The following is a 68,946-nucleotide window of genomic DNA, read 5'->3' as shown; positions in this document are numbered from 1 at the left end:
AAAAACTATTCAAAATTTTAGGAAATCCAGATTTTTCATTTTTGTTTTGCACCAATTCAGCACTGTCATTTTATTATGCAAAAAAAAAAAAAAAGGATCTTGAGCAACTTTATTTAAATCACCAGCTGGCAAGTCATATCTAGCACCTTATCAGGATTTAATGGGCTGAGCCTGCTCATGTTCTGAACCTTCTGTGGACTGAAGATCTGCATGTGTGCAGCATCCAGGAGCATCAGACCTCAGCGAGGCTCATTTTTTTTCTAATCCATTATGCTAACATCATTAAGGATGCATAATGTATACAGAAAATCCTCCCAAATGATTTTCAGCAGCGCTTGTGAAAGGACTTGAAATTAATTGGATGACAAGGCATGATGCTTCTTATTAGAAATGCACATAAGTATGAAATCATGGCCACACTGAATGTGGGGGGTGAGTGTTGTACAAGAATCCTGGCTGACAGAAACTGGACACAAACCCAGTCACTTCCAGCATTCCAACTCATTACATACATTTCTGAATGTTCTTAGTTAAGGCAGCTTGATCATCTTGCCTGAAACATCCCATAATTGCAAAGGTTTCATTTCTTATGTTAAAATTTATATCTACATTTTCTATATCTTTTTATCATAAAAACACCATTTACTTCTCACGCTGCACAAGGGTAAGGTTTGCTAGGAACCCTCACTCTCACTTGTATTATGTCAAGGCTTATTGTTGGAACTGAAAATGTCTAACTGAAACCAAATGAGATAAATTTCAGCACTACATAAAGGATAGTCATGAACTCTCACATGGAAGTTTTCCAGAGCAGTGGTCACAAGCCTCTCCCAGAGCTCTTGGCCAATGCTTTGTTTAGCATTTAATTTTGAAAAAAAAGCATTTTTTTTTCTTTTCTTTTTTGTAAAAATATTGACCAGAAACAGTTTTCTGTTTATTCTGCTATAGCAGTATTATTAGCAGTATTATAGCCGATTAAAGCACATAGAAGTACAGTGTCACAATGGAGGTAATGGAACTTTAGATACAATTTCATTATAATTGTACCCCACAAAGGCTCTTAGCTCCAGGACTTGTTTCTGCAATATATGGCAGTTAATGGGTGTGAGGCTTTTGCACGAGAGCTGGTTTTCCTCTGCGTGTGTCACTGGTTTTGAGACAGAAGGAAATGAGGGGGGAGGAAAAACTCCCAACATCTCTCAGGAACGTGACTAAGAGCTGCTAGCTGCCTGACACCGAACTCTTCTTTCCTGACTCAGGCCTTCGCAATATGAAACTCCTGTTCTTTAATCTCAAACCAGAGGCACCAGGTGTACCTTTGACTCAAACCTGGCACTGGTATTGAATTTCCTAAATTAGTTCAAACTTCAAATTCATTTTCACTGTGAAGGACCATTCCTTTGAGGCTACCGTGGTCTTATGACAAGCTCACTCATGAGGAGCTTGATGTTGCCTAAATTTAGTCACTGGAAAGTTAGACATAGTCTAAGTTGATTATTTATGTCCCTTCTGCACTGAATGGAGGAGAAAAGGAGACTTGGCAATGTCAGGTAATGACTATGGCCATCTATATTAAATTCTCTTTTATTTGATTGTAGAAGAAGTCTAAATGCTCGGCTTGTACTTGACACAACTTTGGAATAGCTAAAGGTAGGTGAGATTAATCTCACCCTCAATAATCAGTAAATCCTCTTTACTCACTTGTTCCCAAACTTACTGATGCAGAGGGAACCTGACATTGAGGAACTTGGTTGTGTGTTAACACGTGATTCCCACTGTTGCAAAGCAAAGCTACAAAATGCCCTTGGGCAAAACTCTATTAGCATAGAAATGAAAAACTTCTCACAGATTTTTTTTTTTTTTTTTGATATCCAGGTTAGCAGAGAATACCAAAATGCAATGCTGTAAAAGCACCAGAAAGCCTTTTGAGTACAAATGTCCATATTTCAACTTTGGATAGCCTAAGGCCTAAGGAATTCTGTTGCTAATAACTCACAGGCCGATCAGTGACTGCTCATGGTTTGGTTTATTTCTGGGTGAACATCAAGTTCAGTTTTCCATGGTACTCCTGTCTGCAAGTAACTGCTTCATGAGCACCTGAAATATGTTTGGGGCAAATGGGGAATATCCAGGAGAACAGAGAGGAGAGACGTGCTTCATCCGTCTAAAGGTAACTCACTCCTTACCGCTGTGTCACAGTCCTGGGATTCAGATGATACATTTAGGAGGAGAAGGAGCTCAAGGAGGAGAGAAATTACTCCTTGCCACCCTTAGATATTCACACTCACACAATTACAGGGTCTGTCAGTCAACTAGTCAGCTATTGGAAAGGTAAAATGCAGAACAGTGAAAGTTGCTGTGCCATGAACTGTCATTTTATACATGACTTTTTTTTTCCTGTCTAGTCTGATGGTGTCTAAGACTGCAATCAAAAAGATCTGAGACTGCAATCAGCGATTCAGCTAGGCTAATTTTAATGTTATTGCTTTAATACAAGGACCAGATTGGAGATAATTAGTCAAAGATTTATTGCAGTGGCAGATAAGAGTGCATAAATGATCAAAGCTAGATTACATGTGTTCTCCTGGTAACCCTCTTCAGTCTGTCTGTGCCCTCTCCAGTTCCTCTGCAGCCTACGCACTCACTCTCCTTTATGTCTCATCCTACATGCCCCCTCATATCATTCCCCAGAAGTGTCACAAGTTCTTCCTGCCTCAGCACATCTTCCCTTTTGGTGTAGAAATTTTTACTAATATCTAACCTGAACCTCCCCTGGCACAACTTGAGGACATTTTCCCTTGTCCTTGTTCCAGCACAGGATAGGACAGTGCCTTGCTAGATGAGAGTTCAAGTCTGATGCAGAGCTGCAAGAAACTGAATGCACTGCCCATTAACTAAGCAACTTGGAGAGAAACAGCCGAGAGATTCTGCCCTACAAGACGGAGCTCCCTCTGCCCTCCTGGTGCCGGCCCCTTGGAGTGCTGCAGCCACTGGGAAAGTCCTGGGGAGGAAACCAAGCTGGGGTGAAAGGGATCTGGAGAGATGGAGAGCCCAGGGAGGGAAGAGGTACCCAACCCTGGAAACTCTGCGGGTGGAGAAGGAAGAAGCAGCACGGGCTGAGGTGATGCACTCACTCCAACTACTCTTGCTGTGCCAGGGTTCCTAGTACCTCTTCCTTGAGTGATAAGGGCCCTGCCGCCTCCAAAGCTCATGAAAACAGTATCTCTCCATGCATGCAGAACCATGCCAAGCACCATTGCCACACTGACTTCCCGCCTTGTGCCCTGTTGTGCAATCTGAAGGGCATGGCAGTAATAGCGTATCTTGCCCTGTATAGTGTGTTGCCACTGGTAGCAGGGGATGCCAGCCTTTCCAGGGCACCTGCTAGCTGCTGTAAGCGGTATTTGATAAGGCCATGCTCAGGCAGGCATCACAGGGACACCATACTGACCTGTGTGGTTGCACCATTGCAGACGTAGCCATAATATTCATGCCTCACACTGGCTGTGCATGGGTGTGCTCCCAGTGAGACCAGACACACGAGTCCATTCAGATGCTACCAAGGCAAAACAGCTTCTCAGGGAGCTCCAACAGGCTTCCAGTTTGTTAGGAGTCCAAGGGTGGGAGCACTAGGAGTAGGGAGGCAAAGGAATGAAGCTATTCTTCTACATGTTCCTGCTAAGAAAATACAAACCTATTAAGGAATCTAGCACAGCTACTTACTCACAAAAGGGCTGATCACAAAGATTAAACCATGTTAACAACTCCACACTTTAAAGAAACAATTGCAAAATCTCTTAAGGAAGTGTTTCAGAAATGCGTAAGGAAAGAAACATTCTTAAGATCAAGATAGGCAGCTATGTAAGTACATCCTATTACATGCTAAATTAAACAACCATTGCAACATGATACCGTGTGCTAAAACCTACCAACTTCAAAGGCAAGCATGACTCTTAGGTCAGGTCAAGAAAACACAAATTAAGGAAAGACAAATTTGTAGGGGCAAGCATAGCTGAATCTCCATTATAGTAAATATAGGGGAACCAAATGTTACCGAAGCATGTGAAAGCCTTTCTAAACAATTATTACATACAGTTCTCACATGGTTTTAATATTTTGACCCTATGTGATGTAATGACTAAAACCCACTCAGATCACGTTGCACAGATACAAAGTGAAAAGAAAATAAATTGCTTATTGACTACCCTACGTGTAGTCAATGATCAAGCCAGAATAGGTGCTGATAAAAAAAAAAAACTATGTGATTGACAGAGAGACATCCATACGGCTCTACAGACTCAACACCCTAGCTGCATGCTACAAGTGAACATCAAGTGGAAGATCAGGATGAGCTAAGAAAATTGTTTGTCTCTAATGGCTTAACTATCTGCTCCCATTGAAGTTGAGGAAATTTCAGCAGTGTGATATAATTTCACATTTTGGCTGAAAGCCCAACCTGTTTCAGAGGTGATAAGAAAACAGCAGCTGGATGTGAGAAAAGCAATGCGCATCACAGGAGAAAATGGGAAAACCAAAACCTCCAAAATAAACCATAACTTAAAGAGCATTGAAAGCTCTTTTAGCTCATGACTTGCCAGGGTGATAATAAGCAGCATATATAAAGGAAATGCATATTAAAAATCATTGATAGATTCATTGCTTCATTGAGATAAAATAATTATGAATGATGCAACTAAAACAGGCATGCTAGTAAAGTGTTAGTTCTATATTTGGAAAGAAGGAACATTGTATGTTTTAGCAGAAAATATGATGAATTGCTTTGTGACACGTAGCTACTAAACAATATATATTAAGACTAAACTGAGAAAATTCTTACTACATAGTCCCAAAGTGTAGTCTAGGGAGATTCCTGACTGCCTGTGGTTCCTTTATTTAAAGTCTTGGAATACTGGAGAGCTGCAGAATATTTTAAGAAAGTGAATGCTGAACCAGTTTTTGAAAATAGCAAGATGAATGGGAGAGGGTGATAGTAGACAGGTTCCTATGATGCCAGTGGAATAGTCGGTATAGTATCCGATCGATTAAAAATGGACTATCAGAATATTATCATCATTGGTTCTCTTGCCGTTCCTCAAAATTTGGTTTGGTAGACATACACAACAAATACATTCTCATCCCTAAAATAATTAATAGCCATGCCTATTTTGAGTAGAGAGTTTTTCCTTATTTAAACATTCTTATTTTCTTCTTAAGTTTTGTATGTTTTGTATAATATATGCTGATGCACACATGCTTACATGAAATAAAAATTTCAGTATAGAAAGCAATTATACACTGAAAACTGTACTTCACCCTGTCAGGGAGTGTTTTTCCTTCCCCCCTGCCCCCCAGGAGAAAAAAAAAAAAAAAAAAGATTGATGACTTATAATTAGCTAGCTGTAGGACAGTCATTAACTGCTTCTGTCTAGAATCTGGATAGGAGATGTCTCCACCCGTTCAAATTCCATATAAATATATGAATACCTGGAGATATTTGGATAAAAAAGGTATCTCTCCAAATATAAAATATCATCCTTTTCATGAAAGCAAAAATAAGGGTCATGGCTTGCAAAAAACAGAATCCTTAGCCATACGGTCAGGTAAGCAGCTTAAGAGCTTCATTGCTGAGATATACACAGAAAGTATTGGGAGTTTATTTTAGTAAGGGTAGATATAATTGCACATTTCTTTTTATTTTTTTTAAGAGGAAACTCTGAAGCTTTATGAAAGTCTTACTCATATTTAGGCTATGCACATAAATTCTTCTTTAGTTTATTTGCCTTAAGCGTGTACTGCGGGTGATGTCAATGGATTACCAAGACTGAAGTGTTCTGTTCCTGAGGTGCGTTGGTGTTATAGACCTGGGTACAGAGCGCTCCTTGAGTGAGCGGAGTATAATTAAACTGTAAAGGATCTCCAAAAAGATGAGTGTGTGCTCCTGAGATACCTTTCCTGGAAGATATATAAGCTGGTTGATATAGTTTTATGGCAAATAGTATTTTTTATCATGAAAGAGTGATTTTATTCTATGGTCCAGATGAAAGCTTTTGTCTCTTTGTACAGTAGCCAAAGATAATAAATTTTTGTTAGGCATTGAAATCTTATCTTAAATCTTAAGAAATCTTAAGAGTCAAAAAAGTATATACCTGATTTCAAAATTAGTTCTCAGTAAGAAATATCACTGAAAAAAAGTAAAATTATGAGAAAGTTCCAAGCATTTACTGGTCTATTAAACATTTTCATAGATGTTTTGTATATAAGTGCAATACAATGACAGTTAAAATTCGCAAAAGAGAAAGACTAAGAGTGCTGAGTAACACTAAGGACAGATAAATCACAGTTAATTTTATTGAACTGAAATGTAAAGATGCGATTAAAGGAATGACAAATGTATGTTACAATTTACTTCCCGCTATGAGAGGGAGAATTATAATGTGGAAAACAGCAAGTCACCAGCTTGCACCAGACAAGGAACTCTGCAGAGGTCTCTAAAAGCAAATGAAGACAGCTGTATATATAAAGAGGGAAGTCATTTATACAGAAGAATAAAACAATAACAAAGCAATTTTTACCTTATTATAAATATAGCATTAGTAAGAAGGATATTGGAGTTTGATAGAAGGATATTGGAGTTTGATAGAAAGGCAATGAAGAGTTGGAGGAAGTATAAGAACAGACTTTCATGTAGATCAAGCAATTAAAGAAAATGTTTTATAATATGAACTTGAAGAACTGTATCTACAGGACTGCCAAAAAAAGACTGTGATGTAACTTTGTTATATTTTATGAAATCTACCATAAGGGAAAATTAGTGTTTATGCAATTGCTTCTAAACCACCAGAAAGAGATTTGCTGCTAATGTCTGGACCCCAAAACCAAACTAAATGCCACAGAAAACTTTTGTTGGGAGTGTTACCCTTTTGCTAGAAGAAAAATCCCATTAGAAGATATTTCCATGAAATACTGTTCTCAATATCTTTGCAAGAGGAGAGGTCACCTTTCTTCAAGGCAGCCTTTGGTCAACCACATGTAATCAGGATAAGTAACTGCATGACTGGTAACAAATCAAATAAGGTGATATAGCGGTACTTCCAGCTTTATGAGCTTATAGGGAGAAATAAGGTAAACAATCTCATACAGATACAAAAGTGTATTCACTGTTTTACCATGTTCTTCAAGCCACAGGCAAACCAGTAGGAGCTGAACAATTTGAGTGTTTGGTATAGTGTTATAAAACAGACTGATTAAATAAGTGAAAGATGATAGAGCCATTCAGCAATCAGTGGCAAAACCATGCCCAGAAAAAGTGTTTTGATGAATGGCCACTGTAAATGTAGCATTTTACAACATCTCAACCTAAAAAGATTCATTTTATAAAGGAATATAGTCATTTATAAGAGACTATAGATCTTCAGAACAACCCTTTTATCCCAGAAGAAAGGCCAAAATTCAAATACATGGGAGATATCCCAGCTGATCCCCCACACCCCACTATGTGAAAAGCTGAAGTTCACGTGATAGCATTTTTCCAAACTTACTGAACGACGTTGCTTAGTCTATATATGCATTAGGTGCATGGGGATTTTGGCAAAAATGCTTAATAGCCACAAGTCTGAGCACAAGTCAAATTTACAACGAGAAACTGCTTCTCATTGTAAGGAATACAGGCAGAATCTCTACTTACCAGAAGGAGTTTCAGCCTGGAAACAATTTGTGATTTTGAGAGGCATATAAGTCTATAGTCACAGATGAGAGGATTAAATTAACCCCAAACTGGGGGGTTATAAGGATCCTGGTGCTCCCAGAAACAGTGTCAGACACAAACAAAATAACTCAGAAAATAAGGATTTTTTTTTTCCCCATCTCTGAGAGGCAGTTGCACCTTCTGTGTTAGGGAGATAAGGGAAGAGATCTCCCTATGTGATCATTTACCAAACCATTTTCCTGTGTGAGGCCACAGACCTTGTTTTTCCACTGACACACTCGGTCACCTTTTGCATCCTGAAAGGGGTTTTCCCAAGCCCCCCAAGGCATTACCATCCCTTTTTTGACTAAAATGTTTGGGAAAAAGGCAGATGATTTCAAAGATAGTCTCTTCCATCTAACGCGAACTAAATGATCTGCTGCATCACTGTCTATATCTCTACCACATATTTTAAAATGGGGAGTTACTTGTCCTTGACCACAGAAATACCGTGTTCTGCTCCCTAATGATGCTGTTTAAAGCTCTGCAGAGATATGACTCAGCCTAACATGCAGCAGGTACTGTTATCTACTCCTCCTGAAAGTAAAGATAAAATCCTGAACAGCCACCTTGAGATATGGCCAAGATCCCTTCTGCAATCCAAGGAATTTTAATGCTGAAATATAATCATGGCAGTTTTTGGTAGACTGCAAATTGTAGCTGCAGCATTGCTACATGCCTTTGCATTGCAAATACACTACGAATTAAGCAGAGAGGTCACAGAAGAGAAAAAAGAGAAAACCCATTATGAATGGTTAGCTCATGAATAGAAAGCAGTAAAACACACAACTAGCACGCTTCCGTATTCAGAATTAACCTGGTTGAAAAGTCGCTAGTAATTCTTAATAGGCTTGTGTTGGTGCTAGCTTTGGTGCAGTGCCAGCCTCAGAGGAATTACACCTCCATATGTGCAAATCTTCCTTCAGCACCAGGTGCTGGAGCATGATGCTCTCTTTATATGCTGCAACACAGAAAATGCTCCTTCTCTCAGCAAGACCATGCAAAGCCAACAGGAAGGGGAGGCAGGGACAAGGAATCCATATGCCCTGTACATCCTTGCTCTCTTTTTGACGAGATCAGCACCAGCAGAGTGTCATACTGTTCAGCTTGATTTTGCACTCACAGTGCTACCACCTCTGATGCTGGGAATGGGCAGAGGGACAGGGAGCCAAGAAGCAGGGAGACGGGAACAGAGGAGCATGACAGTCAGTGGAGCCCTTCATCAGCACTGTACCTCTTCCTCCTCTAACCAAAGCCACCTCTCAAGGTGACCTGTGTGCACAGGGTCCCTCAGGACATGTGTCTCTCAACAGTCACCTACAATATGTCACAGTGCAGGTCACAGATCTAGTCCACAGATCACTGCTTGCCTTGACACCATCTCACACACACACATAACACAAGTCATGCTAATAAAGTAGCTTTTAATGTGGCCTGTCCTGAGCACAGACTTAATTTCAAACACTTATACATTTTAACACTTTCTGAATGTTACTAGCACCTTCATCCTCAAGACTGTCCCAAATCTGTGACTTTCAGCAACAGCCATGGTCTTGGCTAAATTACAATGAATAGTTGCAGTGAAATTCTTCGGGGGAAAAAAGGGTGGTTCTTCAATCTCTTCTTTGTTCACCAGAGTTGCCACTTTGTGGTGCTGAGCAGGAATCTTTTGAAGCCCATTGGCTCATCTTAATCGAGCATCAGTCTCTCAGTGGCTTAACAGATGCTACAATATCCTCCCCTTGTCTGACAAGTAGGATGCTGGTTTATTTTTTTTTCTGCCTTTTCCGTTCCACTGCTGTGCGTAAGGCCTGTATAATGAGGTCTTCATTATTCAGGATGTTGTATTCTCCCAGCTGAACCAGACGATCATACACCTGCTCGGTATATCTGACTGAGTACGTTGAATAAGGGGAACAGCAGCCATAGAGATCGACTTTGCCATCCTCCATCTCTGACTCAGAGCGCTTCTGACCTAGGAGAAACGTGTAACAAATCACAACGGTGGCAGGGCAATTACTCTGGTTATGGGCAATTACGCTGGTTATGTTCTCTAAAAGAGCAGGGAAAGGAGATGTCCTTCTCCAGAGAGCGTTCAAAATCCACATCAGTCTTATTTATTTTTTTAAACAGGTATTTCTTTTTCAAATCAACAGCTTAGTCTGTGTCTTAGGTGAGTCTCAACCACTTCATGTAACTAGCGGACAAGAATGGTGATTATTTCTCTTATGTGTCTACAAGTAGTTTTCAGAGATGCCTACACCTTAACCTGCAAACTAATCTGGGGATTGAAACAGTATGACCACAGCAGGAAATCTAACTCACAAACTTGGTTTGTTTTTTATTCAAGCAGTGGAGCCCAGGCCAGGTGCCATCTTGTGAGGCTGGAGCTTGCTGAAGTCAAAGCTGGTCACATCAGCTTTGATGAGCTGCAATTACGCCCTAACTCTGTAGAGCAAATACATGCTGAGTGTCTGCTCGGGATCCTCTGGGAGGAGGGAAGTAAATCCTGGCAGTGAAGAGATTATTTTATAATGAAAAGAAGCTGCCATGACTCAATGGCACAGTGGAATGGTCCAGTCTGTTAAAAATTTATACTAAAGGTGAGCTTTAAAACAAGAGGGACTACTAAAGAAAGAGAGATGCTTACCACAGTATGCAGTTCAGTTAAAAACTCTACAGCTTTTACCTATTTTGTTGCCAATAATTTATTTTAGCTATAAAGTAATTGGGTGGGAAAGTTTAAATGAAAACATAGAGGAATAAGGGTAATCTCTTTTACCAGAAAAATGTAAAAAAGAAAAGGTAACCTTAGGCAAAGAGAGTTTGGATGTATAGGAAAAAGCCAAGAGTAAAATTCAGGAGATGGGGAATTAAGAAAGAAATGAATAAATTTAAATATATTCCTTTTCTATTCCTTCCTGGCCATGCTGGCAGCCTTTTTTTTTAAATGTAATTCATTACTTACCTGGTGCTTTGTAGTTTTGGAAGGTATCATTAATTAGTGGGAAAAATAGCAATATTGGAGCTCCTGGAGTCTCAGCCCCTTCAAAGAGGTAACATTCCTTTTGTTTTTTCCTGTCTTCTTCACTCAGCTCCACCCTGGGAAAGAGGATTCCTTGATCTGAGCAGTACTTACAGGTCTGGTCCAAAGCCTGGATCAACAAACAGCAATACTAAGATTTAAAGAAGAAACTGGCCCCAGGACTTCTTGGAGATCAGTGACAAATGAGAAATTTTCTCATGCCAGCTTGTGAGAGAGTTCTGAAGCCTTTACTGGAAAGCATTGCATTGGTAGAGAGAAGGTATTTGCTTTGTCTGAGTCCTTAGCACAAAACCTCTCTCTTCATACAAGAAAAACAAATGAGTATATGTACAGATGATAAATGAAGTATTACAATGCAGCCTTAAACTGAAAAGGCTGCTGGTTAAGGCTTCTAGTAGGAGCAATAGCTAAGCAAGCACCTAAGGATTCAAAGCTTCCAAGCACATGGCTTTTAAGGCAGGCTGCTTCAATTCCTCTCACCTGTATCTGTGATCCTGCGCTGTAATTCAAATGCAAGATGACGTCCACCTTTCTCTCTGGTCTCAAAAGCGGCATGATGCTTGTATTGATGAAAAATCCCGTGTCTACTAGAGATAGATATTCTTCTGATTCTGTCAGTTCGTTGGGAAATGTGTCTAATACAGTATCTAAAAGAAAAGATATTTCTTGCTGAAAGTGAAACCATGCAAAACCAGGTACCCATCCAAGACAACAGGGCCATTCTGCTCCCAGCTGCTAGCTGTGCCTCCACAGCTCCCACCTCTGTCAGTGCAGGATGAGCAGTGACAACATTCACAAAAGGGGGTTCTTGTGCCTATTCACAGAGCATCCCTTCTGCACAGAGAAGGGCAGGATCATCAAGCAGGACTCCACAACCCTGCTAAAAGAGGATTCTGGCATCACATGAGCATAGAGCTCTGTTCTGCTGCATCCCAGGATACCAGATCTAAATGTCTAGACACAGTCCTGAACCTTACAGAAGAGGTTTGAGACTGAACAGACGTTTGGGGGTTTTTATTTGTTATCTCACCCCTCTCTTACCTTTCCACCTGCAGAAGTTCTTGTTCTCCAGGTAGTCCTTATGCATCTGGAAGCCCTTGAGGAAGTTGTGCTCCTGGGCCCACGGAGAGGCGGTCCGTGAGGCGTCGCGAATAGCGCTGCTGAGGGGGCCGGGAGGGGTGAACAGGCGAGTCCTCAGCTCGTGGGGCTTCAGCGGTATGAGAGGCTCTTCCTCTGCGCAGGGAAAGACTGTTAAGGCTCTTGCCTTCTTAGAATAAGGCAATCCCCATTAATATAAAAAATAATTATTAAAAAATTCAGTGTTTTATATTTTTAAAAGGTCTGGAATGGAAAGACTCCGTAAGGACTTTGAAAAATATCAAAGTGAAAAAGATTTTTTTTTTAGGGAGCCCAGATCTGGACAAAAAAAAACATTACCCAACCTCAGTCAGTTGGTAAAAAATCTGCACCAGACATCCACATGGTCTCAGAACAGACTGAATGCAGGCTTTGGAAAAGGTAACTGCTGTAGTTATGCAGAGAAATTATACCTGGTACATTAACTCCAGCATAGTTGATTAACAAAGCCCCAAAAATTTCAGCCTTATTAATCCTGACCGTTTTACTCTTCTGCCATAATCAGTGCGTAGTCCCCAGTGAACATGTTGGTAACATGACTGGAGTTCTATAGACTCTCCAATTACATTTACAATATGAAAGCAAACATGGAAGTCCTTCTGGTAAGGCACCGTGGTATTTGAGGAAATACTTAAGATAAAATGCCAAATATATTGTGCAAATCTCACATAGCGGATAGATGTGATGCTTTATCTAGCACGAATTCTATCTAACAATAAATGTGCTTTAAGGAAAAAGTATGTTAACTCACCTATATTGTCAATTTTGTCCTGGGTCCACCTGTGCCAGAAATCCTCCGATGAATGGGACAAATTCCAGATATATAACACATTCAATGAAAATAAACTACTCCACATGCCTGTAAAATGAAATAATTTTCTAGCTCAACCATTCCCATCTCTCTGATGATCTGAAAAGGTTAGGCTCCGGGGTTAAGTTGTAGATGTGTATATTGAAATCCACAGTTTTTAAGTCAATAGCAAATACGTTTTGAATATAGACTGCACAGGTTTCCCTCCAGCCTGTCCCAGGCTACATGGACCCTGCAGCGAGGGTGGCTAAAGCAGACCGTGCAGAGCGTGTAGGAGCAGGCAAGTTCAAACACACCCTGGTGCCTTAGAGAGTTAACATGCGGGTTTGTGCAGGTTGCCTGAGGGAAGCACACGCAAGATCGTGAAGTTGGCAAGAGAAGGCACAAAAGCTTGAAAATGCTCTGGACATCGCTCAGTCCCATGACTTGAAACATAGATTCCCAGGGGCCTGGATTTTGTTTTGGGATGGAATTAGTACTATACCGTTATAATTTACCTTCCAAGAAACAGATCCGGGATTCAGGGAGCTTCTTCATCAAGCGACCCATGAAGAATTCACTGCCAAAATCCTCAGAGCGAACAAAGGCTCCATATTTTAGCAATCCCACCTCATAAGGGGTGAATTCCACCCATTCTGTGAAAAAGGACATAAGGAAGAGAGCAAAATTTCATTACAATCCCTTAGCTGTAGAAAAATAAATGATGCTGTTGTCGTGGGAATAAAAGGAGGTAATAAGGAAGAGGACTTCTACAATTCGGTCTTAATATTTCTGACTAATAGCAATGAATTATGAATGCAATAGAAATGAAAACTAGTGAACAAGAAAAGTCTCTGAAGTATTTTTGAATGCCTTCTGTAAAGGGTCAGACTTTCACCTGAACTCAAGGACATTACATCAACAATCAGTACTACATAATGTATATAATATAGGCAATATACATCAGCTGAGGTCCTGGTCTTTAACTGAAATGGCTTTCATTTATTTATTATTTTCTCCAGAGTAAAGAGACTGTTTCCAGATCAGCCCTTTTAAATATAAAGACAAACGACTCTCAGAAATTTCCTAATTACCTTTGAAATCCAGGGTACTGTAGCTGTTCTTGACATTGACTGCAGTGTAGATAGGCAGTGGGTTCTGACCACGATCAATGGCCCTTTGCTGATCTGAGAGTTTATGGCTGTCTTTCTGTAATTCCAGAAATACAGTTACATTATGACAAAAGTTAACACAAGACTAATTTCTCTGCATTTCTAAGCTTGAATGACAGCAAAATTCCTGTATTTTAAAGTGTTCTGCTGTTAAATTTAAAGTGTTTAATATTTTCCAAAATTCCCGTGAGTCTGAAAATTCCTGTGCTACTGAAACATCTGCAATCTCCTGACAACTATTTATCGCAGACTATCTGGTGACCCCTTAAGATAAAAAAGGGAAGGAAATGGTTACAGACAGAATGCAATACTTAAGCTATACACTATTTAATGTGTTACACCACAAACTTTTGCAAAAGTGTTCATGTGTATTCCAGAAGTTTGCAGATCACATTAATTTCTCTCATAGCATTGAGATCTGTATTATAATTTTGCTACTTCTAAAATACTTGCAGACTATGACAATAGTTCTTAATGTAAAACTATCATGCTTTATTATTTTTTTCCCTCCACTCCGTAATGTTAATTTGGAGTTTTCTCAGAAAAAAAAATAACAAAACTTCAAAAGCAAGAACAATGTTTCTCACTTTGGATGGATATTTAAAATACTCTCTCCAAATGTTTTGAAAACGACTGTGCACATGCAGAGTCTCATAACAAAGTATTATCTCCAGAAATTAATTTTCAGAAAATTGCAAGCCACTGTAACCTCTGCTTTGTGGCATACTGTACCCCATCATGTAACAACGATTCCAAGACAAGCCCCCAGAGGTCTATAAAAGATGTCTTGCGACCCTCTCTTTTCCGTTGACACAGCTGCTTTTTATAATACTTCAGATGCTCCATTGAAAGGGAATTTATTTTGCATTTTGTCATATGTTTCCGAGCCTCGCTGATTTGCTCATCAAGATCCTTTTGTGACCAGTCAGCATCTCTGTACAAGTTTGACATGGTCCTGGAAGGAAGAAATATATATTGAAGAGAAGAAAAGAGGTCTGAATTAGGCAACAGCTATCTTTGATGTTTCTGTTTTATTTTTGATTTAAAGCTCAGTGTTCCAAGGAAACTATCATGTTCCCTTTTGAAGTCACAATCAGTATTCCTTGTCAAAATAACTTGAGCAAGTTTCCATAAGTTATTTTTAAAAGATGCTTCTTTTCATGCTGTTGCAAATTGTGTGCATTTCCCCCATGAAAAGCTTCAACAGGTAGGACTGTCAAGAAGGTATTAGAAGTTGGCCAAATTTTAACCTCTTTCAGTGCATCAGTGTCATGACGAAGTCTCGCAGGAAGAGCTGCTCCGTCCTACTCACCACGTTGTACCAGACAAGCCAGTCAAGTAGACAGCACAGTCTAGGAAATGGAGTTTCTTGAGGCCCAACAGACTGCCATAGAGTGCGGTCAAAGATCTCATCCCTCCTCCTGTAGTCATGATTGCCACCACAGGGGTCTACATAACACACAAACAGAAAGAACCTGGCGTGAAATGACTGTGGGTGGACCCAGACTGGGATGCTGGGCTCCTGACAGAGATTTAAAGACAGGAAGGGGATTTAAAAAAAAAAAGTCTCACAGATCCAAGGGAAAAAGACAAAGGTTTATCTGAAATATTGAACTGAGAAGAAAAGGAAACCATAGCCCACGAGGGATTTTTGCATAGTAAATTGCTAATAGAAAGGGAAAAAAATGTAAAGAGCTTCACTGAGGCAAACTGTAGAGACATATGAAAACATTGAAGATGGACAGCAAGTAAAGGAGTATGAGACAGAAGCACAAACGAGAAAAAGGAGGAGACAGATCATAAGAACTGTTCCAATTCTCTCTTATTGTTGTCAAACACACAGAAACATAGAAAGGCGCAGGACAAAGGGATAGCAGTACAGGAAAAGTCATAGGGCTGGACTGGGATGTGACAGGGCAGGGGAAGGGAAGAACCAGAGAATACTGAAACAAAATGGATTATTTGGGATCCTTCATTCCCACAACAGCGAAGAGCAAACAGAAGAAGTGTGCAGATTTCAGGACTTGGGCAGGGTAGGGCTTGTAAGGACTAAAAAGAGATGTCTTGGAGAAAGCAGAGGCAAAAATAGAGACAATAGCAGCAGTTGGTGGAAAGAACAGAAGAGCAAGAGAGTGAACCCTGGACTTGATCTTTGGTGCCTCTTGGTTACCCAAACTGTGGGTATAGTGAGTATTCAGTATCACACAAGGTGTCTCACTGCTATTATGCCTGCACTGCTACACACTCATTAGGTGTTTAAAATGTTTGCACTCAGACCTCATGATCCAGCAGATCCTGTTCCAGGTGGAGGACCTTCTTCAGAGCAGCAGCAACATGCTTCTGCCTTTTCCGCAGAAAATCTTGCTCCTCCACACAGAGATCAAACCCTAAGCGAATATCAAGGTGGTCTGGGCTGGAGCAGAGATCAGGGAAAAAAAAGAAATATCCTATTGTATTATTGACAGACAATCTCAGAATTTACAACGAAAGTAAACCAATTTAACCAGTTATAGGAAGAATCTTTACTATACTCCCAAACAGATACATTGTGGGGCAGGGAAGAACAACAGGAAGGAACTGTCAAATATTTAAGAACTAATCAAAAGCAAACTTAGGTGGAGTCATTTCTGAAGATAATTTCTGAGATCTAGTGGCTGGATTCTGTCATATTTTAGACATTGCTGACAGCTGTATGAAGTTTCTTACTTTTGTGCAGAAGTAGACCTACTACAAAGTATTCTTCCTCCACAATCAATAACACTAGTTGATCAGCTGACTATTCCATAGTGTCACAGAAAAGATTAAAAACTGTGCGGAGGATAAAGCCAAAACAGTCATGCAAAGATAACTGGCTAATAATATTCTTTATTCTATTTTATGCATCATTCCTGTATCAATAGGGAATATCAACATGTATTGTTACTTTTACATGTATAAGTTGAGTTTTCAGCACAAGTGAAACCCAGATCACGTTTTCCACACAACCTACTGCCCTGCTGTAAGTGCATCCTTCTCATCAACAAGCAAAGGGAGAAAGTTTGGCCAAGGAAGATATTAGCCTCCAAGAATGGACAAATGTCTTACCAGTCTTCTGCCTTCACACGTAAATCAAATCCTTTATCCTGGAAAGCAAGAATGGGAGAGGTGTAAGTATGATGGTCAGCCTAAGCATTCCACTTCCACGGCCTGAGAGGGAATTTAATCATATGCTGTCATAGCAAACCCAGCAAATCTGGGGCTCTGAATAGTTCAGAAGCCTGTGTGAGTTGACCTCAATTGGCTACTCTCAGAAAAGTTCTTCAGTATTTCCTAATGCTTTCTAGTAAATGTAACAATTTAATACAGCTACTATTTACAGAGAAAGGTATTAATATCTTATCTCTCTCTATAAAAATCACCTCTCAGTCTATCACAAAGCAGACAGCAAGGATAAAAAGACACTACTACTGAACACAGCAGCACTTGTTTTTCCCACTTTCTGTGGTTTATACCCCACAACAAGAGCAATCCTTCAATACTGTAAGTTAACCAAGCTTAACCAAGGATCTAAAGGTGCTTTCCAAAGGAGGTCAGTGCCAGCAGAGACTGCCATTACTCATTTCCACCCTTGGTTCAGATGCCCCACTGGCATGAGAGGAGGGAAACAGCAGGGCCTCCAGACAAAGTTAGATGACGACAGAGTGACAAGATTCACCATATTACCCCATTACCTATTCAAACAGAGCAAGATAGGACCTGGCTTTATTACCTAATTATGCACTTTTTTTTTTTTGGGGGGGGGGGGGGGGGGGAGGGTGGTATTTTTGTTGGTATGCTTTCAATATCAGAAAGTACCTTGTAATCATCAGAGCATTTCAAAGTGATTGTATGAGTCAGGAAAATTCTAGTCTCCTAAGGCAGAAACTGAAGTCTCTGCTCTTCAGACTCGCTATTCCCATAAAGCTACATCAACACAACGAGCTGGGCCCTCCTAATGTCATGACAGAGCATGAGACCGATCTTCTCCAAGGCGGGGAGAAAGGCTGCCAAAGACAGGGAAGAGCTGCACGTGGGGCTCCAAGGGACTATTTATTGAAGATTCAGACTTCAACACTTAAGATTTCTTAACCTCTCCCACAAAACAGCAGGGCTCACCTCTGCTAAGATCATTTCTTTCCCACTTGGAAAGGAATGAAGTTCCACATTTGAGGATACTTTTCTCTCATACGAATGCGAGTGCTGAAAAACATATCCAAGTTTATATCGTCAAAAGTATTACACATTTTCTGCGGAGAGAGCGTAATATTACTACTTATAGTGCATATTATTTTACATGCCACTACGTCTAGTTAAAACATACAGCGGAGGAATGAGTCTTTTTCCCTGGTAGTGTAACATCCAGCGTTGGCTGCTTGTATTTGGCATAGTGGAAACTCACAGGAGCTGCAGAGCTAAAGACAGGGTCAGGTCCCAGCTTAATGTCTTGCATGCCCTCATAAGATCCTTTAACTTTGAAGAGGAATTCTTTTTCTAAAGAAGCAATAAAAAGGCAGACACGAATGAATTTTGTTATCTGTCTAGAAACAAGATTAATCAGAAAAACCTACTAGGAGGCTGTTCTCAAGTTTTGGATGTTTAGTGGTTGGGGGAGGGTGGGTTTGTTCTTGCTTTTAATTTTTTTCAACAAGACTAGCCAAGACTAGGGTAACTGCCTTCATAATATTAGCATCTCATGATTTAAAAACAGCTGAAAGAGAAATAACCTCACTTGATGCAGATTTCTTCTGTCTTTTCTTCTTCTTCTCAACCACCTGAACTTCCAAGCAGCATACTTTGCGAGACTGTAGGAGACATGGACAAATAAGACTTCCTGATGGAGAAATTTTGAGTTTGAGATTGTGCTTCCTACTCTAACTTCCTATTGCTGATATCAGTGCTACATAGGCCATGCACTTAATTTCCTGAAAAAAATCTTATCTGTCAATGGCAGTGCTGCTTTCAGATTCTGACCAATATGAAAGGAGTCTGAGGGATCAGATGGCAAGGCAGATAGCTGTGGCATGGAGATACAGGGCTCACACAATGTAGCAGGCAAGGGCAGACTGAAAAACAGCATTCTCGGGATCCCGTCAGAGGTGCAAAGGAGAAATTTAAACAAAAGTAATGAGGAAACAAAGATAATAAAGGAGGAAGTGCCATGGCTAAAAAGTCCTTCTGTGCAATGTGCAGGTACACATGCAAGAAGTGTCATGCACTCGGGACAGGATAAACCCCATCTCTTTGGCAATATGGGAAGTTCTGGAGCAACAATATCCAAGGGACACCTCACAACTACACCCACATCTGTGTCTTCCGCTGCAAGGTACTAGTAGAACAGGGTTCATAACATAAATCATTTCCTGGTGTTGTCTTGCAATACAAGAAACACTAACACAGAAAATATTACAGCTCTCCTAGTCACAACTCTGTGGGTGACATGCATGAGGATGTATCAGGAGGCATTTGATGAGGGGGGAATTCGCATTGATTTAGTGTTAGCCTTGCTTACTCAAAGAGAACATTGGCCTGATGACTGAGTCAAATGAAAAAAGTGTGGCAACAGGACCAGAAAGATGAAAAAATGTAACACTCACCACTAATACTCCATTAGTAATGATGGTTTCAGGAGGGCCTGAACTATGAAACCGAAAGAAAAATACATTTTTAATAACTCAGTGTAATTACAGTATAATTCATGAGTCACACCCTTCTCTTGATTTTGATCTTTCATATTTTTAGTTGGGCACTGGATCTAAAGGAAAAAATCTGGAGGAGCTGTGGCACAATCTCCTCACAGTTCTCTGTCAAAGCAGAATTGTTATCATACCAGCTATTCCAGCCCTGGAGCTCAGCAAAATAAAAGTATTATAAAGCTACATCATGTAGAGATAATTCACAAAGTCCCAAGTTGAGCCTGTAGACAACTTCAGTGAATCCAACTTTTCTAGAATTGGAGTTTGCCCAATGACTATGCAGAAGGGGCTCTAGATTAAAATTTATTGCATTATTTAAGCATATTATTATGCCATGAAGGGATGCAAATCCCCCACTTAATCTCAAAGGCAAAATAGGAAGCTAAAATGAACACCAGTTCCAGTAATTTGGCTCAATTAACAAGCAGGAGACAAACCAAGAAACAAACAAAACAAGGATTTTGGGAAATTCTCCCCGCCTCTCCTGGAAATTCATCCTGGCACACACAAATTAGTCAAACAGCACATACCACAGATTCCACAGGAAACCATGTTTGTCATCAATGACAGCAAGGAACAAGGTATTCTAGACAATTAGATTATTTCATGCCTATGAACTGCTGAGGATATTTTTGCTGCATATTACGTTATTTTGACATTTACTCACATATTATCCAGTGCGAATCCGACCTCCAGCTCCTCTTCTCTCTGGAAAAGTTAAAAAAAAAAAAAAAAAAAAGTGTGGGGGGGAATATATTTGTCACTAATCTGCTGGAAGTTCTCATAATGCAAGTTTGCATTCTCATAAAGTAAGTGTGCAGGCATTATTCACAACTGGGAGGGCATCTAAAATGCAGATACACAAGGACGAAACAGCAGGTATCACAGTTATTTTTTGAGCCTCACAGTTATTTTTTGATGTGAAGATTCTGGATGTTGGTTATTTGAGGACTTCGCACAGGCAAGAAGTCATCATACCTTAAGGCTGAGAGCTGGGTCTCTTCAGCCTGAAGAGAAGGCTGAGAGGGGACCTGATCAGTGCATATAAATACCTCAAAGGAGGCAGTGAGGAGGATGGGGCCAGCCTCTTTTCAGCGGTGGCCAGCAATAGGACAAAGAGGAAACAGCCACAAACTGAAGCACCAAAAGTTCCACAGAAACTTAAGGAAAAACTTTGTGACAGTGAGGGTGACAGAGCACTGCAATAAGTTGCCAAGAGAGGTTGTGGAGTCTCCTTTTCTGGAGATCTTCAAAACCCGCTTGGACGCAGTCCTGTGCCACGTGCTCTAGGTGACCCTGCGTGTGCAGGGGGGTGGAACTAGATCTCTAGAGGTCCCTTCCAACCTTAAGCATTCTATGATTACCTGCTTCTGCTGTGGGCCCTTGGTGCCTAATAGATGGACCAGAGCGAGGTACTGTCTCAGGTGGAATCTGCCAGTGAGAAGAGAAAGAAAGTCCCTCCCGCCAGGAACCATTGGATCCTTGTGGTGTAAGGAGAACTGGCGACATGCAAAGCAGCCATATAAGAGGATAAACAGTTTGTTTTGCCACATGCTGAGGGCATAGGAGCAAAACTATGTCTAGCATTAAGGCCTTATCCTTCTGATAATGGGGAGGAGAGCTCCTTTATGTAAAACAAAGAAGGGGAGAGTAAATCAAAGGTGGGGCAAAAAGGATAACAAACAGAGAGGTAAAAATTGTACTCCATATTCATTATGTACTTAGAGAGAAAAAAAGTATTTATTGCATTAAGGACATCTTAATGTCCTTAATGAAAGTACCCAAAGTATGGTAAAATGGGTGATGAAGGTCTCAAAAATATGAATTCTAACTACTGTAGCTGTGCAAATGCAGTAATGAAAGGCTTGGACATGCCACCCATAATCACCTGGATAATAATCAGTTAGATTGTAATAAGCAGAATGTTGTTCTTTCATCAAAGGGCTAATGGAAGAAAGTCTACACACTGCTTCGTTGGTATTTTGCAGTGAAAGGTACCTTCACTGCAACAAACAAACCAGGCATTTAAAGGTAATGAGCTGAAGAGAGGAGTTTGAATGCGTGCAGATAAGGTAGTTAATCAAGTGAATGGCTCATGAAGGACACACAAGAAAATAGAAGGGAAAAAGGAAAGGCACTGACTGAAGGTACAGAAAGGTGGAATACATGTTTTTGTTTTTTTAAATCTTCCCGACTCCAGCTGCTCAATCCTAGTATTTGGTTACCTAAACGTGGTTATCTAGGCATATAGTGATGTCCCTGAATAAGGAACCCAGCCTGATAAGACCAAGGTTGCTGGACAAGGCTGAGGGGAACTTGCCCTCTGGCCCAAATTTGCTCAGAAACAGGCTTCATAAAGGCAAATTGCAGGTAACAGCTGAACAGCTCCACTGTACCATACCTGCAAAGTCAGCAAAGGGACAAAGTGGTCAGTGACACAAACAGAAGCAGCTAGAAGTCACAGCCAAGATGACATTCCCATCATTTTGTTGGTGACCACCACTGCTGCCACAGGCATATTGTGGGGGACCAGTAGCTTCAAGATGCTCCTTCTCTTTGGCCTGAGACTGAATATACTTGAAATACAGGCTCCAGGGCAGCCCTACCAAGGTGCTGTACAAGGCCTCTAAACACGCAAGAAATTTCTGCAAAGTTTTCACCTCAAAAACTTGATCTGCAGGTAGCAGAGATCCCCAAGACACGTTATTTGGCCTTCGTTGGGCAGTGCAGCACTGCTTCCCTGCGTCACGTGGGAATGGCTAGGTGCTACACACCACAATCCCAAGGCAGCGCACATAAGTACAATAAGGCTGATGTGATGGACCTGCACGCAGCTCAAACCAGAGCCTGCAGCCTCTACAGCCAGAAGATACCCTCACATTCCTTGGGCAGTTCACACAAGGCAGGGGGGTTCCCTAACAGCACAGGATATTCCTCCTTTCGCAAGCTGTCCAGGCCACATAACAGAGGCAGGGTTTACCTCAGTCCTACTATGATGGCCGTTGTTGTTTTGGCCTCGTTGATAGGTGTTCACAGCACATGAAGATTCCCCATGGAAATGAGCAATGCAAATTTACAACTCTGCACCTTGGCATTGCTGGTAGCACAGTTCTGCTTGAATGAGCTTCCTCTGCTACTACATATTGTGTCATCTTTCATCCCTTCAGAAATGACTGCACAATAGGCCCCAAATTTTAAAGTGTGTCTTTCAAAGCTTCTCTGCACATTCTGACCAGGAATATTTCATACCACCAAGGCGAGTGACGGGATTTAGATGTGTTATTTGAACACCCATGTCACAGACTGTAATTAACAACTATTTTTATTCTAGTCTGGTTCAATGCTTGATTCCAACTGCAGAGTCATCCCTTGCTAATTACTAGATTAAGCAACTAGTTACGACAAAAAGCATCATGTGACTTTTGTTGGTATGGACGAACTCCTGTAAGATCCTCCATGGGGAAAGCTCTGTAAAAGAGGAATTTCACAGAGACATTTAAAATTTACTAGCCTTGGGAACAAACATATCAACACAAAACTCCTCACTGTGCCTGCAGATCCAGGAGGGAAAAGACTTTTCCATGTCAGTGAAAGTAACTTGCTTTTATGTGGCTGTGCAATCCATACATAAGAAGGGGAAAATCAATGCTGCAAATAACATTTAAACAGAAAGGCAGATGAAACTGCTCTTGTTAACCAACTCCATTTTTTGTCAGACCTCACCTGTGCATCACACTTGAAACACATGAAGACTTGTTCTCCCAGGGAGAGTTTGGCTATATCAAAATACACCGTGAAGAGGTGATCATCCTCAGTAACAACATCCTTATCATAGAGCCGCAGCTCCAGCATGTTCTGGGAAAGGAAGGGAGAGACTTCAGAAATGTGACACATTTCATTCAAAACAGAAGATCCTCAGTACAATTTTTTCACTCAGCTTTTGCAAGAAGTAGGAGGAGAGAGGGCAGGAAGGAAAGGAAGTGAAGGGAAATTAATTACGTGTCTATAATCTCTCCTCATTCTTCCTCAAAGGCAGATAGAAACATCTCAAAGATCATATTCTATATGTAGTTGAATAATATATTTGTCTCTCCTGGCATGGAATAACATCAGGAGGACACATGTCAAACTCATATTTCTGTATCTTTTTCTGCCTCTCAAGAGCATTACCTATGTCCCTTTGCAAAAGGATGAAACTTGGCGGTTGCTCCCTAGATTATAGTAAACAGGGAAGTCTCTGCTCTGTACCTTGACCTGACCCTGGATTCTGAAGTAGAAGGTTTCATTCCAGACTGGATCTTTGCAATTCTTGATGACTTTCGTCTGAAATTTGTCAGGTGAAGCAGTTGGCAACCACAGGCTCACGTAGCAATCAGTCTGGCTTACTGTTTATTAGAAAAAGACAAACACATCTAAAATGATAGAAGACTGAATGAACATCTAGACATCTAGAAGACTGAATGAACTGATCACTATGAAGCTTTGTTTTCTAGAAGAGTGCCCTATGATACCTGATGTCATATTTGTCCAACATAAATGTTACAAAATTCAAGTAGTAACAATGGAAGAAAAACAAAAAGGAGAGGGACATGGATCTTCTCTGAATCAATACAATTAGTGATACTAAGTGCATTAAAACAAAAGGTTTTAGCCCAGGATTAAAAAAAAAAAAAAAAATCAAAAAAACCCACCCACAGTTGCATTCTCTTCCATCAGTTGAGCTGCCAGTTTGAGGTCTATTTTTCAGATTTGTGGGCTAGTTTCAGCCCTTGCAAAAGGGACAGTTGCAGTAGAACCAGCAAAGAAGTGTGGAAGTGGGAATGCACAGGGCAAAAGAACACACACACATGGATTAGTGCTGAGGAGTTTTAGAACTGCAGAAATATAGCAGAAAACTTGAACATGCAATCTTGAAAAAAAATTAATTGCATTGTGTGCTGCTTAATACATAGGAAGTAGTAGTTAGTGAGGTCATAGTGACTTTGTCCATGAGTTTGAAAGGAAATTAGATGGGATATTTGTATTAGGATATTTGGGTCAGGTGCTGGATTTGTTGTAGTTTGTAACAAAGTGCAAGGTCAAAGCTGCAATAATACATCAGTTTGACTGAAGAGATTTGTGAGAACTGTACCCTAATACATCAGCCAAGAAGGCCAAGATACACATGTAAACATGATGAAGAAGGGGAATAAAATTACATATGAAGAGCACACAGCAGCAGGTAGTTATCCAAGCCTTTCCTTCAAGTAGTGGTTTAAGCCAACTATACCTCCCTGTTTCTGCAGGGGCTAAGAGGGCAGGAGGGGAAAAACAAAACAAAACACAATTGCTTTGATTTTAGCCAGATAAAACATTAAAATACAGAAAAGCATTTCTAAATTTCTGCATAAGTAAAGCTATATCCTTCTTGTATAATTCAAATGTGAGATGTCAGAACTGAACCACAGAAAGTAGCAGTTCCTAATGGGACTCTATCTGGAAAAATCGGTCCTCAGGGAATCAGGGTGGACTCTTCAGGACTAGTTATCTATGGGAAAGGCAAGTCTGTTAAAGAATCAATGAAGTAACCCTTTTTTTCTTTCATTTTTTTTTCTCTCTCTCCCCTTATTCCAACCACTTTGTGTCTTTTGTCACATAAATATATTCCAGAGAAAACCATAGGAGACCTTCCCATATTTTTTTGCTCTCTGAAGACAATAAGTGCCCTCCCTTTTCCCTTTGAGGATGCAGATGAATTTGACCTTGCTCCATCACCCCTGTGCCAGCATGCAGAATACAGCTAAAACAAAGAGACCAACAGCTGTGCTTTAGTATGCCTGCGAAAGGACTTTCTCTATCCATAGCAGAAATCTAGAAAACTCTTTTCCTTGGAGCAGAACCAGCTAGCCCAACAGTGAAGGTCAAAGAAAGGGACTCCACAGAGCGATACTACTGATACTCACAGACATCTGCCCGGTGGATATTTCTTGCTCTTATGACTCTTACAGTCAGCAAGTAGCACGGAGACAATTCTATCTTCAGGGAAGAAAAAAAAAAAAAAAGGCAAGAGACAGGAATGAATACTAAAACTACACAACATATTTAGAAGACAGAAATGGTTGGGAGTAAGATATCAAAATCATAAGTAACTTATGCAGTGGAAGCTTTCTGCATGACTACAAAATGGCCAATATATTTGTCGTGCTAATATTAAAGTACTTTTCTACCTGTCCTGTCATGTCTTCCACATTAAGGCCTTGTGCTTCACTTGATCTCCCAAGTTGCTCTTCTGTTCTCACACTGGAGCCCAAAAGGCGCTTTCACCCTTCCGTACCCCCAACCTTTTCCCATAAAAGAAAAAACAAACAAACAAAATCTACTTTCTCTTAGGTCATCTAACTGAAACCGTCTGACCCAAAAGGTCATCTAACCTTTAATTTTAGAATTGCACAAAAGGGAAAAAGACACAATTTGTTAGGGTATAAATCAATCGGGAAAATATTACTCCAGAGGCTCTGAAGTAACCAACGGTGTTTAGTACTACTGAAGGTGCACAGACAGGTCACAACACTGCCTACTGACACCACTTGTACTGCAAAACGGTTGTGCAAAGGCCAGTGCCAATCCTGAAGTGACTCTAGGACAATACCGACCTCATCGGCGCTACTGAGAAGCACATGTGGCACAGGCACCACAGGAAAAGAGAGCATCTACTCTGCTCGAACCTGTCCAAGTGAAGCATTTTGTGTGGGCTCTGTGTTAATAACATGCCAGGTTTACCTACTGTAAAGGGTGAAAATGCAACACCATTCACAGACCGGATGGAATACAGCTCTACATGGCATCTCATGTAATACTTCACATGAGTTTATTAATACCATGCAATATTTAATCTGAGTGTATTAATACTTGCAGATGGGACTAAGGAATGTATGCCATCCAGATAAGGCACAGTAAGCAGGTTAATGAAGAACAAGACAGAAGTAGTGTTCCAATAAGCAAAGGAAGAGTCAGCAGCAACTTTGGTGTTCAGTTACATACTAGATGACTGGGTATGTGAATTAAGGATGCCAAATAACTGTTAAGTATAGAAAAACTAGCTCAGAATAACACCAAAGGCACTTGCATTTGTGCCCAAATCCTAGTTCTAAAGGAACGTGAGGCAGAAAGCGTTCAATAATATGGACATATTCTGATAAAGTCAGGAAAACTTACTTAACTGCATGTAACTATAAATAATGAGCAGACACAATTCTGTCACAAGAGTGGGTTTTGCCTAAAAAAAACTTGAGAGATTTGGTTCATTGTTCTGAATCTTTAATGCTCCTTGAATTACAGACTTGCACTTCAGAACATATTTTTTTATCTTACAGAAATATTGAATATTCTTAAACTAAAAGCACAATACTTGTTACTCAGCTCTTAACTCAAAGAGAAAGAACAGTACTTAATTATTAAAAAGTGTCAATAAACTAAAGGCCAAAAGGACCCCAGAAAACTCCTTGTTTGGTGCCAGTTTTTGCACCCATGCCAGAAATTACATTAGCCCAACTCAATCCAGCTCCCTCTGCTCAGGCTTTTTGTAGAGATGCAGAACGGGGTTCAGACAGGCCCCTCTAAATTGGCAGCATGCTACCTTGACCACTTTGCTAGCTCCTCCCCAGCAAACCCCATGACTCATGTCTAAAGAGCAAAGATGAAGCCCATCATACTCTGGGGAATCCCCCCAAAATTAGCAGGTTCTGTTTATTCTTTATATATATGTATGTATGTGTGTGTGTGTGTGTATATATATATATATATATATATATATATATATGTAAATATATACATTTTAAATATATACATGTGTGTGTGTGTATATATATATATATATATATATGTAAATATATACATTTTTTCCCCTCCCTTGAGTCAGAACCAAGTATAGTGATAGATGTAAAGGAACAGAGCAAAGTGCCATCACCCTAATACTCCATGTACTCTCTGAGATCAAAAATGAAGGGGTTAATTGATCAGTGGAAAAATGCCTTTTTAAGCAAATCTGATCCTCTGGTTTCTCACAAGGAAGACTTCATGTAACGTGCCTGAAGTTCCCTGGGAACTAGTGGCTGTGCTTGCTCACTTGTTTTGCGGATGCCAGCAGTAAGGCTAACCAGGTGTTGAAAACCCACAGCAGGATTGAGCCATGCCCTTGGCAGCTGTGAGCGGCACGGTTTCACAGCTGCTGTTACCTCCACAGCTCAAAGTTTGCCCTTGCGCTTTAGCAACACGCGTATAGCAGGAAACCCATTCAAACCGATCCTTTTAGAAAATACTGATCTTGTTAAAAGAAGTTTCATTTCCCCCTATACTAAGGATATAAAATGACACCAGGGCTCTGACATGAAGCAAGACCACGTGAGTGAGTCGGTCAAACGATAAGCAGGAGGGTGTTTCACTCAGGTAGCTGCACATGTTGTGGCAGCTAATTAGACTGTTAAGCAGACAGGGAAAACCCTCTGCTGTCACCCTGGAGCCACCAAGCAGACAAATTCCTCTCAGAGCTTTCATTTGAAATAGTCCTGTGCAGAATAGTACCTTGGCAGCAGAAGTCCCCTGTCCCTCATCAGGATGCAGCAGCATAACGTGGTCTCCCACTGGACCGGTTGATGTGATCAGCTCCTGCAAATAGTTCTAGAGTTACCTCCAGAGAAATCATCCCATCTCTTCAAAGCAGCTGTAGTAAAGAATTTGTGTCTGTGAAACCAAGACTTCCCACCGGCAGCCCTAGGGTTGCCCCAACGAGCCTGAGCAGAGGCTGCCAGCCAGGTGAGGTGCATCCTCAGGTAGGGCAGGGGAGGACCCTGTACCTGGCTCTGCCTTTTAAAGGAGCAGCAAAGCTGCCTCCCATAGACATACCCTGTCATTAATTTTTCTCCCTGAGGCTCATTCCTCTGCTGCCATTTGGTACTTCTTTCTGAGGCTGCAGATATCATGTTTCTGAAAGGCAGAAAACTCAAAATACGCCAAAGGGCCAGCTTTTAAGTAAAATCACACTCCCCAAGCAGTTTTCTCTTTCTTCCTCTGGCTTCCTATCTGTTTTTGTTTGCCTGTTTAGGTAATGAGCTCCTGGCATACTGACTTTCCTCTTCCTCTGCTAAGCGAGTGACAAGTCAGTCAGTGACAGGTCACACATGGGGCCACCTCTGCGCTGGGTATGGCTCAGTCAGTGACAACCCCAACACCTCTGCTTTGCCCTGCGCCCGTCTTACCTGGGTTGAAACACCATCCTGCTCCATCGCGGTCCCTGCTAGGTGCACGTCCAGTGTTATCAGTGGCAGGGCAATTTCACATCTCCCAGCTTGTCCAGAGACACTGGTGGTTTAAATGTCTCATATGCAGGTGAGCAACTTTTTAATAAAGTGACTCAGAGCCCCACCTCTGCCTGATTTCTTATACGCAGCTGCTCCCCTCCCATTCTCTCACCCGAGGAAACTGAGTTCTATGGCAGAAGAAGTAGGAAGAACTGCCTTGGTCAATGCAGGTGTACAACTCAAGTTAAAGAAAGGATGCCATTTAACCTCACACTGTATCCTCACTCAGCAAGTCCCCAAGACCTGCAGGACATTGCAATAAGATGCAGCAACGGTATGTTAATTGTATTTTGGGTATCTGTGAGAGTAAGGAGGATGCCACAGCTAATGGAACCACTGCTCTCAGACTAAATTGGCTCTGGCAAAAGCCAGCTCAGTGGTTTCTGCGCTGCACACCCCTGCTCTCCCTGGTCTAGAAGCACAGAGCAGAGATGCTCATGCAATGTTTTATATCTCCACAGCCTAAGTCCAGCAGGGCTGGATCTTTGCTCAGGTGGTCTTTCTTTTCCCCTTCCTTCCTATGACTTGTTATTACTTTTGTTGTTGTTGTTGTTTTTATTTAGACAAGTCCTGAAGCAATAACTTTCTTTAGTCTAGCTCTACCCCTACAAAAGTTTATGTGTCCCTTCTAAGCTTGCACTGACTCTGGCCATAGTCTAGCTGTGCTTAAACACTTGTGCCTGACTCAATGAACCCTGCAATGTGGAGGCAAAATGCGGTGCCAGCTCTATGCTACCCTCTGCACTGGTGAAACGGCTCTTCTGCAAACCTGACAAACCAGCCACCCCTGCATGGCTGCAGCATGCAGCCTGGTCTGCACCCTTCTGCAATCTTCCATCTTCTAGTGGCACCCAATGAAGCCATGCTGGGGAAACCAGCACGGCTCGCAGCTCACCAGGAAAGGATTAGAGAGAGCGGTCGAAAACGGCCATAACTTTGACAGGTCAATGCAATTTCTGCAGGGAGGAAGTCCTTTGGCTTCCCTGTTGTCCTGGCATATTCTCGATGAGCAAAAAGATAGACGTTTCCTGAGCATTCTTGAGCTTAATTGTGACATATTATTACTAACCAGCTAAATTCCCCTTTGTGCATATCCAGTAATATCAGTGGTCATCTCGGTCAACTTGGTACAATAAATTTTTGCTATAGGCTATGATATTTCACAAGACTGTGAAGAATCATGTCTACATACATGGCATGTTTCCTCTATGTGCCAGCTGCCATTATATAGCTTGATGAAATGCACTTTTCATTAAGTCACAGAAGACCTTTGGCAACATCTGCATCCTTCAGTCACAGTTAGAGGCAATGCTTTATTACTGCACCTCCTTGGAGGACCAAATCATGAACTAGAGTGATGTCGAGCAGATTTCTCAGAGAAAGTTGCTCTTAAGGTGCTGCAGGCTGTTGAGTGTCCAGAGGAGCCGATCATGGGGCTGCATCATCCTGTTTCCAAAGGAATGAGAGCGAGTTTATGCCGAGCAGGTATGTCCAGTAGCTCAAAAAAAGTCTCCCAGATCAAAGGCAGGCGGTTTGCGTGTCCACCATGCAGCCCCAGAGCAATTAGGGCGATGAGTGTCCGGCAGCGAGACGTCAGCCGGGCTGTGACGCAGGCAGCTTCCCCGCAGCACGGAGCGCAGCGGAGCCGCAACCGCTCCGCCGTCTTCAGGAATCGTGTTTGTAATCCACATCAGAGACAGCCCTGGCAGGATTAGTGGTCTCACGGCAGGCTGTTTTGCAGAAATAGGTTTACTAAATGTAATTAAGCACACATATAAGAGCACATGCTCGATTCCGGTCTCACTGGATGTGTAGCTTCCTCACATGGCCCAGGGACATATATATTCATGGGAAGATCTCATGGAGGAGGGAGGGACTACAGTACCCTTTGCTCTCTGTGAAATCTGTGTCTCAGACTTTGTTTTTCACTCGTCGTGCTCACCCCACGTATCTGGTACTCTCTTATGCTCTTTGCCTAAATAGCAACAGTTTTGTTTTTACTGGAACAAGGAACACACTGTGAAGCTAAAGCATGTTACTGAAATGCCTGAATAGGTGGAGCAAGACAGAATTCTAATTTTGCAAACAAGCCTTTATTGTGCAATACTGTATACATGAAATATTTGCATGTCACTAACATTTCTTCAGAGCTGAAGGTGGCATGAGCTTATGGCCCCAGATTTTTTTGTTTGATTGTTTTTTGTTTGTTTGTTTGCTTGTTTGTTTTTCACAGCAAGGATTTCAGGCCCAATGGAGGCAATTCCCAGGGTAATATGCAGAGCACATAGCACCAGATTTCAGATTATCACTAGTGATAATCTGAAAAAAAAAGGAAATAGGAAAAAAATAGGAAAAATAGGAAAAAAAAAACGCATAATTGTTCAGAACTGAGACTTCTAAGCATTAGGATTTATGTCCTGATCTTGCTTGCAACATTAAACACAATTAGTTGCACAAAATCTAAGAATTGTTTTGATGTCCCATGTGACAAAAGTGTTGGAAAAAGTCACTGTGAAAATTTTCTGAAGATAATTTGTCATTGTTTCTTGTGAAAATGAAAATCCTCAGTGTCATTTTGTACCAAGCCTAACATGTTATTTGGCTGAAAATGATCTGATTTTCAAGTCGAGTTCCCTGGGGAAGAGGTAGGTGATCTAATGAAAAAAACTTATGTTTCAAAAAAAAAAAAAAAAAAAAAAAAAAAAAAAGCTTTTTGGGAGATAATAATATGAAATGTTTCAACTTACTCGAGCACTTTCCCTGGTTTGTTAGCTCCAAAACAGGACAGTTAGTTTACCTGGTAACCCCTTTTTCATTGAATAAACTGTTTGTTCAAAAATTGTGCTCAACTGTCATTAGGACACAAAATTTATTCACACACAAAAAAGTTTGTTTTCAATTTAATTTGCTTCAGGAAATGAATGGTTGCAGATGGATTTATTCTTTTTACAGCTCATCCTCAGCACTTTTACCTGTCTAGAAAAGACATACTCCAGAAAAAGGGAATATAAAGCATCCCACAGGTTTTACTGGTATTTTTGTTGCTAGATACCATCATTTTAAGGTGGTCCGAACAGAGAAAGTTGCTCTTAAGGTGCTGCAGACAGACTAATTTACCCCTGCTTTGCATACAGTTTGAACAACTAGAACAAAACAAAGCATTTTGTTGGTAGGTTTATGTCCTAAAATGCTTTTAGAATTCATTGGGTTAAACAACAGGATTTTTTGATGTGCAGTGGAAGCAAAATATTTTCTTTTCAAGCTCTCTCTCTCTCTATTTTTTTTTAATTTAATATTTTTTTAATTTAAAAAAGGAAGTTTTTTATGATAAGTAATTCAGCCAGGGAAAAGATAGGGTGTTTTATTTTGAAAACTTCATATAATTTCTTTCTTCTTTTTTACATTCTTTCTTCTTTCTTTTTCATATACTTTCAATACAAAAAAAGCATAACTGACATAAATTCAGAGATTATTTTGATTAATTTTTTTTGATTTGTTCAAATTATACCTTTCACTGGAACAAAAATTTCATGTGAAAACTCCCGTGTCACTTCCTCCTACTTTCCTTGCATATATTATTCATTCACAGTCCAAAAGGGCTCAGGAGACAACAAGCCTCACAGATCTGGCTGCGTGCGCAGACTTTTGTCCCTATAACACTGCTGACTTCTTTGGTTTCTCTTCAGGGTACTTGCTAAATAAGTCATCTCAGGGATCCAACGCCAACTTTCAACTCTAATACTCTGCTTCTTGCTGTCTGGGTTGTGCCCTTGAACACATAGCTCTTTGGGATGCTCTGTGATATTACACCCTTAGGTTTACAGCATGAGGAACAAAGCAGACAGGCCAGCAATGGTGTCTTTCCATGTGCCCTTCCCACCCTGGTGCACACAGGTAGGAAGAAGCTCTGCTGTGGCTCATGCATCTGGCTTTTGCTGCAGGTGGTATCAAGAGATGCCCAAGCAGCAGGGGAATTACAAGCAGGAAGGAGAAGAAGAGAGTCATTAGGGAGATGGTCAGCAATGCAAAGCAGGTTAAAAAGGGAAATAGAAGTATGTCAGGTTTTCTTCGTTTTCCAGGTTTAGCTGTACGATGTGTTCAATTGAATAAAATTTTAGGAAGAAGAATTTCATATCCTCTTCTTATGGCATATAGATGTGTTAGCTGCATTGAGTTACTGTAGCACCTTGGTGTTATAAAATATGTTTTCCTATATGTCATGCATGATATTAAATTAGACTTAAAATAACACTGTTTTTAAAATCTAATATGGATTTTAGGTAAAGTGTATTCTACAGACAACCTTAATTTAGAGGATAAATCCTATATGAAGATTTCATAGGCAATGTCTTTTATTGCCTAGAAAGGCCACTTTATGGGAATGAAAAAACCCCACTGAGCCACCTGGGGTAATTTCTTTCTGTAGTGCAGAGCAGCCAGTGTTCAAAAAGCTTTGCTCCTTCCATGTGCTAGAGCGTAAGAAACTCCTCCACAACAATCCAGGCAGTTGGATGGGTGCTTAGCACATGTTTTGTCTTTTCCGTTGCATTGCCATCTGCAGCGCCTGCATGAGCACCTGAGAGTTATTCAGGATATTGTATTCGCTGAGGTTTAGCAGCCGACGATAATTCTCATCAGAGTATCTGACCGAGAACATGCGATAGGGGGAAGTGCGGCTGGTCAAATCAAGCTGTCCTCCCTCCATCTCTGAGCAGGAACGCTTTACACCTGGAGGAAAAGACAAGTTATTGCTGTGACGTTGAGCTTATCTTAGCCAGTGACAAGCTGTTGGCCTTACCTTGAATGGCGGCGTTCTCTGTGGACCCTAGTTGAGAGAGTGGAGTTGCTAGTAACAGAATAGCATTTAAGCAAGAAAGGAGAAACAGAAACATGTGAAATCTTAAAGGTCCTACAATCTAGACTGCAGTCTTGGGGCACCAGCCACCTGCAGTCATCTCTGCATTTGCATTTCTGCTTTCTCTGATTCTGGGAGGGCAAAATAGCGTTTGGTCTTTACCTGCCTGCACCCAAGAAGTAAATGCATCCTCACAAAAGGCAGTAAAGGAGAAGAATACCAAACGGCTGACTATGTCAAAAAATAAAAATAACAAAAATAACAACAGCTCCCGCTCATAGCACAATAAGCAAAATGACAGCTAGGATAACTACCAAGGAGACACACATTAATTTTGACACTCCTGAAAGGCAAGTCCTTGCTCTCTCACTATTCACACATGAGACTGTCTCTGCAAATCTAGCATTGTACCCCTGGGGCAACATACAACATACACATGTGAAAACAGATCCGAGTGAGCTATACTTTTCCTAGGAAAAATGTTTACAGTAGCTGGCAACATTTTATGCTATCGGTGGGCAGAGCTGAAGGCAAATACCCTTTGAGCAAGGGCTGTGTCTCTCCTCCCTAGGGCCAAAGATGACATGAACGAACATAGCAACTTTGGCAGAGATGGAAAAAGGAGGTTTAATCAGCTAAAGTGATCCCCCATTAATCTAGGCAGCAAAAAGAGCCAGCAGTGGAGAAATAAGGCTGCAGCCAGGGAAGCTGGCAATGCTGTCCTTTCTTTAATGTTTTTCCACCACTTAGAACTTACCGGGTGCTTTGTACTCTCGGAAGGTATCATTCACAAGTGGAAGAAAAATCACAATAGGACATCTTGGAGAATCTGGATCTTGGAAGAGGTAGCACTCCTTTAGATTTTTCTTCTCTTCATCACTCAAAGAAATTTTGGGGAATGGGATTTGCTGTTCTGAGTAGTATTTGCAGGTTTTGTCCAGAGTCTGAAATACCACAAAAATGACCAGCGTTAGAATTCAACTCGGCCGCCTTAAAGCCCAAGAATCATTATCTAGCTTTAAGATTTAGTGATTCAGATCCATGGGGACTCACAAAGGAAAGACCCTGTGTTTAATATTTATAGAATTAATCATAAAAGAAAACAACAGTAGGAGAATATTTAAGAGAAGTTATGTGATAGGAAGAATTTTTAATCCAAAAAATAGCCTCTCTGAGGTACTTGGCTACAGTGTTCCTTTCTCCTGAAATGTTTGGTGGAACATGATCTTGTTGCATTATGTATTGTGCTATTTACTACACAGCATTTATTAGCAGGTACCATTATTAGGAGATAGTTTCTATTATATTCTCAATCCCAGCAGCCTGCCTTCAAAAATTTAGCCTAATCTCAGCTATGAGTAAAGCTGAAATGAAATTTTATTACAGGTCTTATGTAGCATATGGCTAAGTGAGCTATTCTCACTTATTTACCCAACTCACTTCTTTACCCAAGATGGGTAAAATTAAGTTTCTAAACAAACTCAATTTCTGAGGTATAAAGACTCAAACTTCTTTTCTGCAGAGTTTTATAGACAGCTAACTAGCTTTATCTCCATGAAATTTGGATTCTGCAGGAAGGTGCTGATCTACCCTGTAGCACCTCAGTTCCAAGGCCTAGTAATGTTCTGCCCAGACTATCCATCTAACATCTTTTATATTCTAATTTAAGACAAGAAATCAATTCTCATATTTATGAATGTTCTTATGCAGGGTCTGGTAACTTGCTTGATTCAGCATAAAGAGTAAGAGTCTCTTTCCATCATTCTGGAAGAAGAAGGGCAGACAGCACATCATAACATGATCCTTCTCACCGATGAATGTGATCCAGTAGTGTAACTTAAATATATGAAGACATCCACTTCCCTCTGTGGCCTTAAAAGCGGTGCACTGCTGGTGTTGATGAAAAATCCAGCATCTATCATGCCCAGGTGATTAGGATTTTGCATCAGCTGATTAGGACGTGTGTCTAACACAGTATCTGAAAGGAAAATATTTATTGGCGTATGAAAAGATTTGTCGATATTTTGATGGAAAAATAATGGCTGAACTGACTATTCCAGACAGCTTAATCTTGAAAAGACTGTTTTAATGAACTGTGAAATAGTCATGGGAGGGAATTGAAGAGGCCATCTAAGTCTACTTCTCTACTCCAAGGCAGCGCTATACAGCATTTCTCATAGATTGTCTAGTCTATTCTTAAAAATATTCTATGCTGAGAATCACGTCATCTATTCCAGTAATTTGCTACAGTAATTTGCTAAAGCAAACACATGCTTATATTTAAAACAATATTTATATGCTTGACAGCACTGAGTTCTTAGTTTCTTCTCCCTATAGAAAAAAAAAATTCCTTTGGGAGATGCAAGCAATCTCCTTCCAAGTCTTACAGGTTTCCTTCCTAAATTCTGCTCAAAACCATGTGAAATTTATGCCTGTTAAATAGTAGTTCCTCTTACCTTTCCAGCGACAGAAGTGTTCATTCTCAAGGTAGTTATTATGCAGCTGATAGCCCTTCAGGAAATTGTGGTGCTGGGCGACTGAGAAGCGGTCAGTTAGAGCACCTCGAAGAGCATTAGAGAGGGGACCGGGAGGAGTGTATGTGCGAGTCCTGAGCTCGTGGGGCCTTGTAGGCAGTACTGGGTCTTCATCTAGGGGAGAAAAATTGGCAAACCGTTTGTTAATTCATATTAGTTTCTGGTTGGCCTAGTACTTAAGAGATCACAAAGTGCATTCTGAGAACAACTGTACAAAAATATTTTTGATAGAAAGTGCTGATGGAAAACAGCAGCTGCGTTAGAAAGCTTTGTTGATGGTCTTAAGCTTTAGCCTAGAGATGGTTCATTGGAAGCTATGTTTAGTCTTGGAAAGGGGATACCTTAATGGAATTAAATCATTCGATAAATTTCCAGTGAAAAGGTTTTCCTCAAGGAAAATATCACAAAATAGAGACAAGCATAAAGAAAAGGGGGGGAGTGTAGAGCATACCCTTCCACTCAGCCAGGTAGGCAACAAAAATGCTCCATAAGATCTACAGTACCACTGAAAGAGTCTACAAAGCAATGAGTAGATGCTCTATAGTTACATGAGAATTTGCTTTATCCACCAAACAAATACATTCCAGGAAAATGTAGAAAATATATCCATACTTAGAAACTATGTGTACTTTTCAGGGTGACTGCACAAGAGCATATCTGAGTGAAAGGCACAAGTGGCACAAGGTGTGGTTTTCTGAAATCACAACCTGCTTTGCCACACCAGGTAGCTGACAATGCAACAAGACAGACTTGGCATTTTCCAACATTGCGCAGATGTATTTCTGTATTTTCGGGATGCCTGTAATTGCAGTTACCATCATGTTAAATGATTTAGCAATAAAGCTCTGGTTTCTATATTGCTTCAGAAAATAGCCTCCGGGCCTCATATGTCTTCATGCCAGGACGAATCCAACGCAGTAATTACTCTACTGAGTAATAAAATAAAATTTCAGGAAATATCAATTAGCCAACTGATATTCAGATTTATTCTCTGTATGATCAATAAAATAACTTTATTTTCCACTGCTGAGTTTTTGTTCTATATGGTTGAATCAGAAAGGACAGTCACAACATTTTCTGAGACATGTGAGACCCCCACAAAGCTTGCTCTTAATGACAGTGCATTTTAATCTGAAGAGTTCTAGTAAGTATAATTATTACAGCAGTATTTCCATAAGTCTACACACTGGGAGGAGAAGTCACTAACTTTTAAGAGGATCCTACAACATTGCCTTTAAATTGGTCAAAATGATAATACAGAAAGGCATCACCATAAGTGAAAAGTTTAAAAATTTCTCACCGACATCTTCTATTCTGTCTTGGGTCCATCTCTTCCAGAAGTCCTCCGAACTGTGCGATATTCCCCATATTTGTAACAGATTCACAGAAAATATACTACTCCACATACCTATAAAGAGAATTAGAGAACACAAAAACACATTTTAACTATAAATCACCTTTTTTTTCCCCTTATCTTTCTATCTCTAGGACTAATTTTTGAATCGCACAATTTATATATTTCTAAATTTTAAAGTTGTTAAATTCCTCTTGATTTTCTGTGGTATTGGCTCTGACTGAAGAGTTAAATTCACACTGGTGTCAGTACAGTACTGCATGGCTCTGCTGCACTGTAAAAAGAGAAAAGAATGGGAGAGAAGATGCAAAAGACGCAGCTTTCATGAGCCCTTTTACAGAGTGATGCACTGGCTGTTTGACTGTTGGAATCACAAGTAAAAGCCTTGCACTTTTAACAGTATGAGACTCAAAGACTCAGCCAACTCCTTCTCTACTGCACATTCTTTTCCTCCATCTAGGATTATGTCCCTGTTACTTTCCCCATGACTTTGTTAGCAAAATATGAGAAAGAAAAATTCCTAGGAAATAATTTCTTCTTTCCCAAGAAATGGGGAAAAAAAGACGAGGATCATTTTTTAATGTGTCCTTTGGACATATTAGCACACACTCCCATCACCTGGGCGGTAACACCACATCAATGTCCAGTATCTTAGACCAGAAAAGTCCACTCTGGTTCACAGCTTTGTACTTTACCAAATTGCTTCCATTCCAGGACATTGCAATACATCACCTTGAAGGTAGCATATTCGGGATTCGGGGAGTTTTTTTAGCATGCGTCCCATGAAAAACTCGCTTCCAAAATTCTCTGTACGAATGAAGGCTCCATACTTCAGCAATCCCACTTCGTACGGGGTGAACTCCACCCATTCTGCAACACAACCACAGTGGCACTTAGCACGTTCTCAGTTTTTCAGCTGAGGGCAAAAAAGGAGGATGCTAGAGCATAAACCCATCAGAAGTGGAACAAACCTTCTGTTTCCGTCTTTGCAAAAAGTTATTTATCAACTACCACCTACAGGGGCAGGCTTTAGAAATGGTTTCATGCCACTGTGTTCTGGCATATGACTTTGGATACAGGGAGGCAAAAGCACTTATGTTTATGTTTATACATATGTTTATACAATGTTTATACTTCCAATTTTATGGATACAGTTAACAGAATATAATGCATTTAATTTTCTTCCCTTTAATTATAAAATACGTACAACAGAGGTACTCAGTTTTTTCAAAAGAGGGGTTTGATACAAGTGGCCAATTACGCTCATTCTGTGTGGTGCTAAGGAAGACAGAACCTTGCCTTGAATTTCTAGGATATCACTCAAGTGAAGTACAATTGTGTGATATAGTGTCAGCAAAGTCTGTAAAAGAAAGGTCATGGGCCATAATTTTCTTTTCAGTCAGAAGCGGTTCATTCTTTCACCTCAGCCATAAAAACCTGATTTGAATTTCTTCTCCTCCTCCTCTTCTCCTCCAGCTTCTTCTCTTCATGGAAAAATAACCAAAACAAGCAAAACAAAAGATTCACTTGGGACTACACTGGATGTTTTCCCAAGTTTTATCATAAATAAAACTTATAAATAGACTTTTTTCATCTTTAAAATATATCAGAATTGGCAAAAAGCAACATTTAATTCTTGCAAAATTACAATACTTTCTTATTCTAGTTGGACCAGATAATATTTCAAAAATGGCCTTTCTGGCAGGATTTCCATTCAATCCATTTCAGAAAGGTGAAATGATGATCACAAAAAGTTCTTGTATTAAAATCACATGGCCTGAGGCAATGGCTATTTCTCCATAAAGCAGCTAACACACCAGGGCTGCTGTTTCAAAGCTCTACCAAACAGTGAAAAGCAAATCACATACACACACACAAACAAACAAAAAAACCCACAACTCCCCAAAACAGGAATTCCACTGGCAAAATTTAGCTTCACGGAACCTGAAATACCATCATTACCTTTGAAATCATGAGTGCTATAGTTGTCCCGAACACAGACTGACACGTATATGGGCAATGGGTTCTGACCCTCACACACTGCTGCTCGCTGCTCCGAAAGCTTGTGAGGATCTTTCTGGTTTTGAAGAAAAAGATTTACGTGAGGACACACAGAAATGATGCACAGTGAACCTGATTGAGCTTCACCTGTGGAATGACAGACCACTCTCCCCAGGGATCGAGCCTGACTTCACGCTCATTACTAAAAGGAGGAGAGGAAATCTGCTTCTGCATTTACTTCTAGACATACTCAAAAGTACTGCCCAGGAAGGCACTATCTGCAGCTTATTATGACTATAGTAGCAAGCAGTGCTTGTTCTCCTCAGGGAAGGAATCCCTTGATACCTCAGCATGGAGCTTCACTTCTCAGCTCACAAAAACGATCACAGTCTGGCCTTGAACAAGCCATTGGAACCTGGAAGTAAAATACTTGCAACTCATCTCCCATCTTTTCTAAAAAACCTTATTGCCATTGAAGAGATTTGTAAGAAATAAGAAATATATAAAATCTCACATATATATTTATTTATATATTTATATATATGTGTGACATATATATATAAATGATTTCAATAAACAATTTTGTCTGCACTAGAATATATATGCTGTATGCTCATCAGCCCTTTTTTCCCACTTCCTGAATGACAAATAAACCGTTTTTGAAGTGTAATCTAACTGGAGAGAAGAGGAAGTAGACCCCTATACTTCAAATAATATAAAAGCAGATGTCTTGCTTGTAAAAATTAATACTTCTTAAACCAGCTACTCTCTGAGCAACCTTTGTCTGCAAAAGCAGAATATGCACTTGCTACCAGTATACCTGCACCTTGAATTACATGTCAATGGCTGCAAATGGACAGTAAGCACTCTAGTCGTTCCTTACTGACGCTGGCTTCAGGGAGTTTTCATACAGCTGAGATTATTCTGCTTTGCATCTTAAACTCTTCCTCCATATACAATTTGCATTTCATGCAGACTGGCTCAGCCTGCCTCCAATTTCTATTTAAATCCAGCAAGAGTATAATTACACTTTCCAAATGGCTGCATAAATAATGTAGTTTATTAACATGGAATGTATTTCTCTACATCTAAGCAGTCTATTGAAGAAAAGAGAAAAGTCCAGTGTTTAATGATATGGAGAACTATGATGGGCTAATACTCATTTTAAAAAAGCAATTTTCTGAGAAAATGAATATATATCATACCCCATCATTTAGTAGATATTCAATCATGAGCCCCCAAAGATCTATAAACGAAGTCCTGTATCCGTCTTTTTTCCTCTGACATAACTGCTTGTTATAGTACTTCATGCGATCCATAGAGAAACAGCTCATCTTGCATTTGGTTGCTTGTTTCTGAGCTTCACCAATATGCCAGTCTAGGTCCTTCTGTGACCAGTAGGCATCTCTGTATAAGCTGGCCATGGTCCTGGAGAAAGATAATACAGACAACAAAAATAAAAAGGAGCAAAAGAAGACTTTAAATCTGCCTTCGAGGACAGAGCTATACACTCGGGTATAGGTTACTATTCATGCTTGTTTTGTTTTTGTTGTTTTCTTTGAGAGAGTGACCTCTCCAGATTTTTTTATGGGTGTTTTACCCATAAACAGGGGTAAAGAGGAAGATTACAGTATATATTTTTGTGAGTTGTTGGCTTTTTCTAAATAGACCTAGTAGCACCTGGGCTAGAGTGAATATTGGTTCATTTAGGAAGTATAAACAACGTCCAAAATCATAATAAATTTTATTGGCTTGTTTACAGTATCACTACCTAAAATTCAATGTCATCTTTCCTGTTATCCTCTCCATGGCATCATCAGATGTTAGACTCTTGTAGGTCCTGTGAACAGCAGACAACACTAAGGAAACTCAGTCCATTTCCAAGCTGACAGATTGCAGGTGAAAATATGTACTGCCCTATGTTTTCTCCAAATGATCAGTTAAAAAGCAGAGCCTATTTTGGAAGTTACTGGGAACACGGGATGTCCATGAAGATAAAATCAAATATGACACTATGTGCAGAACTGCATCCCCATTAATAGCTTCCTCAGAATCCATTTTGAAAGTATATTTGCCATAGACATATTTAACCACTGTAACTGGAGATTTGAAAAGGACAGTAAGACCTCCAAATCCTGTATGTTTTCAGAATGATTCCATCTATTTTGGCCCAGACAGTTTTTCAAGCTCTTTTTCAAATGTAGAGAACCTAAACGTTGTTTTAAAATATTAAGAGATCGTACAATAATTCTTGGATTAGCTAGTGACACGTGGCAAACTCATTCTTGGTGGACACTACCACCCCTGTGACTACAGCTCCCTGTAGCAGCTTCACCCCTCAGTCAAGCCATTAAAAGCTTCTGTGCAAGCTGTCCTTACCATGTGGTGCCAGACAGTCCACTGATGTATGTTATACAGTCCAAGAGATTCAATTTCTTGAGCGCCTGTAGACTGCCATAGAGTCCTGTCATCGATTTCAGTCCTCCTCCTGTTGTGATGATAGCCACCACGGGGACCTGTGGGACACATGAAAACAGGACACTGAGGCAGGTAATGTTCAGTGTGGCGGCCTGGATAGACACAGTTACTGGACACTGCTCCCAGCCTGGGTCCTGACCTTGGAGCACAGGTCTTTTTTCAGAAGGGGCGGCTCAGATATGGCACAATGATTCCTACTTCTCTTTTCATAAATATAAGCCAAAGAATTAAGCCAAAACTGGGTTCTTTCCCATCTTTACTTAGGGCAAGTGAGGGCACGGAAAACGGTGATCTTCTGTGCAAGAAACAGTGTGTTTTCTTGACACTTCCTAATCTTTTGTCACTTCCTTCTATTTTACACACCTACTACTACATCTGCATGCCAACCCCATGAAAAAATCTATCCAATTCACATACATTTACTAAATTATCCTCATCAAGGTTATTCCTTTTCAGTATCAGGAAACTACTTTAAAATGCCGGATATTCATTTTCAGGAGTTTCAAAATTGGAAGATAGGAAAGATATTTTAAGAAACACTCGGAGTACATTCTTTAGGATAGTAAACTCTCACAAAATGACTAAATTTGAACAACAGAAGAAATATTTATTATGTAAAATATTTAATAGACATAAAGTATTTAAGAACCAAGACAATTATAGAATAGATTGTAAGAGATCAATACACCTCAAATCTGACAGATTTTATTTTGCCCCGCAAATAAGATGTGATTAGTGTTTCTTGAAATAGCAAAACTTGACAGCAGTAGCAAATGTAGTTAAGACAAATGTGCTAGCATTATTTATAAAACAGATACTTATATTTGGTCCAATCTGCTTAACATCGATCAAGGAGAGACCATGTAGACACTAGGAAAGTCAAGACCCACTCCCCAGAACACATACTTCACACGGCTGGAGGTCCTGTTGCAGGTGAAAAACATTTTTCAGAGCATTTGCTACGTATCTCTTCCTTTTCCACAGGAAATTCATCTCCTCTGAACATAAGCTAAAGCCAAACCGCATGTCCAGGTCTTCGTTGCATGAGCAATTACTAGGATAAACATACATTTTTTTAGATATTTTACATATTAACACACCCTTACTGATCACAGCACTCAGATCAAAGATAATCTACAACACTCTTCCCTTTGTGTTGATGCAACATGAGAAGGGGAACAGGAGAGAATATTGTAAGTATTTTTAAAAGCAAAAAAGCATATTTCAACTAGTGAGATTAACTTGTGGCATCACATCCCTTTATTTCTAATAGATCAAAAAAATATGGTATTTAAAAATGAAACAAAATACTAACATGAATACTCTAAAATTAATATGTCTGTGCTTCTTTGTGCCAATATTCTAAAATATATTTGCTAATTCTCATTATATTGGAAATTCCAAAATATGTTATTTCATTCTAAACAGCTAAAATAAAAATAAAACTGCAAACGCTGGCAACTGCAGTGAGAAGGAAACGGCCAATTTTGATCAACTCTAGTGTGAAGACATCCCCCTCTAGTGGCTCAGCACCACTGCCATACTTCATCTACAGAAAAAATCTCTCATCTCTGAGGTGGGCAAACTTTCCTGGGATCAGCATTAAGAATGAAATCAGTGTTGAGCAAGCCCTGAAGGGATGGGCTTTTGTTACTGAATTCAGTGGAGTAGGACTTCATCTCTTGTTTGCCTCATACTTTTGTACTTGCACGAGCCTCTTCATACTCCAACTCTCGTAGTTTTCAAGAACTGTACAGAGTAAGATTGCTCGAAGGAAGATTAAATCTGCAGTTTAGTAAGTCATTCATTAAATAACTCTGCTATTGTAGCTTATTTCCCTGTGCATTTGTGCTGCTCTGTGCGCTAATGTCTCATCAACCTCTTCCTACCCTGTGCCTACAAGACAGGTCCCACGTCCAAGAGACCTGACGGCTTGTAGCCAGAGCTACCTGTGGGCTACTTGACTGCCCAGTTAGCTATGACCAGGCACTGGAACGAAGCAGTATTTTTCTTTTTCTTTCAGTGACAGAAAGCCCCTTGTAGAGCCTCTAGTCTCTACTTCTGAGTCCCTAATGTCTTTGAAACTAGTTATGTTATGGGACTTCTCTTGTCAGCCAAAGGATGATAGTTCTACAGAACACTGACAGTTAGGAAAAAAATAACACTGATAATTTATTCATTGCAATTTCTGATCAAGTTCCTTGTTTATTACTCTCCATTATGGTTTTCTATCCAAAATTTTCTCTTTTTTATGAATGTCAGAGACTGAAATTGATCAGCAATAGTATTTTCTGGTCAGAGGAGAAGGGATAATGCTAAAATAAATGCATGTTATCAGCATGTATTGACTAAGATCAAATTCTGCTAATTACAATATGCTGCATAAGCATTTTAAATTTTATTAAAAGCACATTCTAATTTTCAGGCTGAGAAATTCAGCTTGTTTCTTTTCTGTATGGCTAAGACAATGCAAAACAGGAACAGAAGAAAGATCCCTTACCAGTTTTCTGCTTTGACATTCAAGTCAAATCTTTTCTCCTGGAAAACAAAAATACAAGCTATAAATGTCTTATTTTGTTTTTAAATTTTCTTTTATCTCTTTTTGTCTGGGAGACAGAGTTTTGTTTAATTCACAGCTAGGTCTGGAAAGGACTACACCAAATGTCTGAAAACTCATTACCTGACAGTCTTGGCTCATCTCTTCTGTTGACACATACAGGAGATAAATGAAGCTACATGACATGGAGGAAACAGTCACAGATATAGAGCTTCTCATTATTCAAAATCTGAGAAAATTTCAGACTATTTCTAACCCTCTTTGAAATCTTCTATAAAGATTCCCATAGGATACAATTAAGGATGTTTACAGAAGGAATGATTTTCACCTGAGTGACCATTTATTCCTGAAGGTTAGAAGTGACACTCACCTCTGCAATTGTAGTTTTCCGTCCCATGGGCAGCGAATTCAGCATCACCACTGGGGAGCCTGTCTCTGTACTGAACTTACAGGTCCACTGGAAAAACAACAAGCTTTCTTTTACAAAGAAAAAAAAGTTAGGGGTTAACCCTCTTCCCTCTCATGCTCTCTAGAGAGTGAGTCATGTTGAGTTCATTATTAAGACCAGTTCTAACATACAGGGTGATACTGCCTCTTCTTTGGCAACATGACATCCAGCGTTGGCTCTGCATACTTGATATAATGGAACCTGGAAGGACCTGCAGGGCTGACAACTCCTTCAGGTCCCAGTGCAATGTCCCTGGTCCCTTCAAAGGAACCTTTCACTGTAAGGGAAAGCTCTTTCTCTAAAAAAAAAGAAAGAAAAAAAAAAGAAAGAAAAACAAAAAACATGAGAAATGTTATTTATTTTAGCCAGAAAATTGTCCTGGCTTCATTAAAAGCTGGATTCTGATAGCACAGGGCTAGATTTTGGACCACAGCTTTCTCTAATGTAAAACACTCTGAAAGGAGTGCCAGCAGTGAAAGGAAAGCAGTAAAACTGAAAAACTGAATTTATTTTAATAGAAAGAGGCCTCTACATTATTGCCATTGTATGTATAACCAAGATTTCAACTTTAATACTGTTCTATTAGACCTTACAGACAGAGAGCAGAAGGGAGTACAAGAAGTAGTCATTACAATCTATAATAAGCCTCATGCATTTGCCTGGCTCTAATTGCACTGAATAATGTAGAGACTATTTATTTTACCTATTTGTTACATGAAAAGTGCCTATGGTTAATGGTAAATACTTAACAAAGCAATAACTTTACTTGATTTTTGTTGCTGCTTCTCAGCCACTTCGACTTCCAAACAGCAAAGTTCGCGACACTGTAACAAATGCAGAATGAGAATGTGTGGGAAAGGGTATCGCGTTCTGACCTGTTTACAGAGAGCTCTGACTACTGAGCATTCCTTTGGACATTTCCAATTGCCTAAAGCACATAATTACCTGGCATTAGTGGGCCTTTGCCTAGCAGCCACCGACTAAAGATACGGAAAAACTATAGAGGGAGCTGTAGAGCATCCTCCAGTAAAAATGACAATTTTCCCAGTATGAGAAAGATATCGTGAAAGAAAAATCAGGATAATTTTTCTGGATAATATATTATATAATAAAAATACTTTATATAATATATAAAAATGTAATACGTACCTATTAGTATATTATTATATACATACATATTTCTGCATAATAGCACAGGTAATAACCAGGAAAAACACACATGAACATAAAACACATAAAACATAAAAAACATAAATGAAAGATGTCTATTGAGAGCTCAAGAGTCAGTAGCATAAAGCACTTCCTGACTAAGCATTGCTATTAACTTTTTTATGGTACTCAGCCCTCTTTCAGGGAATGAAATTGTGATAGGTCAATATTTAGTGCAGTGCTTACCATTACTCAAGACTCATGTCTCATGAGAGGAAAGAGATGGGTATGTTATCAGCAAGTGGTCTCACAATCTTTCTACCACTGTGTTTTGATAAATAGGAGCACCTTTTTAAAGGAGTACTGATACAAGAAAGAGCAGGGGAAGGGATTTGAAATACAGGACAAAAGCAACTAGTGGGATACCACCAAAAAGCAGAGAAATAAAATATTTCTTCTCAACCAGCTCAACAGGAAGGGGGAAGTAGGAGAGAAAACTGGCCTATTGAGTATCTAATAGCTTTGAGCTCCTGTAGATCCTTTTATCTCAAGACAATACTTATAGAAAATTTCTTAGGAAAAAGACACATTACCACTAGGACTCCATTGGTAGCAATGGCTTCATGAGGACCAGAACTGAAAAATGAAATGAAAACACAGCTTTTCAGATCAATCAAATGCCCAGTCACGTTTTTCCTGGATGTTTCCCTTTCTCCCCTTTTAGAAGAATGGCAGCCAGAAGGATTCCAGCAGTTATACAGCAAGCTCCTTCTCCCATTTGCTGGAACTGAGCACTGCTATAAAGAGACTTATCCCTCCCTACACCACAGCTGAGTGAGGTGTATAATGGCTAGTTTTTTGCAGTGCAATCCCATGATTGTCTATAAGGCAACTTGCATTTAGGCAGACAAATTCTTCCCCTCAGTACAACACAGATAATGTATATCAATGACATGCTAATTTGTCATCACAATCCTGCTGGGAAGTCCAGCTGTATGTATTTGCTAGTATGTAGATGCAATCAGAGAGGCAGAGGTCAGGGGACATGAATTACACAGGGAAAAAGAATTAAAAAAAAAGCTTTCCAAATTTTCCAGCTTTTCTTTGGCTTCTAATACTGTTTTTGTATTTTTAATATTTAGTGATTTATACATTTTAATGAACATATACATCACTTACGTGGTCTCCAGCCTGAATTCAACTTCTAACTCCTCTGTGGCCTGAGAATGAGAGCAAGAAACTAAATGAAGTCACTGTGTGATGCTTTCTGCCTTGCCTGAACTGGGTAAGCAGTACAGGAGTAATGCATGTACAGTCTCTGTACAACAGTCTATGATAAACTTTTCAGCCTGGGTAGTCTGAAGCAATATTTCAGACTAGATTCCTTCATGATCTCCTTCCTTCTACAAATTATGTTCAAAATAATCTGAACTATTATCTTTTAGCATGAAATTGCTCTAGAAAGACAATCTGTAGCTTGTTTCCTCTTTTGAACTCTACCTTTTTTCTCCTTCGTGTTCTTGGCACTGTTCTGCCATGAATTACTGCCCTTGCTATCAGGTTGGATGTTAAAGAGCCTTTCCACCCACCACTTCAACGTGGAGACTACTATTACCAAGTGATTCAGAGCTACAGTTATGCAATACCCTATAAAGAGGTGTTGATATGTATGAGCTGGTTGCAAGTGACCTATTTTGGGTACAAGAAGCGATCTGCCCATGGTAGTAAGAAATTCTATGCAAGACATTTTGTGGATCAATGACATCCATTCAGCTAAAAGGTTTCCCCAAGGACTATCAAGACTTTTATCCCCATTTTATAGATGGGAAAATGGGAAGCAGAGTAAAATAGATATCCAGACCTTCGGTACAACACTAACTCAGACATGTGAATCGGCTAGAGATAGTTCATAATCAGATGCCTCCCCTCTGTACCACCTCATTTCAGCCGTATGTTCTATTTAATCATTTAGGATTTTTTTTGTAAGGGCCTCAAACTTTCAAATACAGATTCCTGACTAGGATAGCTACACTTTTCTGTTTATATTTTAAATGACAATTCAAATACCCATTACTTGGATAAAAAATCCATCGCAGATTCAAAAAGCTCAACCCAAGATTTTGAAAGCATTATATAACTTTTCATTGGCTTCTGCTCTGTCTTGTTTTAAATCCATGCCTGATCTAAATGAGAGATTCACATAGCTGCAGGATCAGTGACAAATTTGAACAACTATCTCTGAGTTCAACCCCAGAAAATAAAACAAGGATACTTTGCCCAGAGAAATAACTAATACTGACTTCCAGCCTTCACGTACCTATAGCCAAAACAGACTGCTTCAAAGACGCAAAGAGTGTCAGTAAGCATAGCCAGAGACATGAAAGTAGGGCAGAGCAATGCAATACATGGGCTAGGAAACAGAAATACATTATAATTTATAGTTTAGGCTTGGAAACTCAGGTGAGTGTGCACTCTACAGCTCAACCTGTGAGATCTCATAGACACTGATCTCACAAATCTCACCTTTGGATCAGGCTTAAAACATAAGAGAACTGTTCTTTCAAGGGGAAGTTTAGCAGTATCAAAGAGCACGGAGAGGAGATGATCATCTCGAGTGGCAAAGTCCTCATCACACACAGTTAGCTCCAGCACATTCTGGGAAGAGAAGGACAAGGTTTTTACAGTTTCTGCAATCTGGAACCTGTTACTGAGTCTATAAGAGAGTCTGGGGGATGTGTGTGAGAGGTGGAGGAATTAAGTATCCCACATTGAAGAAGTGTCTTGTAAACCAAACACAGATTCTTCCCCAGTTCTGTTTAATTCCCGCAACATGAGTGATACATTCACAATATCTACATGACAGCTTAGCTAGCTCCCAGAATCTGCTTCAATCTTGCACTATTTCATAAAAGCCTCTGGTTTCCTTAAAGCTTCGGTACAGAGCTCCGTCTCTGGCTCACAGGTGACACTGGGCCAGCATCTACAACCAGAGTCCTGTCCCACCATATAAAGGGAAGCTTGCTGCTCTTTCACATAGTTTCTGTCAGTCTCTGAAGAATCACTGCTGCTTAAGATCTAAGGTTTGCAGTGCTTTTTCAAGTCTGGGCCCTGTGACTATATTGCTACAAGCAATTTGAATAGCACCAGTGAACATTTCCAAGCACAGGAACTCAATCATCAGTTCTGCTCAGCTGTTTGCATAGTAACTTAAGCAATTTCTGGGCACAGTTCAAGAGACAGATAGGACCAACCATGCACAGTTCTCAGCAGGCAGGAAGCTGTGGGCAGCAGCATGGCAGTAAATGTTTAGGAGTGCAAGAAAGCCTAGTAGTCTGGCTTTTTTCATCTTCAGCTGGCCTCAGTGCCAAAGTTTGGCTAGTTTAACTTGATTTAATAACATTAATGTAGTCCCAGAAGCCAAGCAGGCAACCTTCTAACAGAAAGTGACCTAAAAATAGTGGAGATTTTATAAATATATTTGAACTATTTTCATTCATAATTGCAAAAGATAGAAAAATAATGTGTGACTGAAAATCTTCAGGCAGCTACAACAGATGGCTGCTTACCTTGACCTGGCTCTGGATTCTATAGTAGAAAGTCTCATTCCAAACTGGATTGTTGGAGTTTCTTACAGTTTTGGTGCGGGACTTCTCACATGTAGCAGTAGGCAACCACAATGTCACATAGCAATCAGCCTGGCTTACTGAATAGGAAGAGAGACAGAACAATTGTTGACGTGGCAAAGTAACTAGTGCTACATTTCTTCTCCTACTTTCCCATCACTCTTTTGTCTTAATTTTCTTCCCCATACTTTCTTCCTGACTTAGTGAGTCAAGAGGAAATCTCACTTTCAGCAGAGCTGATCTTTTTCTTTCCTTAAAGAACAAACATCCTACAGGAAGCAAAAAGGCTCCAACAGGCTCCCTTCCTGCCCTGTTGAAACACCAGATACTACCCCAATGGCGTTTGTTTCTCCTGCACTGCAGTTGTGCCACACTCAGACTGAAAGCAGGAAAAGGGATACTGTTCCATGTATGGAAGCTGGACGCAGGCAGATGGCAAAACAGGCTTCTCACACACTGTGTGGCACTGTGATTCCCAAGGACGTGCCTGTGACTTCAAGGCACCTTGTTTGCATCCCGGTCCCTTCTTACAGCCATGCTTTGCATTAACCTTTTGGAGACATATCCGGAGTATTTAGCATTCCAGTGGGCACAGATGAACAACCAACAGCATCTGCTTATTAGCAGATGATGCAGAGACACAGATGATGCATCTTGCAGCACGGTGCTAGGAGGTTGCTTGAAGCAACTTGAAGCTGCTGACTGGTAAAATCCAAATCACTGCCTGCTCAACCTAAATGTCTCCCCAGATAGTGTCAGTCTAGCCGTCCTGGCTAGTTTATCTACCCTATACATTTTTGCCTTGTTTATACACACAGGTATTTTCCCTAAAAGAGGAATGAAGTGCCCTGCCACACTGTGCACTCTCCTTGCTAAGGAACTGGATGTCTTCATTCCACTTAGAGTGGAGTTAAGACCTAGATTTAAGACTGCCCTCCTTCTGTCCTAAGATGTCATGTTTAATTATGTATGCCTTGTCAAATTCTAGCATTCATTCTTGTGCTGGATATTTTGGGAAAGGTTCAAAGTTTATTGCTTTCCCAGAACAGAGTAAAAAAACCAATAGATTTTATTCATCACTTAAAAAAAGTTCTTAACCAACTTCACTTCCAGGTTCTAGCCCTTCTGAATCTTGCTACTGAGCAGGAGAAACAAAGTAAGTGTAGAGCAAAATGCACCTGATACACTCTCATTTTGGCGTTCCAATGCTCGGGATCTCCCAAACACAGTTACTTTCGGAGAAACATTTTTAAAAGCCCTTGCTTTCTTGAGTAAAGAAATCCCTTGTTCTTCTTGAGCAAATTATATATACACACGCAGATCCCAGTGCCAACGAGTTCCACAACTAACTTAAATATTCTGTACATTTATTTTAATTTTCCTCCTTGATAATTTCATGAGTGCTCCTTTGTAGTGGAATTGTAAGAAAGAGTGAATAATCACTCTTTTTTCACAGTGTCCCTTCTATTTATTTTTGAAGAGATAGCCTCTGTTTTCTTCAGTCATTTCTCTTTTACACTTATAACCTGTAGCCTGTTTTATCTCTTGAGATATGTGAACTGTTTCATACCTGTGATAATCATTATTGCCTTTCTACAGCTTTTCTTGTTGCTTCATTATCTGAAGTATCAGAAGCTTTTGTAGTGAGCCTAGTGAATCCATCCTGGCAGTGAACTGAATTGTCTTGATTCTCTATGTCTGTATTTTCTACTTGAATCCTCCCCCCTGCCTTTTTTTTTTCTCTTAAAAAGGGAGGTTCCAATGCAGAGAGTAATGCTCTGAAGAATTCTGCAAAAATGGCAAAATTAAATGTTTGAAGAGCTCAGAAATAATGATAATGGTGTAAAAGTATTTTAATGCAATTTTTCTAAATGAGCTAGGTTTATCACCTAGAGATCAGTGACTACTTCACTAAGTACTCTATTCTGCTGATGTGATTTGTCATTCCTGTGTATCAAATGTACACTGCAATACAAAACATATCAAACAATCCTTAATTATATGAGTAGATGTAGTTAAACTAGTCAGCTGTGTTTAATTCAAAGTATTGCTTCAGTTCTGTTTGCACAAGCGCTTTCTACAACCCAGTGATTTTGTCTTTCCATCTGACAGGCAGACAAGCTTAAAAGAGTCCTTGATTAAATGTTTCTGGTTTATTCCATCATTACAGAAGTGCTGCAATCATGGACAGGGAGAGAGGTGCAGGTACAGAGAAGGCAACCCTATGGCATGACCTGGGATACGGCCAGTGTATCTCTCACTCCGGGTTGTGACATAGGGAAGTCTACTGATACATCCCCCATAGAAATACATGACAATATGGGGTAAGATGGTCTTGCACGGTAAACCTAGACTTTGATCTTTCAGGTGACACTGCTGTTCTACACTCACTGTTGCTGCCTATGTAGAACATTATATTTTAATGTTGACATTAAATCATTTCTTGGTTATCAGAGTGAGTAAAATTCTTTGTTCCCATGTGAAGGACAGTGCACAGTTACGGCTTTGGTGATAGTAACATGATATTACATTTTGCTCCTCTTTAGAGAGCTTAGTTGTAGTCAGTAGGATAGATTATGTCCTAACGGCTTCATTGAAGAATACAATAACTCACTGTAATATCTGTGGACTGAGGTTCACATCTCTTCCTGGTAGGTGCTGGCCCTCTAACAAACTGATCTGCCTTGAAGTTGCAGGTATCCCCTGCTAGTACTGCTCTACACTACACCCTTGCACCAATGTGTTCCCTGGCTCTTGCACTGCATAGAGTATGGTGCAGATTGTTACAGTTCAAAATGAAAAAGGAAAATCAGCAAAGACTGCAAGGTTACACCATTTCCCTTCCACACTCACCCTAAAGCTAATTTCTGGATCCTTTTACTGATGGTCACATAGCTGCACTGAGTCAAAAAAAATGAACTGTTAATAGCTATATTTTCTTTCAAATGCATCTCATCACATTTCTTAGGAATAATCCATGTTCTTATTTTAACAAAATGAGAATATTTTCCTTTCCTCCTCCTCATATCACTTTCCTGCTACGTGACTCATACATCTGCACAATTACAAGAATGCTACACAAGCATTGAAAGGGACAAGGATTTCAGACCTCCATGAGCATTCTTTTTGACAGTCGTTCCAGGGTAATTAATAAATAATATCATTAGCCCCATGGTAATGATTTTAGAAAGTTCTTTCTTGCTCATTCTCAATACATTTTCATAGTAGTATTCAAGTAATTGAATATCAAGGGATTGGCAAGGGGCAAAAAGGTCTATTGAAGTAGAATACGTTTATTGGTCTCATTCTTTTGTTTGCTATTGGAGTTTGCTCCATCTCTCAGGTTCATTTTTGCTCTTAAGAAACTGAACTTCTTAGAGAATTTTGAACGTATATCTAAATTCATGAATCACACCTTTTATAAGTATTTTAGGAAAAAACAAAACAAAACATACTGGTGGGTGTAGGGAGACATTCTTTTTTCATCTATACAGGCCAAAAATGTTTCTTCCTCTATTTTTACACTCAAACAATATTCACTGTTAAAACCACGCAGGACATAACAAGCATTGAAATAACATTTGGTTTAACAGCAGAAATGTAAATAAGTTTTTATAAACCTAAGACATGGATTACTTGAGAAATGTTTGCAAGAGTTTGCTATATAATTATAAAAGAAAATGTTTTAAACAAAATAAAAGAAAATGTTGCCTGTATCCTGACATACTGCTTGACTTCTTTTGAACAATATACTGTCTCCTTGCTATCCACTTATTTAACTATTTATCCTTGCAGAATTAAGTACATTCCAACTCTCAAATAATTAGTTATTAGAAAAATAATAATGTAATAGTACTAGCTATTTGGATATATTCTATGACACCACCAGCCTTGGTTTTTTTTTTTTAATGTAGGGTGCTTATAATATTTTGTCATCCCCTAATCATTTTCAGGAAAATGAAACAATTGTGGGAACCATGATATACTTACAAACATCACCTCGTTGGAGATTTCTCATTCTGATGATTCTTACAGTAAGCAAGTAGCAGGGAGATGATTCTATCTGGAGAAGAACAACATGGACTATGAATTAACCTTCAGCAGAAAAAAAACATCACATGAGCAACCTCATCAAATGCTGTAAAACAATAATGCAGTCAGTAAAATTGTGTCAGCCACCTTATTGTTTTTTGGATGAAAATCTGAACAAGGCAACCTAAAAACACACTGGAAGAGTGGCTATATGGGTGAGAGAAGAGAGCTTAGTAGCCTGTGTCATCTGACCAGGAAGAGGATTTGAAAAGGACCAAGAAATATATAGAGACATTTCACATGAGCATTCTTGAAACCTCCAACAATTTGCAGTTTACGGACTTTCTAAGGTCATTGTGGTTTTGTTGCATTTGACATAAACTTCTACTGTTTTTAGTGTTTTACTCCAAGAGACTGGATTGATCTTTATAGCAGAAAAGAAAGGGATAAATCCATGTCAAGTGACACTGAATGCTAGATGCTTATTAACTCCTATACTCTGAAGTAGTTGAGATTACCTCCAGAACATACTTACAATAAGTCTCTTGACAACCACCATGATGGAATTGTCAAAATACTGGTAGTCTTACTTAAAGTTAAGATTACCTTAATAAGCATCTGTTAGGTCCCATCACATTAAAAAGAGCTCTGCTGAGAATATCTGTTGTGGCTAACAGACCTCAGATTACTGAGAGCAATAATATGAATGGAACTTTGTAGTTAATCATGAGTATGTGGTAAACTAAAATCTGAGAATTATTTCAGAGAATTTAAGGACTAAGGAATTAGATATCGGATGCCTTTAGGGAGAAAAGAAAAAGAAATTCAGAAACAAAACCCTATAAAATGAAAGTGTGTGCTTTCTTTTGGCTCCTTTGAATATCTCAGCCATAACCTTCCATAAAATAAGTCTCTTTAGATTTTTTTGTGACTGCAGGAGCCTCTTCCTATTTATTAGGAGAGGATAATGTGATTTCCTTCTTCCAAGGAAGGCAATTTCCTGCAGGTTCACTCCAAAAAGTTGTCTGTAGCTCAGTCGAATCTGCAAAAGGCTACTCTAACACGGATCATAAATAAATCAGTATTTCCTGTGACTGTGACACACAGCCATTTCCTCACACTCCTAGAAACATTTCCACCTGCATAAGTGGTTACAGCAAAGCCCTCTAAATCATTCTTCTTGACAACTGCTATTTTTATCAGATGATTTCCTTTCATTTAGGAGCATCCTTCTATTTCTATAAAACTTCAGAGACTTCCTAGAACAACTATAAGCAAGCAGCCAAAGTAGATGCCAAGGCAGATAAAGAATGGCTGAAAGAACCTCACTTAAAACAATGTGCTTATTTTTGCCAAAATTCCTTTTCTTTTTTTTTCCTTCTGGTAAGAGGACTTATTTTCAACTGTGAAGACAATCAGGCCTCTTTTGGTATAAGAAATTATTTTTTCTGTGAGTGTTTAAAATCCTCTCCTCTCTAAAAATACTACTTTTGCTGAGACCTTAAAGTGTTCCTGCTGCCTTGTCCATGAGCTTCAAGAATGTTTTTCTTTTTGCTTCCTTTTAGCACTTCTACAGGTCATTCACCCTCAGCAACCCATCTGCCTTCAGTTTCATGTGTTCTGGAAGAAGAAAAAATACAAGAGAAGCTGCAGAATTTCTTAGTGGAGTAGTATGTCCCCAGTGCTAGTGCAAAGACACTTGTTCACATTTCAGAAACAGTATAACCATATTAATGCATTTCTCCACCCAGTTAATTAACCCATCCTCTCAGCTGGATAATTAGCAAAGGTGGATCACCACACTCACATGTTAGGAACGAGCTTGGGCACCTCAGCATGTACCCTAGAAGGCAGAAGCTCATAGCTCAGGAAGATCTGCATAAGCAACACAGCAGTTAATGCAACTGTTTATCCCAAGAGATCTCCGAGATTGTGCAAGGTGCTGCCAGCTCATGGACGGGTTCCAGCTGCGCTTCCTCAAGCAAGTAGCACTAACACTTGAGTAAGAACCAATGGATTCAATATTTGCCAAGGAGTTTGAGATTCTTAGATAAGAGACATTATGAAAGCACAGCTTGTTTCATTTTTAATCATTATTATGCAATTGCTGCCATCTGATCACCCTTGGTTCCTTTACAATGTCTTTCAAATGTGGTTGCCATACTTAGAGAAATCTGGCTTGGGGAAGTCAACTCAAAGATGTGGGTGTCAGAGAAAGCTTCCCAAAGTGTCACCAAAAAAATCAGTAGCTTCGCAGAAGCTATGAAAATCCAGAGCTCTGCTTCCACTCTGGGAGAGACACGTACAAGTAGCCAGAAGCAGCCAGATATTGGCCATCCTGAACCCAGCAGCCAGCTGCCACTGCACAGCTCCCTGCCAGGCTCAGCCCTGTTGGTGGGGGTCACAGAAAACCACAGGTAGAACACAAATTATGAGCTAGTCAGGCCTCATTAATTCTACTGCTCCCAGGAGGATTTGCGATTTTATTTAATTCCAGTAACTTACTCAAAAAAGAGGAAATGTATTTAAATAGCAACCTTGACTATCATAACATGCTAGATAGGATCTAGCTAAACAAAGAAGATATGAAATATGCATACATAAAACAAAGAATCTAAGTTCTGAGTTTTTGTTCACTTAAAACCTATTATAATCTCATTTACAAAAGGCAAGCAGAAATCCGCTTAAATGAAAGATGACCCCAAGCAGATTTCTGCCCTGGGGGAAACACATGTTTACTGCAACACTTACTTAGCTCTGTCATACTGTTGCTTTGCTTTTGATAAAATCAAGCCTGCTGTATTCACTCAAGCTGATGTACTGATTTTCCATCTGTCTTCAGTTTAGTGCTTCCAAAATTATTTGCATGTGTGCTCTATGTACACATATATATAATAGCATAACCGCAAGCAATATGGCCTGCTCCTTTGCCAGTGTACTAGCAGGGTGAATACTGCTAGTTCCTCCGTACTTCCAGAAAAGTAAAATGATTTACTGGGCTTTTCCAAATGACAGCTACACCACACAAGGGCAGAATTCACAATCTCCCACTTTTCCACCACTTCCCACTGTAAAAAATAGCATGGTATGAAACTAGACAACAAGAGATGCTATCTCCACTGGTACCAATGATTCCAACTTTCTCCCACTAGCTTAGTACAAAGTTCAAACACAAATTTCACCACAGAGAGCACTCTGGGGATTCCCAGTAGCTGCATTCCATGCAGTCCATCTATTCCAGCCCTCGGTAAAGTCACGCTCATATTCAGATGTAGGCATGTGTGGCATGCAGCTATCTTGAAATGCAATGGTGTCAATGCTAGAGTAGTTTAGCTCTAATACATCCTGTCACATCACAAGCGGCTACTGATCTCCCAAATGACATATCTTTCTAATGAGGAGAGCCCATGAGGTGAAAGGATCATGTCTCTCCATTACATTTTCCTCTTATCTCTCCAGTGCCTTTTTCAGCTTCTTGATTTCTTCATCTATTGGACGTTTTCTGCTGTTGTTAGCAGTATCCTCCCAGCTTGCCATGGCAATGTTGCCCCAGTTTCTCAGTTTTATGACAATGTGGTCAAATATGTGCCAAGTTGATTAATACTTTGTTTCTCAATGTTATTGTGCTGTTTTGCCATAGGTGTTTGGTTGGTTAGCAGGCTATGGTAACTGCTTTCCCAAGGCAGAGAACAGTCATCCTATGCAGCTGATTCCAGAAAGGAGAATTTGCACTAAATATCCTGGGGCAGCCCACACATCCTGAGTCTCAATCATTGCCCTTTCTAGACTATTTATTTCAGAGTCATTATAACAGAAACGCAGTGCAGAGATTCTGAAAATCATCTTGAATGGGTGTGATGAAAAAATAATAGCAGGTTTTTTTTCATCCAAGTGTGTAAACTACTGCTTCTCTATATGAAATATGGATGGAATGCATTCCATTTGGTATTGCATGGAGGTGGCCTCATTTTTAGTGACAGATGAAAAAGTGTGATGAAGAAACCATGAAAATTATTTTCCCCAAATGTGGTACCTTTACCTTTTTCAGTGCTACACTGAATGTTATTGCAGTGGCTATCCTGAAAAGATCAGATGAAATTAAAAAAACATGAGGAGAATCAATTTATCTTTTCAAAATTGAAAAAGACCATTTCTACCAACGAAGCTGAAATATTTGTTGCCTACGAAAGCTACGAAAGGAGCTTCCTCTTCACCTTTTCTGCAGTCTTACAGTAGTAATAATTCTACTTATACCCATTTCTATGTCATCTGGCACAAAAGCCAGATGATGTTCGTACCTTTACTAAAGTCCCCCTGCATTCCTGACCCTGAAAAGCATTCTGCTGTGATGAAGTCACTCACAGGATGCCACAGAGGCACTCCTGTCTTCATCTCCAGCTGCCAATTTAACTAGATGGTAGCCAGACACCAAATCAAAAGAATCAAAATACTTTGCTACCGACACTGTATCTAGAATTGGTGGTGTGCAGAGAGGTACCCATCTTGAGCTATCTGTGAATTAGCTTTCCTTAATGAATGTGTGTCCTCAAGTTTCTACCAGGTCTCTTTGCAGTTGTAATTAGGATGCTTCAGGCACTGAAAAATCACTCAGTCAAGCCATGCCCCAGCAAGTGGTTATCTCCCACCACAGGAGAAGACACAGTGGCACGTTGCACAGGTTAAGTCCCACCAATGGCTGCGTCTGGTCATGTCTCTGGCAATCTTCCTCATTCCCAACAAACCAAGCCTCCACACCGGAAAAACAGCTGCTCTAATTGCTTCCTTCCTTTGCCTCCTACAGACGCACAGGTTGCAGCACCTCTCCTGCTCACAGACTGGTCTGTCCTGGTCCCCAAGGAGCTCAGAGATGCCAGCTGTGTTGATGACTGCTGCTAGTCTGATTTTCACAAGCTGTAGTAATAGCAACTTCTTTTGAGCAGACCTACTTTTGACCAGAGTTAGCAGTAGTTTTGGTTGGGTATTTGTGACTTCAAACATCTCCACAGTTTAGCAGAAACCTTCCTTTTCTGTACATAGCCATGGTAACCCTGGTTTCAGCAGGGAAAAATTATCTGTGCCCAGAAGAGCATGACAGACATATATGTAGGGCCCCAATTAGAATGTTTTTCCATCATTTCTTCTTTATACATTCCTTCCTCATACATTTATCCACCAGGGGACTTTGAATACTTTCCAGAAATATGTCTGTGCACATAATTTCTGATTCCTTACTTACATTAGCATATTTCCAAAAAACAGAATTTCAAATACTGATCAACAAAACATACTCTCAGTGCTCAATTTCATTTTCAGTAATGATTAATATTGTGCCTTTTCATTTCTTTGTATCTCCAGATATTTAACAAAAGGATTTTTTCTTATTTGAAAAAAATAGGTGTATTTGAAAACATAGCGTATTAAGTTGTGCATGCAAAATTATTCCTATTTGAATAATTTTAGTCAAGGGAATAGGATAGTCTATCAGTGAAAGGCACCATCACAGAATCACAGAGTGGCTGAGGTTGGAAGGGACCAAGAGATCAACTTGTCCAGGCCCTCTGCTCAAGCAGGGTCGCCTAGAGCACGTTGCCCAGTACCTGTCCAGACAGCTTTTGAATATCTCCTAGAATGGCGACTTCAACATCTCTCTGGGCAACCTCTTCCAGTGTTCAGCCACTCTCACAGGAAAGAATTTCTTCCTCATGTTCAGATGGAACTTCCTGTGTTTCAATTTGTGCCTGTTGCCTCTCGTCCTATTGCTGGGCACCACCGAGAAGAATCTGGCACCTCTTTACATCCTCCCTTTGGGTACTTACACACACTGATAAGATTCCCTTCTCAAGTCTTCTCTAGCTCTCTCAGCCTTTCTTCATATTCTATTATCTTGTTTTGCCCTTCTCAACAAAACATATATGAGAGAAAGAAATTAGACTGAGGATTAACTGCAGGGATCAAGACTCATCTTCTAGGTAACTGCAAAACGGATGCTTACATCTGACAGCTCTTCATTTCTGGAATCTCATCCGACATCAGACACTAACAGAGAACAAACGCTTCACATTCCAGAAATCTTTATTCATCACTACAGATTCTCAGGGAAATCTAAGGGTCTATCTCAATGTAGATGTTTTGCAGTTTTGATGTCGAAGGTAGCTCAGATAAACCCTATTTCAAATTTAGGAAGGAATTCAAATTTAGGAATTAGATCCTTTGACTTTGAAAGATTCCTTGTTTGAAGAAGGAGGCACTGGATAGCGCAACATTTGGGCAGTCTACATCTTACGTATCCTCATACCACCATTTGAGAGAAGCTCAGAAATGCTTCTGCAACTGAGTGGAACTACTGCTCCTGCTGGGTTCTGGCAACTACTGGGGGGCTGAGGGCGGTTCAGGAGAAGTCATGGCCTCCTGGGCCAACAGGAGTGCCTGCTGCTGAGCCTGGAGCAGCTGTTGTTGGAGGTGTTGCCCCTGGAATATAAGTAGTGATGCCTGGAATGCCAGAGCTAGCTCTACCTGCTACTATAGCACAGGAAAAAGTACCAGTCAAGACTTGAATAACATTGATTTTTTTCATGCAGGTATAAATCAACATGTTGGCATAAAGCATGTTCAGTCACTAAAATATGCTGTGATATGCTTCGAGCAGTTGATGCACCTTTGCAGGCACACTCTCATATTTAAGTCTTCACGTTTCAGTGAAAAAAACAGCTACATTTTAGAAAGCAAGATGGAGCAGGAGATAAGTGCGTGCATGCGTCCTTCACACAAGACATGATATGCTGCAATAACCAAGTCATGATCATGCATGTACATTCAAGACAGTTTAAGTTCTGAACACAGAAGGAAAACTGTGACTTGCAGCGTCCAATGCAAGACCAACAGGTCTGTCCATCATCAATGGATTTTCATTAATTTTTGGAACTTCTGCAGTTCAGAAATATTAAAAAGATCTTTCTGTGAGAGGCAGCTGCAGCAAAGTGATGTAGAAGATCATGATTCCACACATATAAAATGTTGCTTTTGATCCACTTCTGTCACATCTATCTATCTCCTCTGGATTTCACCACTCCTAATTGTCTTTAAGCTAAGCCCATCCCCAGGGCAGATGATGGAAAAATAAACATCTCACTGTGGGGAATTAAGAAAGGAAGGTGAGACTTCACTGTCATATATATAATTATCATTGGTAATTATAATGCAGGACTTCAAAACTCTTTTCTTTCTCTCTTTATGATTTTAGGTTCCTTGCCTCTTTTAAGCATGAGGCATATTATTAACGAGCTATGAATTCATTGCTTTTCAGTCTGTTTTTACTATCTGCAGAATTCCAATACATGGCCCAAAGCTTTGGTATCTCCACAGTCTGGAGATAGTATGCTAAATATTTACAAGGAATGGACTCCAAATTGTTAGAACATTTCCTGAGGAACATAGCAAAATGCAACTGATTATTTTAAAACACAAATCCTATTAATGGATAAATGTAAAGCTTAAACACCACAACACCTATATGAAAAAGTAATAATACCGGAAATGTAAATGAGTTTTTGCCTTTTTTTTTTTCTAATTTCTTGATGTCTATGTTGTACTGGGACTATCTATATGTATACCCAGCTCATCTTCTTGCCAATTTATAGTATCATTTCAAACCCCCATAATTCCTCATTTTGCTAAGAATAACTCTCTGCATGGATTATGAACCAAATTTTCATAGAATTATTGGACTCAGAATCAGACTTCTTGCGACAACATAGTTAGATATGAGTTATATCATCATTTAAATTTCCCTAATCCTGATGTGAAGCAATGCCTGAATTTACTGCACAGATATCAAAGAATCTAACTGTATGAGAATCCTCTAGTTTGGTAATTTCTAACAAAAACAAACCCATGACTGATCTTCTTCAAACACAAGAAATAGCACTTGCATATTCAAATTTCACTCATTTCCCTGAATCCTGCTGTTACAGAAGTGGTGGAAATGAGGGTAATCCAGGGTCTTTAACAGCCTTGCACAGAACGCTAGGCTCGAGATTACATTGTGAAAACTGTATACATCACTCTTGCTTCCAATCGATTCAGTTACAAAAAGCACTGTGGAATAGAAAGCACACTGATGGGTTTTCTTTGCATATAATGGAGGGTTTAAGACATAAATACTCTGTATACTTCCAATAAAACATAGAAGAAAAATACAGCAAGCAATTCTGAGAATCACAAACGTGAGTGGAACAAAGTTATCCAAACAATAAACTGAAGGGTGCTTCCCTTGCAACACTTGAACAGCTGCCATGATTATTTATCTATTCAAACTGCTGGTTAGCACCCAGTCTATCTGAGCCTTCTTCCCTTTCAGCAACCAAAATCCTTAGCCCTTTCTCATTCAGAATTCTCTTACAATACCTTGAAATCACCACCATCTGGCTGATTTTCTTTGTTTCCTTCTCCTGGTCCCAGAGGATAGTTTCCAAAGTTTTGGTCCTGATGACAGAAAGAAATGGTAAATTATCACATTCAAACCACAACAGTTTTTCTAGGGTAGATTATTAATTCCTATTTATAGCAACTCCTGATGAAACCCCAAGTATAGTGGCTGGTGGTTCCATTGTGTTGCTGCCCTCATAGTACTGAACAAACCACCCAGTGGTTCTGCACACACAAATATTAAGGGATATTATAGTTCAAAACCCATATAAGCATATAAGCAGTACAGTGTCAACAAAGCTATGAAGGATGAACAATTTTAGTTGTGAGAAACATAAAAAAGTGCCTCTATATTTATTTTGTGAATAAAGGTTTTCTGTCTGCTTTAAATGTGATTTTTTTGTCTATGAGCTCAACCTTTGAGGAGTAATTAACTCTAGATTAAAAATAACAACAAAAACAAACAAACAAAAAACACAGAATGTCTGCTCCATTAAATATGTTGTAACTGTAAAAAGATTAAATCTAACATTTCAATTATTTTCAAGAAACAGAAGTTCAAAAGTATTTTCAAAATGTAGGATGTTCCTATGTGATATGCTTCATAGGAAAACATCACTGCAGCACAGATCCTATGAAAAATGTTGAAAGCTTTTATTTTTTTTTCAGAATACTTCCTGAAATGACGTGCTTTCATCCAATCAAAGAACACAGAGAATAACATATACTTTGCTAAAATTAAATGCCAGTCTTGAAAACCTTTGAAGACTGCAAGGTGTAAAATTCAAAATAAAATGGAAATATGGATATAAAATTAGCTGAGATTTTTGGCTCCAGCGTAGTCAGGAGACCCTCTGCTACGGATCTCAAGGAAGAGAGCGTTTCAACTTAAATTCCTCGAGGCAGAGACACTGCCTAGTCCCCATCTGAGTGTAAGTATGTACAGTAGCTTGTGTATAAATACAGGATTTTGTTTTCTGCCAATGCATCTTAAACATAACTTAAACTTTTAAAGCTATTTTCTTACCTGTGGTGCTTTGGTATGTGGTGCTCTCCTGGCCTTTCCTGCATCCTTAGAAAAGCCTTTTTGTGGCATCTCCAGTGGCAGCTCTTCCTGAGGCATGTTTGTGGGATTTAATCCTGTAGGAGTAAATGACAAGTTATTTTATAAAATGACCCGGAGCTCCGCCCCTCTCAGCGCCATAGGTGCAGGAATCCCCTCCCATTGCCAGAGAAGCCGGAGCATGGAAGGTGACTACTCTGGGGAAGCCTCTCCGCTCCTGATGGGCTGGGACACCATCCTCGTGCCAGGCTATGCCTCCCTAGTGGCATCCGAATACCATCAAGGGCACAGCTAGCTAGACCTATCCCTTCTCCCAAATACCATCAAGGGCACAGCTAGCTAGACCTATCCCTTCTCAGCCAGAGCTTCCCTGCCTGCCACATGTGACTGCATCAAGCTGTAAGTCACAGCAGGTCCTATGTAGCTGCGTAGGGGAAACTGAGCCATGGAAAAGGTGCTTGTATGTAAATAATCCCCGGTAAGCCACCTGTGCACAGGTCCTCACCTTTCCGCCTTGGTGTAAACCTCCATATAATGAGTGTCACCTGAATGTTACTGCCTGCAAAGAGGCATTGAGCTCCGCCACAAGATAACCTCCCACTGAAAAGTGCCACCTCCAGCAGCTGGCTGGTTGTTGTACAGAAGTAGCTCCCAGCTCGTCGTGGGCTGGCTCATATTTCTTGTTCAGTACAAGGAGGAATAACTAAGGTGTGGGGAGGTGAGGGCATAGGGTTGACTCTTAGGTTTGCAAGGATGAGCAGGACGTAGGGTAGAAAGCAAGCAGCACAGACTAGGAGTCCCACATGGCGTGTGACGGGCAGGACAACAGAGGAGAAAGAGCTGAACAGTTGCAGAGGTTACCGGAGAGCTCTTGAGGCCAGTGACACTGGCTATGATTATTACTCAGGGCTACTACTGCAGTCGGAAGTACATTATATTAGACAAAAAGGCAAGGAAATACATGATTGTGCAGAGCAGATAAGAGTTGTAGATTTGTCAAGAATAAAAGCCAACTGAATTTTACAGAGCAATTGTAGGAAGCCTATATCAAGTGAAAGAAATAAACTGAATAGAGTATCTAGTGTTCCAGTTTCATTTTACAGAGATTTTATTCAAACGGAGCGTGAGAAGAGGAACGCATCAACATCTCTGTGCATACACAGTAGAAATTACTGTCTTTAAACACAGAAACAAATCAATAGCAAACTAGCAGCTTCAGAAAGAGGAGGTTGTGTCATAGCATCTGTATTTCCAGCATGGGAAGTAGTTCTGCCTGCACTTGAAGTACAAGAGCATCTTCTGGCCTCAGGTCATGGACACTCTGAGCTGTATCCTTGAGAACTCTTCTTACAGCGGAATTTGGAGAGCAATTATCTTATTTTTTTAGCCTCCTCAGAAAAGAAGACCTGCCTGCCTGACCTTGGAAGACCTGCCACAGGATGCTGAAAATACCAGTACAGTTGTTATTAGACCTGGCCAGCTTTCCTAAGGCTTATTAGCCCAGAGAAACTTTAATGCAAATGATGTTGTTCATTCAGAAACCTCTCTAAAAGTGATGAAACTTAAGAAAGCTGAGAATTCCTATCCTCAAGGAAAATGGAGAAGCATACACAGACTCTGCACACAGATTTCCATCTCTGGGGACTTAATTCCCCAGTTACATGCATACTCAATCTTCTGAAAGGATTTATGTAGCCTTCAGCTAAGCTGAGGTTATTCTGCTCCCACCTGACTGTCTCTGCGAGAAGCTTCATAAAGAAAACTCAGAGGCTTTCATTAACAACCGAAATAGTAATTTAAAATCTGAATGTGTAAAGCTGGAGGGTCTTGATTTATAGAATAAAAAGGGGAGTTTCTAAGTGTTATTATTTGATTTTTTGCATTTCATATTTCAGGAATTTAAAGATACATAAAGCAAAATAGCCTATGACATGGCATCAACTCAGGTATCAGTAGTCACAGTTGACCACAATTTAACAATACGCAGAGCAAACATTCATAAATAGGCTCTGCTTTATGCATATGTAACCAAAAGACATTAATTTGTAAGAAATGCTAAGACATTTTTAGGCCATTTTGCTCGTACCTTCTACTCCAGAGCCCGGTCTGTGTGGAGTATTATATCATCTGTCAATTCTCTAAAATAAACTACATCATATATTTAATAAAATATATCATATATTTACAAAGTAGAAAACAAAGCAACTATAAGTCAATAAGTTTGAAAAATGACTTGGTTTCAAGACTGTCTGGAATAATTTTGGTTGTCAACCAGATAAGCAGCAGCAGAAATTGCAAAAGTAAAGAAACAACTATTAATAGCTTAATTAATTGGCATTAAAAGTGCTTATTGCTAACATGTAGAAACATGCAGCAGTTTTCCTGATAATTATCAGCCTCCAAGGATACTCTGATGTCTCTCTAGAAGAAGGGAGATAGGAAGAGAGCAAACATTTAATCTGCAGCTAATCTAGAGATTATTATCTGAAAAGGAGGACGGTGCAATAAGCAGCAGCTGGCAGCAGAACTGCTACTTCTAAGGTTCAGGTGACCCTCTTTTCCCAGTACATAGGACTAGTCATCAGAAGGTTAACCTGGGAGACTTAGACAAAACAGGGGAAAGCTGGGAGTTGGAAAGCTCCCAGAATATGTAGATTAGGAATCTATGTGGCACAAATAAGAGAATTACAGTCAGAATCTCAGCAGTAGGATTTAATTCCATCATACTTTCTGGTTTAGGAGTTTTGCTTACTATTCTTTTTAAGAGAACAGTCTAACAAGACTGCTTTTAAGAAAGCAGAGGAAGGAGATACCTTAATCTTATTTTAAATGTATCTCCAGCCTCTTTTTGTTCCTCATTTTCTCTTCATTTCTTCTTTGAATTTCTTATTGTAGTTCTTACTAACTCCTTGCATTCCTAATATATCCATTCCCTTCCTTTGTCCATCTCAGCACCACATACCTGCCATTCCCTTTTCATTTTCCTTCAGAGATTACACAACAATTTTACTTTCTTCGATTTGTCTCTCCTTTGCCTTTTAACTTATCTGTTTTCTTTTATCTTTCTTATTTTTCCCTCATATCTCATCCACACTGCAATAGTACCTCCAGACCCATCAAATCTGGATGATGAGAACTTGGTAATATTTGAAAGCAGCATGTCAAACTACAACCATTAGTCAGGAGCATTTCACAATGCCCAGGTGAGACATTCAGTTGTGTGGAGAACTAATACAAGCAGTCAAAGAGAGCGAAAAGGAACCAGGGAGCTTCAGGAGTCAAGGACAAAGAATTTGGAGATAGGAGAAGATACCTCCTGAGTTTTGATATGAAGAGCTGGAGGAGTGGGAGAGGTTTTGGGAGGTGCTTTATGAATTCAGAGGGTGTGCTATGCTTTGGTGGGAACCCAGCAAGAGAATGACATTCAGGAGGATCTCAAAGGTACAATGGCATAAAAGACACACATATATCACTCATTCCTTCCTGCTGACCAGCATCCCAAAATCAGGGCATGAGGATACCAATCCTGCTAGAAATGAGGCCCTCATGACCTCCTTTGAGGTTTGTCACTCTAGTAGCATGATGGGATTTTGTACATACATGGCTGAACTTTAAAATTGGAATAAGTTTGGCTCTATCATCCATATTTTCTCGCATTCTCTGTGGGAGACACATTTCCTGTCATTCGCATGAAACAACCAGCAGTTTTAGAAATTAATAGCTTACCATTCAGAATGTAATAATATTTTTATCACTTTGGGGGTTACAGAACAGCATAAAATGGTGCTGCCCATCACAACAGACAAAATAATACTGCAGCTAAATACCTGCTTAGTTTCTGCTTCATCAGCAGCACTCACTCAACGTGATTATCCAAGTACCCTCATGCCTTGCAGGTGGGTTCAAAGCTCCCACTACTGCTTTTCTTAGGTTCTAACAGGCTGACTCACCACGCTGAGCTGCTCAGTTATTGATGTGTCTTTATGATAATCATAAGGGCTGAGGCAAAGATGCAATTGCATGATAATCTCTTACCTACAGATAATGAATAGGTAAGAATGAAAGCCAGACACAGAAAAATAAATTGAAAACATACTCATTAGAATTAAGGATGTAACTATGTTAATGTTTATAGTTCCCATTAGCACAGCTACCAAGAGCTTTGCCTTTTAAAATAGTTAACAAAAATTATGTTTTCCCCATTGAGGCTAATACTTGTAATGCACTATGGGACTAGATTTTCACAGTATTACTTCTACTCTTGTTTGCTTTCTGCCTTGAAGGAATAATTTCACGGAATTGCTCCTATTTCCTGTAAAGCAGACACTCCCATTCACAAAACCAAAAGTTCACATCTGTAGCTGTCACCTACATTCCTGCAATGCTTTAGTACAGCCCAGAGGCAAAGCACAGCTGATTAGCAGTTAAACCAGAACAAAAATAAGAAACACCAGAAGACAACATCAGAATAATTTTATCCATTAGCTAGCAAGCAAAAACTGAAGACCAGGATATTCTGCAAGTGATCTGTGTAATTAATAAATTTAAATACAGGAAGCAACCTGAGGCCAATATATTAACCAACTCCTGCGCTTCAAGTCATTAAAAAGTACCACCTCTGCAGATCAAGAGTGCTGACTAGATGGGATTCAGAAGAGTAGACTATCACTGAGAAACTGTCACCCAGAGCAAACTCTACAATGCCAGTGATGAAGAAATTCCCCTGAATGTCTATTCTACTCTTCTTCCAGTCAAGAAGGAAAGCAATAAGTGGCAGGCTGCTAAGTTAGGCTAAATGATGCAGGGTCAGCTTACTTTTGTTGGGATGCAGCACATATGGGAGATGGGGGACACAGGGACAGTATAATGGGGTTTTACTGCCTAGGGCAAGATGGGGGCCCATGTCTCAGGATCATTGCCTATGGGATCTCTGGGTGAAGGCCACCAGTGCCCAAGGACGTGGACTGATATACAGAGGATCAGTACAAACCTCATTCAGGTTCTACAACAATATAGGACAAACAGGCATTTTCTAATGTCACACTGAGGATCTCATTGGATGACTCAGCTGGTTGCAGGTCAGGTGAGAGAGGAGAGTACAGACATGCATCTGCAAAATGAAAGTCACGGGTTGTTTGAGGATTACAAGAGGATTTACAGGAAGAACCAGATCTTGTCCAAGAACCTCAGCCATACCACAGGCACTGCTAGGGGCTAGCTTGTAGATCTGACTAGCTTACCTTGAGAGGGGAATAGCACCTGGTATGGCAAAGTAGAGGACACAATAGTGGCATGATCAGAATGAATTAAAATAAATTAAGATAAAATAACCAGCAAGAGAAGAGGGAATTAGTTAAGGGTAGGAATGGAAAAAGAGAAGAAGACCTCTTCAAACCTGGCCTCATTAAAGGTCTTGAAAGTCACAGAAAGGAAGTCCAGTTGCAGCTCTTGAAGATTCCTGAAACTCCTCTGGAAGAGGAGCAGATGGGAAAA

The 68,946-nt window shown here is 39.9% G+C and overlaps 2 protein-coding genes across 2 annotated transcripts; both read right to left on the bottom strand.

Annotated features, from left to right (window-relative positions):
- Positions 1 to 9,510: 9,510 nt before the first annotated feature.
- Positions 9,511 to 28,860, bottom strand: LOC104574541 (cytosolic phospholipase A2 epsilon). The gene is made up of 20 exons (XM_010221800.2): positions 28,834 to 28,860; positions 25,543 to 25,615; positions 23,849 to 23,985; positions 23,324 to 23,455; positions 20,268 to 20,308; positions 19,502 to 19,544; positions 18,637 to 18,709; positions 18,229 to 18,398; positions 18,024 to 18,107; positions 16,974 to 17,011; positions 16,167 to 16,302; positions 15,202 to 15,338; positions 14,622 to 14,844; positions 13,812 to 13,926; positions 13,236 to 13,373; positions 12,679 to 12,786; positions 11,832 to 12,023; positions 11,271 to 11,437; positions 10,713 to 10,899; positions 9,511 to 9,719 (listed from the first exon to the last, which is right to left on the bottom strand). The coding sequence occupies exons 1-20, from the start codon at positions 28,858 to 28,860 to the stop codon at positions 9,511 to 9,513; spliced, it is 2,430 nt and encodes an 809-aa protein (XP_010220102.2).
- A 4,572-nt stretch (positions 28,861 to 33,432) lies between these two features.
- Positions 33,433 to 63,513, bottom strand: LOC104574542 (cytosolic phospholipase A2 epsilon-like). The gene is made up of 23 exons (XM_088520415.1): positions 63,418 to 63,513; positions 62,370 to 62,447; positions 55,774 to 55,841; positions 55,626 to 55,664; positions 53,925 to 54,001; positions 49,878 to 50,014; positions 48,835 to 48,966; positions 47,491 to 47,531; positions 46,905 to 46,947; positions 45,929 to 45,986; positions 45,294 to 45,460; positions 45,085 to 45,171; positions 44,658 to 44,695; positions 43,064 to 43,211; positions 42,059 to 42,195; positions 40,885 to 41,107; positions 39,641 to 39,755; positions 38,411 to 38,548; positions 37,625 to 37,732; positions 36,247 to 36,438; positions 35,602 to 35,768; positions 34,548 to 34,734; positions 33,433 to 33,663 (listed from the first exon to the last, which is right to left on the bottom strand). Exons 1-23 carry the CDS (start codon positions 63,511 to 63,513, stop codon positions 33,455 to 33,457), a joined length of 2,685 nt encoding a protein of 894 aa, XP_088376541.1. The 3' UTR covers positions 33,433 to 33,454.
- Positions 63,514 to 68,946: the final 5,433 nt, after the last annotated feature.

Source organism: Tinamus guttatus, unplaced genomic scaffold (assembly GCF_059628265.1).
Source record: "Tinamus guttatus ecotype Peru unplaced genomic scaffold, ASM5962826v1 Tinamus_guttatus_pri_ptg000089l, whole genome shotgun sequence".
NCBI lineage: Eukaryota > Metazoa > Chordata > Aves > Tinamiformes > Tinamidae > Tinamus > Tinamus guttatus.
This window is presented reverse-complemented; position numbering and strand designations above follow the sequence as displayed.

Excerpts from the sequence above, each read along its gene's own strand:
- LOC104574541 (XM_010221800.2), bottom strand. The coding sequence starts at position 28,860 with ATGGAGCAGGATGGTGTTTCAACCCAG. Across the intron at positions 18,108-18,228 it reads AAAAGACTCATTCCTCCGCT|CACTCGCATTCGTATGAGAG; the intron begins GTATGTTTTAAC and ends TATGTTTTTCAG. Across the intron at positions 13,927-14,621 it reads AATCGTTGTTACATGATGGG|AAAGACAGCCATAAACTCTC; the intron begins GTACAGTATGCC and ends CTGGAATTACAG.
- LOC104574542 (XM_088520415.1), bottom strand. The coding sequence starts at position 63,513 with ATGCCTCAGGAAGAGCTGCCACTGGAGATGCCACAAAAAGGCTTTTCT. Across the intron at positions 54,002-55,625 it reads GGGACATACTACTCCACTAA|CCAGATAGAATCATCTCCCT; the intron begins GAAATTCTGCAG and ends TGTTGTTCTTCT. Across the intron at positions 33,664-34,547 it reads CCGAGAGTACAAAGCACCCG|GTGTAAAGCGTTCCTGCTCA; the intron begins GTAAGTTCTAAG and ends CTTTTCCTCCAG.